The 60948-nt window shown below is 42.8% G+C and overlaps 2 protein-coding genes, 1 long non-coding RNA gene and 1 pseudogene across 7 annotated transcripts; 2 read left to right on the top strand and 2 right to left on the bottom strand.

Annotated features, from left to right (window-relative positions):
* The first annotated feature begins 2190 nt into the window (after nt 1–2190).
* On the top strand, nt 2191–7812 carry LOC114763376 (alpha-N-acetylgalactosaminidase-like). Its single transcript, XM_028953023.1, has 9 exons — nt 2191–2296; nt 2840–2996; nt 3092–3232; nt 3396–3607; nt 3886–3980; nt 4320–4481; nt 4772–4969; nt 6655–6795; nt 7171–7812. The coding sequence occupies exons 2-9, from the start codon at nt 2842–2844 to the stop codon at nt 7360–7362; spliced, it is 1296 nt and encodes a 431-aa protein (XP_028808856.1). The 5' UTR covers nt 2191–2296; nt 2840–2841; the 3' UTR covers nt 7363–7812.
* A 3284-nt stretch (nt 7813–11096) lies between these two features.
* Nucleotides 11097–11918, top strand: LOC114763766 (uncharacterized). The gene is made up of 2 exons (XR_003742377.1): nt 11097–11309; nt 11430–11918. It is a non-coding gene; the product is annotated as an uncharacterized LOC114763766 (long non-coding RNA).
* A 34715-nt stretch (nt 11919–46633) lies between these two features.
* vegfab (vascular endothelial growth factor Ab) lies at nt 46634–60521 on the bottom strand. Of its 5 annotated transcripts, none has more exons than XM_028953094.1 (8): nt 59915–60521; nt 58077–58119; nt 56368–56564; nt 55013–55089; nt 53414–53449; nt 50947–51018; nt 49462–49608; nt 46634–49177 (listed from the first exon to the last, which is right to left on the bottom strand). In XM_028953094.1, the coding sequence occupies exons 1-8, from the start codon at nt 59978–59980 to the stop codon at nt 49156–49158; spliced, it is 660 nt and encodes a 219-aa protein (XP_028808927.1). In that variant the 5' UTR covers nt 59981–60521; the 3' UTR covers nt 46634–49155. The 5 variants fall into 5 exon arrangements, with proteins under 5 accessions (XP_028808927.1, XP_028808929.1, XP_028808926.1 ...); XM_028953096.1 differs by lacking the exon at nt 59915–60521 and adding an exon at nt 58719–59677; XM_028953093.1 differs by lacking the exon at nt 59915–60521 and adding an exon at nt 58213–58707.
* Nucleotides 52542–52688, bottom strand: LOC114763911 (uncharacterized; annotated as a pseudogene).
* Nucleotides 60522–60948: the final 427 nt, after the last annotated feature.

Genomic DNA, 60948 nt, shown 5'->3' with positions numbered 1-60948 from the left:
GGTCATCCACCATTGCCAGGAGGGAGGTTTCAGTCGAATGTCCTTTCCTGAAACCAGACCGAAAAGGGTCAAGAAGATCGTGCTCGTGGAGAAATGAAGAAAGCTGAGCCCGGACTGCTCTTTCAAGAAATTTTGAAAGAAAAGGAAGGTGGAGACTGGGCGGTAGCTGTCCAGTACAGATGGGTTTAATGTGGGATTTTTGAGCAGGGGAGCAATGACAGCTTGTTTGAAAGCAGTGGGAAATGTTCCTGTTGTGTCAGAGCAGATGTTATGGTGGACTGTTTAGACACGTCCGATTCAGAGAGCGGAGTGAAGGAAGACAGTGTCCTGGTTTCAGATGTAACAGCGGGATGAGGTCTGGGGTTAGGGGGTGAGAATTGTTTGCTAATGTCAGCCACCTTCTCTGTGAAGAAGGTAGCAAAGTCTTCAGATGAGAGAGAGGTAGAGGGGGGAGGTGGTGGAGGATTCAGGAGGCGGTCTTTGCAGTTGTTCACTTTGTCCTGGAAGTATCTAGTCTTTGCTGTAGTGACAGCAGCAGAGAAGGATGTCAGGAGAGATTGATACTTAATAAGTTGAACCGGGCACTTGGATTCCTTCTACTGCCTTTCAGCTGCTCTAAGATGGGTCCTGTGGCGGCGAACCTCGTCAGAGATCCACGGCAAGGGTGGAGTCGCACGTTTTGAGGTGAGAGGACAGAGCCTCTCAAGGCAAGAGGTTAGTGTGGAGCAGAGGATGTCTGTGGCGCAGTTAGGGTCTAAATAAAAGAGTGACGCCCTTTAAGCCAAGAACAGCGGCTGCGGCTGCCAGGACAGTGCGCTGTGTTTTAACATCTCTGAATTCAGCTTCAGCGGCCATTCCAGACGTCGCTTAACAACGAAATGTCCACTGAGCATAAAGTGGCACGATTCATGGCCGCTGTCAGTGCTGCAGTCCACAGCCACTGTCCCCTGAATAGCCAACAGTGTTGCCTCCATGCCCTGGTCAGGCTCGACCCGCAGTGAAGTATCCAATTTCAAATCCTATCATTCCGATCCTTGTCCCGACAAAGTTCTCAGTCTTCTTCTTGATTTTCTCTATTCCCACTGACATTAAAGTGAAAGTGAAGTGATTGTCACATGTGATACACAGCAGCACAGCACACGGTGCACACAGTGAAATTTGCCCTCTGCATTTATCCCATCACCCTGAGTGAGCAGTGGGCAGCCATGACAGGCGCCCGGGGAGCAGCGTGTGGAGACGTGCTTTGCTCAGTGGCACCTCGGCAGATCGGGATTCGAACCGACAACCTTCTGATTACGGGGCCACTTCCTTAACCGCTAGGCCACCACTGCCCCAAATTATGTGTAGAAATGTAAGAGTAAATGCAGCAGCGCCTGTGAGGATCAGTCCGGTTTGTCCGGCTGTGACACCAATAAAATAAAAATGTGAAATCAACATAAACAAAGAGGGTGAGTTCAGACATCATTTGAGACATCATACAAAGTCCCGGGGTTCAACCCCCACTTACTTCCATTGTGTCCCTGAGCAAGACACGTAACCCTGAGTGTGTCAACAGAAGACAGAAGACCTGATAAGGACATCCAGTCTCCTCATACGAAACCTATGATTTTGGTCCTCACAATAAAATTTGAATCAGAAAACTTGAGTTACCACGACACACAAGGACACAGAGCAATATGAAATAAAACATGTATAAAATACGTACAATATATACAATAAAGATCAATGTATACAATAAAGTACAATATGTTTAAATAAAATCTGCCGAATTGAGAATTGGTGAGAGCTTTGCACAGTTTTGCTTATGTTGGGGTTCTACCAAACCAACCATGTGGACAAGCGTTATGGGGGGGTGAAGAACCCCCTGTGCAGGGATGGAGACAGAGAGGCGATCGTCATTCTACTGTTCATCAAATCTTAAATAATTACATTACAAGCAAATAATAAAACCACCACTCAATGCTGCCCCTGGTCAAACCTTTTTACATACCAATAAATCCACACCACAAAAACCCCATTAACCTTCATCAACAAATGCATTAATATACTTTTTATAACAAATACTTATTTTACAGATTCTCCACTGTGCATATATATTATATACAGTTGAAACAGGATTGTGGCTGTGAAGGCCAGTTTCCGGTCCGGGAGGGACGTGACATGTCACGTGGTCCCACGAGTCAGCTGACGCGGGGCGAGCAGTCATATGACTTTCGGCGACGCGTTTCGTCGTCCCGCACATCCCCCGTCCGGACACCGCCGAGGCAGGTCAGCCGGGAGCAGTTCATCGCTGACGGTGAGTTCGCTGCAAAAAAAGAGAAAAAAATAAATAAATTAGGAAATTAAATTAAATTAAAATAAACCATGAACGGAGTGATTTCGTCTTGCGTGTCTGGCGTGTTTCGGTAAGAACATTTCACGCTGTCCTCCCTGCATGGGAAACCTGATTAGGATACATGAATTAAACCTACGTCTCATCCATGTCTGTTCCACTCCTGGATCCACAGATGAATAGAAAAAATAGAAAATTCCATCAGCTTATTAGTCACAGAAACATCAAACGGTTGCCATCACATGTTAGGTGTGCATCCCTTCAGAATGACGATTCGTGAAAATATTTGTTCGTGGAGTTCTTTACCAGTCTTGAACATGTCTGAAAGGTGAGTTCTACTGTTAAGTCACCTGATTGTGTGTGTGTGTGTGTGTGGTTCACGTGATCAGGTGAGCAGTCATACGATTTACGGTACTGGATGAGCGACGAATGGCTGCCACAGGTCATTTACTCTCTGAACCGGACTGAATGCTTCTATGACGACTCTGTGGCTTTGTCTTTGTTCAGGAATGATTCTTGCCGTGGTTGTGTGTGTGCTGGCGTTCTCCAAGGCCGCCGTGGCTCTGGACAATGGGCTGATGCGGACTCCTCCGATGGGCTGGTTGGCATGGGAACGATTTCGCTGTGACATTGACTGTGACAATGACCCCAAGAATTGCATCAGGTCAGATTTAATTTAAAATAAAGGAATGAAACTAATGTAGACTCCTCACTTCCTCATCTCTGTTTAATCTGTTTTTTTTTTTTTTTTTCCTGCAGTGAAAATTTGTTCAGGGACATGGCGGACCGGTTGGCCGAGGACGGATGGAAAGAGTTGGGCTATGTCTATGTAAACATTGACGACTGCTGGTCCTCAATGGATAGAGACAACAATGGACGCCTGCAGCCTGATCCAAAAAGGTGGAGTTAAGCATTCGACAAATATGATCAAATGTTCCATAGTACAAGGACAGTGCAGTGCTGTTCTTCAAGTGGGTTCAGTTTATGAGCGAGTGGCCAATAGCTGGATAAAAATGTTTTATTCGTAGGGGAAAAAGTGGCCTTGTCTTGTTTTCCCCTTCAGATTTCCTGGCGGCATTGCCAACCTGGCGCGTTATCTCCATGACCGTGGCCTTAAGCTGGGCATCTACGGGGACTTGGGGACGCACACATGTGGCGGATACCCAGGCACGACCCTGGATAAGATCCAGACTGATGCACAGACGTTTGCCGACTGGGGGGTTGATATGCTGAAACTGGACGGCTGCTATTCTAACGCTTCGTACCAGGAACAGGGTGAGAGGAGATGAAGTAGGTCAGACGCTGATGAAGTCTTTTTAGGGGATGCAGCGTTACATTTATATAGAAATATAGTGAAACGGGGATGAATAGAATGGACTTTGCCCTTTGATCTCATGATCTAGAAATTGCCCCTGAATGTAAGGAACATCCACACCAACAACATCAGCAGGTTTCTTCAAAGAAGTTGTCAGCTTCTAGTCTCCTGTCTCCAGTTGAGGATCACATGTACACTTTATTTCTCTGTTATGTTCCATTCCAATTTTTATTTATAGGTTACCCCCTTATGACCAAGGCTCTCAATGCAACCGGCCGTCCGATTGGCTACTCTTGCAGTTGGCCTGCCTATCAGGGCGGGCTTCCTCCTAAGGTAAGTTCAACACTGATGGTGGTAAATACTTGGTCTAGCTGTCTATATTTGTAATAAACAGGGTGAAATGTAATTTTCATTGAGCTTGGTCACATGTCCTTTTTAAATCATGCAAATACACAAACAAAATTTTTAAGCAAATGCCCCAAAGAATTAGTTGAATTCTTAAGCAAAAGTCACCTTGTCAAGTCACATGTGATGTTTTCTGTAGATATAGAAGTATCTGTATTTCTAAGATCTATGCTCAGCCCCAATCCTGCTCTTACTGTCATGTGGTCAATTAGGAGGAATTAATTTATAGGGATCCATTAGAATCTGTTTACTCCCCTGCTGTCCCAGGTGAACTACACGTTGCTGGGGGAGATCTGCAACCTGTGGCGTAACTACGGCGATATTCAGGACTCTTGGGATAGTGTACTCAACATCATCGACTGGTTCTTTGACAACCAGGACGTTCTCCAGCCTGCAGCTGGCCCCGGGCGATGGAACGACCCAGACATGGTCAGTCAGGAGCAGTAAAGAGTCAATAAAATGTTATGGGTATATTGCATTATGAACAAGTGGTCATAATTATACAAGGCTTATGGTCCGTCTAAAGTTGCATTTTCTAACCATCCTTTCATTAAAAAAGGAATCTATCATTAGATTTCCGTTTAGAAGGCAACACACATTATTATTGGGTTTTAGTTTGAGTTTTGACTTGATTATGTTCTTTGATGTTCTTTTTGTCTTCTGACAAATTTTACTATTGTGATTCGTGTTGTATGCCATTAATATGCCACTCTTTTCAGCTGATAATTGGCGACTTTGGCCTCAGCCTGGACCAGTCGCGGACTCAGATGGCACTCTGGGCCGTCATGGCTGCCCCACTGTTCATGTCCAATGACCTGAGGACCTTAGACAGCTCAGCCCGTGCCATCCTGCAGAACAGAGGTGCCATTGCCATCAATCAGGACCCTATGGGTATCCAGGGGCGACGTCTGTTGAAGGTATTAGACCCCTTTTTGATGTTGGAAGTTTAATGATAGTTATACAGTTGGATTGAAATGCACAGCCATATTCCTTTAAGGAACATAATTTTAGTGATTAATGAAACTGTCAGTGTTTCTTTGGTAAAGTATTACTTCTCATGACTGATTCCAAAACCAATATTTTAAATTGTTGATTACAAAAGGCCACACTCATTTTCGTATATTGTAATGAGAAATAGTGCTAATGGTTTTTTAATAAGGTGCTTTTCCAAGTGAAGCGCGCTGGCAGAACAGCACAGGGATGTTTGTCATGGGAGACAACTCAGTAGGAATACTCATAAGTTTTACATTAATGTGTTTTACATTAAGTTTTACATTAATGTGTGAATCTGATAGCATAATACCTGACTGACACATGATCTATAACTTTATTTTTGTTATTATAGTAAGGGGGGGTGGAAGACATTTACAGTTTATAGTAGGGCTGCACGATTTGGGGAAAAAGACATATTGCGATTATTGAGATCAATATTGCGATATGCGATTGCGATATGATAAACATACAAATTACTTATAACCTACTTATTACTGTCGAACGACAAACCCTGGTAAGGCTAAACAACTGTTTTGATTATATTTGGGGATTTTATAATGGCCAAATATATTAAAAACAATTGTCCAGCCTTACCTATGAAATGTAATCCCTGGTTTGGAGCATACAGCGGTTTGTACAGCCCCAAGCAGCACAAGAGTGAGGCATTTTTATACACTTCTCTCCATAGACATGTATATGCTTCACGCCACAGCAGAGCCTCTCGCAATATGGCGGCGACGTTGACGTACGATGCTGCGCGTCATGCGGCGTCTAACCATATGTCTCCGAATCGAAAGTCATGTGACCAAATACGTCACATCCGACTGAAGTGAGACTCGCAAACTTTGAGAGAATGAGAGAATGGATCGGATATGTTGCCGATCCAATCCATGTACTAATCATTTAAATCGCAGCTTTTTGCGTTCATGTAATCGCACAGACTGACATCGCAATTATGATTGCGATTAGATTAATCGAAAGAAAAGAAAGTGAAGTGATTGTCACATGTGATACACAGCAGCACAGCACACGATGCACACAGTGAAATTTGTCCTCTGCATTTAACCCATCACCCTGAGTGAGCAGTGGGCAGCCATGACAAGCGCCCGGGGAGCAGTGTGTGGGGACGGTGCTTTGCTCAGTGGCACCTCAGTGGCACCTTGGCGGATCGGGAATCGAACCGACAACCTTCTGATTACAGGACCGTTTCCTTAACCGCTAGGCCACCACTGCCCCCGTGCAGCACTAGTTTATAGTATAGATTTCATGAAATATTTTGGAAAGATTTGGGTGTGAATATGGCCTGTCATACATGGATGCAGACACAACGCAGTGCTGAGCAATGTATTTTCTGTGTATGTATGGATGGATGTGAATATGTACAGTTGAGACTATGTAAATGAAATATTTGTTTTAAAAAGTATATTAATGCATTTGTTAATGAAGATGCAATGGGATGGGAACTTTTTTAGAATTCAATCAATCCACAGTCCTTTCACAATGGGGTTGTTCCATTTTGTACAAGGGTTAGGGTTCGTTCATATTATTGTTTTAATCCTCCAGACTCACCAGCAAAAAACCCCAAAAACCTAATTTTACTCCAATACAGGAAAAGAATGGTATTGAGGTGTTCTGGCGCCCATTGTCTGGTTCGGCGAGTGCTCTGGTCTTCTTTAGTCGTCGTGATGACATGCCTTTCCGATACCAGACATCGCTGAAGCAACTCAACTACACAACTGGAGTCTATGAGGTATACACCATTTTATATGTTTGCCGTTTGTACATTTTTATGAAATTGTGATTTCTGTGGTGAGAGATTTGCTTTGCACAGGGTTTTACATTGAAATGACGGAAATACACTGATGCATTTAAATGTGGAATAGAACACCACAAACTGGTCAACAATAAGTTTACATAACGCTGGCAATGTTTTATTACCATTCAACTTACAGGACCTTTACAGGATTGTCAGGTGAAAGGCAGGTCTGTTTTGTTCGACACCCCATGACATAGATCCAGTCAGGAATTGAATGGGCCATGATCAATATCACCTGCAGGACCAACAAAGACACCAAAAAAAGAGGGCCCTAAATATTCTTTCTTTTTTTTTATTTTTATTTTGCAGATTTATGATGTGTTCATAGAGAAGCCCATGCCCACCCTGAAGGACACAACCGAATTTGTGGTGTCCGTCAACCCTAGTGGTGTGGTCATGTGGTATGTTAAAGAGGCAGAGTCAGCGCACTTCTCAGAAAAGCTCCAGGGACCCCTCCTCCATCGCTACAATGATCGGTCTGGCTCTCGCATCCTTCTTTGAGTGTTGACTGATTATTATTTCAATGCAGTTCCTCAGAAAGTGAGGTACATCCAAGTTTACAATCATTAGCTAGGTGATTTAAAAAAAAATAATCTTTTGCAACTGAAGTGCATCGTGAATGATTTTATATTGTAAATAAAACTGATTAATTTTTTTAAATGTTTTTGTTTACAAAAGTTTTTATGTCAAAGGAACTTAAGATTGAAGGGATATATTTTGTTGAAGGATCATTAAAAGTGCACTAATGCTTTCTGTATAAATCTACAGCAAATAATTGTCCCAACAAGGCTTTACACAATTGCACTTTAAATTTGTGTTGTTATGTATGAAATTGAAGAAGCATGTCAAATTTCCTGTGTTTTATAACTGATTAAAAGCACATTTTAGAATGAGTCATGCACATTGTTTTCTGTGATATAAGTGAAAATGACAATAAAATCATAAATTTTATTCAGGGTATGTTTATAATGTTTTTTTTATTATTAAAACCCTTCTTTTCTGCAGGACAAAGTATTTCAATGATAATAATAATAATATATATTTTTTACAGGTCAAATAAACCTTGTGGGATTTTTCAAATTACACAGACTAGGTCACTCTTTTACAGTTTAAAAAGTTCATGTCAACATATTAAGGATAAACTTTTAATAAAAGTTAAGTGGATTTGTGAAATGTTTCAGGCCATTGTGCCTTGTCCGGGGATTATTTTGGTGTAGACATGTTCCTAGCCTCCCTCTTGATGGGTGGGTGTAGATCAGTGGCTGGATCTCTCTGTCTGGCAGAACCACCGTTTATCAGTAGTCAAACAGTGAAGAAAAGGGCATTGCAATCTGATATGTCATGTTGTCAATGAAAAAAGTTGCCCTGGAAACTGAAGTCAGTTCTTGAAGTTGATCAAGTGTTCATTATTCAAGTATTCATTAATTCATACAACAAAGCTTGTTTATTCCAACAAGTGAAATGACAGAAGAGTCAAACCTTCTCTCACCTGCCGGTGTTGAACTCTTCATGCACAGACTGCAGGGACATGAACACTACCACCAGCGGCCGAAAACATGTACAGTCCCTTCTGAAATGTTCCCCGTGTGCTAAAGATATTTGTGTGTGAGATCAGAAACATAGGTTTGTTGTTGCCCAGGTGACTGTTCAAAATCAACTCTCAGTTTAAGGTTTGGTGTTGATTTGCGAGAAGAACATGTGATGCTCGTGAAGATGAGAAGTATGGATTATCAAAAAACTGACAATAGCACAATTTGAAACCGCTGGTCTTCTGAGCAACGGGCATAAATCTCGTCATCCAAGGGAGACAACAGGTTATGGCAGACAAAAGGTTGGAAATATTACAGTCCACAGTTAGAAGGAAGCCACACTGAAAAAAAATTGTAAAAAATTCTGGACTGATGAGAAAGGATAAAAATGGAGAGAGAATGGACTTGTTTCTTGGGCTGCTTCACCTTGTGGAAAAGGCTCTGTATCTTTCTTTGAGGATTTAACTCCTGTGGTAGAAGGACATCAGTCTGTCAGTTTTTCCCCCAAATGTGGACCGCCAGTCCTCAGGTTTTATATGAATAAAAAGATAAAGCAAGAAAAACGACAAGATCTTTAATGATGATGTTTGTACATTTGATCTCACACACAAATTTACATTTTACATTTACAGCATTTATCAGACGCTCTTAACCAGAGTTACAGGGACAGTCCCCCCCTGGAGCAACTTAGGGTTCAGTGTCTTGCTCGGGGACACAATGGTAGTAAGTGGGATTTGAACCTGGGTCTTCTGGTTCATAGGCGAGTGTGTTACCCACTAGGCTACTACCTCCCCTTAGTATCCATAATGCAGCGGTTAAATAATTAGCCTCGCTAAAGGGTCACCGTAGCGGTGAAAGGGGGTCATACAGTGGCACTTGGCTTCTGCTCTGCCTGGATGCAACATTTCACGGTGGTGTTTTTGGGAGTGTGGCTGTAATTTGGTGTAGCGGGATTTCTCCATCTTGCTAGAAGGTGTTCGGTCCATCCTGACCTTTACTTTCCCGATGACCTCGTAGGTTGTAGGTAGTGTGGGTTTGACCGTAACACTACGGGCGGAGAATTGTGGAGCGCTGCTTCAGAGGACAGGTGGGTGGAGAGACCCCACTAACACAATTCCGCCAGTGGGTGTCACTGCAGCACATGAAGCCCAGCCAGCTTCGGCTGCAGGTGTACAGGCCTCTCCCCACATCATTTTTCCCACGCCACCGTCACGTTCTCACCGCTCTGAGCAGATTTCGAGGGAGCAGCAACATAGTGAACAGTAACTGTGACGTTCCTGCTGGAGAATTTCCGGAGGCTCATTCCAATACATACAAAATGAAAAAACGAGAGGTGGCCACCATATTTAATTACGGCCATGGGTGGTAACACATCACGTTTTTATCCATTTTTCCGAAACCGAACCCGGAAGAAACGAGTCCCCTTGTGTCTGTTCCACAGTCTATAGGTCTTTGGCCCCAGCGCTTCGGCCTGGCTGAAAAAACACCCCCCCGCCGTGGCAGGCATCTGTAGCTACATTCTGAAAGGCCTGCATATACATGAGTCTATCAGAGCTTTCACTAAACTCGGTGCCCCCCCCCGCCTCCTTTCTATCCCTGAACACCCCCCCCTTCCAGCGCCTTTCCATCTCCTCCCCTCTCATTTTCTCAGTCGGGGGACGGGGACGAGGGGGGGGGGTCTCTTCCCCAATACTCCCTCTTTCTCTTTTTCAGTCTTGTCTCCTGCTCTCGTTTTCTTCCTCTCCCACTTTACCCCCCCCCTCTTTCTCGTTGGTGTTGTCATCCGAGTCCCGTCTGACCTTGGTGTTAAACAAACGGGCACAAAGAAGGACGGAGCGAGAGATGGAGATTGCAGGGTTTTGTCTGGTGGTCGCACGGGTGTGGCAGACCGTGTGACTTTATACTGCTGAGTGTGTGTTCGTGTGTCAATGACATAACAGCAGGTGCTACACTGGCCTTCATCATCCAATCATCCTCGTCTCCCGCTTCAACTGATTCCGTCCGTGCGGCTGGAGGATGGGATGGAAAAAGAAACGTCCTTCTCACTTTCCTGGACGTAAGCCTGAGCTCCTGTTGGGGGGATTTGTTTGGCGAAGCCAGAAACAAGCTGCCGGTTATAAATCAGACAGAAAATACAGGTAATGACATTCACACACACACACACACACACACACACACACGGCAGTGGCTCATACTTCTGGCCGTGGTTCCGTGTGTGAGTGTGCATGAGGTGGATCTGGCTCCTCTGCCTGTCTTTTCACACGTCTCGGATGTCCGCCGGAGTCTGAATGTGACACGTCGTCCATTGTGAAGGTCGGGGTGGGCGGGAGCGAGGGGAACTGGGCGAAGGAGACGGGCGAGGGAGGGGCCGCGGAGAACGAGTGCGTTCCTGCCGCCGCTCACGTAGGCCGCCGCAGCTGCGCCGCTGCGGAAGCGCCAGTGACCCCCCCCCCCCCCCCCCAGCACCCCCAAAATCCACACAAGCATACATTCACATGTGCAAACACTCATTCGCATATATGTACACTGTCACACACACACACACACACACACACACACACACACACACACACGTGATGTCATATGATCATGCTCTTCTCTGCAGCCCAAAGAGGCAATCAACCCGTGTGTGTGTGTGTGTGTGTATGAGTGGGTGTATTTATGGTAGGTCCTTCTCTAGTACGCTGGAGTCGGTGCCAACTCCAGAAGGCTTACATTACAGAGGGATCCACCGACACACACACACACACACACACACACACACACACGCACACACACACACACAGACCAGGCCATATGAGGTCTTTCAGCTGCTCCCTGTGTGACATCACCCTGCGTCCCGGCATGGAGGTTCATCTTACTAGGCACCAAGACACACACCTCCTTCAGAGCTTCTTCAGCAGCCCCGGTGGTTCAGAGGTGAAGGGTCTACGGCGTGCTTATGTGACAATTTCAATGCGGCTTTACTGCATGTCGTTAACTACCTGCGTGTGTATTTATTCCTCTTTTTACACCTCTCTGCTCCCCCCCGACACGCAGCCCACACAGGCAGCGGAGACAAAGACACGAAGCACGACAAAGCAGGCAACGCGCCTCATTTCCTCGCCGGGGCGCTTCCTCCCGCTTCCAAACGCCGAGAGCAGCCGGGTTCAGATGCGTCCTTCCCTGCCACCCGCTCAGCAGTGCCACTGGTCGCCAAGGCGATGGGGTAGCCATGTTTGGGTGTGTGTACGCCGTCTAATCAGAACCAGAGAGGGGACAGCCGAGGTCCTTATTGGAAAATAAGATGCACTTCCTGGCATCAGGGTGTGACTCATGGTGGACGGGCTACACATCATTTTACTAGCTGTTTTAATGGGAAAATTACCCAGCAGTAAACAAGCTGTCCTCAGTTTCAGCCGAGCTTTGCTGTCTGATCACCATTTATTTCTCAAAAAGTTTTACTGTCTTGAAAAAGGTCGTTGGTTGTTTTTCGTGACAGGGAGACTTTCATAGATGCCTGTGTTAAAAGTCTGTCAAAAGTCTAAATTGTGTTCTGAGTTCCTCACACCTTAACTAAATGTATCACTGGCCAATTAGCCTAAACTAATCAGAAATATTCTCTGCCCTGAAATTGAAGTGAAGTGATTGTCACACAGTGCACACAACACACAGTGCACACAGTGAAATTTGTCCTCTGCATTTAACCCATCACCCTTGGTGAGCAGTGGGCAGCCATGACAGGCGCCCGGGGAGCAGTGTGTGGGGACGGTGCTTTGCTCTGTGGCACCTCAGTGGCACCTTGGCGGATCGGGATTTGAACCGGCAACCTTCTGATTACAAGGCCGCTTCCTTAAACGCTAGGCCACCACTGGCCCTGCAACCTGAAAAAAAAAGATTCTTCATTTAGCAGCTTTATTGATCCAGCCAGAATTTCATTTAGCACCAGAGGACCAAGAGACCTACCTGACAATCAACATTGCTGATGCACTTAGACTATCAATAAGCAACAGAACAAAACTCACTTCACCAGATTTTATTTGACAGTCGCAGTTCCACTTGCAAGATGGAGGCGTATACTTTCACTTTTACAGCAGGTGTAATAATGGAGCAGGAGAACTGATGCTAATATGATCTGGCTTTTACAGTGATAAAATGTTATGGGCAGGGTCACGCTAAGTGGTTCCAGAAGACAAAAATAATACAAAAAATGCTTTCCACTAAACCTACACAAGTAAGTAGAACAGAGGTCATCAACCATGTTTTCTGTAACAAATTTCTAAAATGTATAAGGTGATATAAAATTTTGACTTTTTAACTCATGATTCATACCTCATGAAAATATCCAACATCTGAAATGACCCCTCACCCCGTGTTGGAGCGGCTTTCCTATGAGTTCTCCAGTTTCCTCCCCCATCCAAAGGCATATAGGAAATCCCGACACGGAATTGTTCATATGTGTCCGTGTGTGTGTGTGTTCACACTTTGATGGGCTGGAACCCTACTCTGCACCTTCTGAGCCTGAGTTGATTGATTGAAAAAGGCTACTATATATGTGAATTAAGACATTAATTACTGGGTTGTGAATGTGGTTATGTGATTTTTCACGACTGCCTCTCCTCCCCTCCACCAGCAGTGGCTGCTGTTGACTCAGCGTTGCGCGCCGCCCGCCGTAGCCATGTGTACATGGCGAGCTGCACGTTGCCGCGGTGCTAAGCTCACGACTGGCCATGCGCCAGACTGCTCAGCAGATGCCTGCTGGCTGAAGTGAGCGGGTCCAGGTCAGAGCTGCCCGCCACCGGCTCACTCCCTCACTACAGAGAACGGGAGGAGAGGGATGGAGGCAGACTACATGATGGGGAGTGATGGGGAGGTAATAAAAATGGGAAAGAAGGGAGAGAAAATAAAGGTCAAAGTCGGAGACACCTGCCAGAGCTGCTGAATCACCCTCTGAAGTGGAGGGTGGAACTAAAGAACTCAAACAGAACACGAAGAAAGGAAAGGTGATGACTTTATAGAAGGCTAATGAAGTGAACGTCTCAGAAATTGGAGGGTTACCATGTCACAGAAACAGGAAGTAAAAAGTTATCAGCAGTGATAGAAGAAATGGTGCTGATAATGACATGAAAGGGTCAGGAAAAAAGTAAAGCGATAAAAGAATGACTGATGGAGACAGAATGGTTAGAGGAACAGACTGCCAAGTTAGGAGAGGGAAAAAGAAGATGATGATGATGACGAGAACCCTTTGTTGCTGTTGCAATACACAGTGTCACTTAAAGTGATAAAATGAAGTAGCACAGCACACGGTGACACAGTGAAAAGTGTCCTCTGCTTTTAACCATCACCCTTGGTGAGCAGTGGGCAGCCATGACAGGCGCCCGGGGAGCAGTGTGTGGGGACAGTGCTTTACTCAGTGGCATCCCGAAGGAGAGGGATGTGTGAGGCGCGAATACACATGTACCAGGCCGAAGTGAGATATTGTGCTTTTATTTACAGTGAGAAGTGAACAACCAACCAAAACCCAGAGTGCTGTACATTACAACAACAACAACCCACAGGAGGAACAACACAACCTAAAAGGAGAGATTATATAGTTTACTCAACAAAAACACAACTCACTCGGAACTTTTCTCCAACACCCCGAAACTCTCCACTCTATCCTCCTCCGGCTCCACAACAATGGGGCCCATCTGGCGGCTGGAGTTGTCCTCAAATGCTCCTGTCTGATGAGTTGATTGGCAGACTGATGATGAGGGAATAGGTAGGCGGAGCCATCAATCCCAATCCCCACCCGGCAAACAGCCTAAAAGGAAAACACACACCAAACACAGAGCACCCCCAAAACCACTCTACGGCCCAAAGGACGTGAAAAGAGACCCTCAGTGGTGTTGGGAAGATGGCACTAAAGGGTTTATTTGTGTGAGGAGATGATGTAAAAGAAACAAGTGACTGACAAGCAACACTCTCTCAAAACACAGGCTTTTATCAGGGGAGAAAAATTATCTGCTGATTTACACACATGCAGATAGGTTAGATATTGGACCAATAAAACCAGAAACCATAACTTATAGCCCCTAAAAATGTGCAATTCCAACATGTATATTGTGCAATAAAGTGGAATGAGACAAAAACACTCTGTCGGGAAGCCTTTGTTTGGATTTTTGCCCATTATACTACGTAGTGTCTTTAAATCATAAGGAGGCACAAGGGAATCCTAATATTCAGTTATTGAGTTTTGTGTTTTATGCTTTGTCCATTTCAATGCATATATTCTCTACTTCTGGAACAACCCTATAGTCTCAATTGATTTATGTTTTGGATTGTTTTTCTGCTGGAAGGTCCATAGACCTGGAGCCCCATAGACCTGTAGGACAACAGCTCCAAAAATGTCCCAGTACATTTCTGCATACTTTTTTCCCAACAATTCCATCAGTACCACGACCGTTTGTACCTCACTGTATTTCTTATTTTTTTTGCATCCGCTCACACTATATGCTCAGTGTTATTTACAGACGCCCTGCAACCTCAATACCTTTTTCTTCAGTAGTAAAGATTGTGGTGGTGAACCTGGTGCTGAAACACTCAGTTCTTACCGACAACAAGTCATTCAGAAATTGGTTTATAAATATCTAAATGCATATCAATGTCTATTTGATTGTTAAGAACACAAAATGTAAATGCACATATGATACCTGTCAAATAACTGAAAAAAAAAGCATGGTGTAGAAGAAGAAATGTGAAATTTGTATTTTTTTCACTCTTGGTATGATTTTGTGCCCTGCTGGGAACTAGTGATGTGTATTTAGCCAAAAGAAGCATGAACACATTGTCACTTGTGTTTTATTTGAGCCAATCACAAGCCATTCTTTTTTTAACATGTGTATGACTGTTGATATGAGCCATGTTGGCAGTTTCGCGCTAAAAAGGTACAAACCAATTTCCAGTTTCTGAAACGTAGCGTAAAACAGGCAGAAACTGCTGCTGGCCTACATATAACAAAGGCCCACTGATGAAATTAGTGTAATTTGATACTCTGGAATTACCCCAGCCAGTAGGATCAGTCTACACGTTTCTACAAAAAGTAAAAAAAGTGTTTCCATTTCACATTTCACTTTCCTGGCACTTTCCCTTAAAATAATTATGCATGGGCAAATGTACCCGTTTATCCATTTTCCAGTTCATGTCTGGTCAGGCTCACTGGCTGGTGCTGAAAACATTCATTTCACTCTATGGGTGGAATCCCCCAGCATCACCTTTCCCCCTGCATCCCTTACCTAAAGTCTGCTCCCTTTTCTCTGAAGGCTGTAGTTGGTGTCATGGCGTTTACTGCCGTGGTTCAGAGCAAATGGGTTAAAAATGTCCATCCATGATCTATGTCTGAAGCTACAGTGTTTTACGGTTAGCTTGGCGTCTCCAACCCTTCCTGGAATCCAAGTGAGCATTCCGACTTTCCAGCTGTTACCTCAGTGCCAGCAGAAACACTGGATCCCATTTCACAACCCTGGAACGGGTAGGAGTCTGATTCCGGGAGGCTGCTGTGTGGGAATCGCAGGGGTAGGTCAAAGAAAATGTGAAATCATAGAATCGGCATGAATGAGAAAGAGCTTGGTTTGCACTTGTCTGTTTGGAAAACGAATTCCCTTTTTCCTGCTGCAACATGTGCAGCAGGGGGAGAAAGTAAAAGGTGTCCAAGAACCATAAGCCAGGTGACTTCAAGTTATACAATTATGTGATTGATGTTGCCAGCATTGCTTGTGCTTCATTGTCGAGTCTACAGTGGCCTACAATTTTACATAAGCCTTATAACTGAAGTTGCATATCCTTTAAAGCAAGAATATGGGACATCATAGCTTTGATTATATGGGGGCATAATTAAGGGCTCAGTTCAGCCAGGACATTATACTGTGTTGGTGTGAAATCACCAGACTGAATTAAGTGGTATTGTGATGCCAGGGGTGAAGGAGGAGGCACAGGCGCACGACAGGGAATGAGTGAATGAGTGAGGATTTTAATGAAGAAAGTAAAAAAAAAAAGAGCATACATTTAGGTCAGACAAGTACAGTCAGTCACAAAAACATTGGAATGAGGGAGGGCACCACCAGAACTGATTACACTTAACTGAGGACACACATGGGAAATTAAGAGAGACAAGACAGTGAGTTGGTGCCACCTTGTAGGTTTCATGTGGCAACATGACAATACAGGTATAACCCAAAGGATTAAGTTTTTTGTCCAGTTGTAATGTTGGTGAACTGTTGCTAAGACTTACTTGATGTGCTATTATTAAACACTCTTCACTCTCCATGTCAATTATGGATAAGGGCGTCTGGTAAATGCTGTAAATGTGAATGTAAATATTTTTCACACGCACATATCCTTTACTGGCCTGCAATTTTTATCACCTATTTCATCATTTCTGTCTTGGTCATCGAGCCAGTGATTTGAGTTCTGTTTGGAAATTAAACAGTGAAATGGAATGTTTGTCTGCCAACATGTTTGTCTGTTTAAAAAAAAAAGAAAAGAAAAACTTGTAGGGGCAGTGGTGGCCTAGTGGTTACGGAAGCGGCCCCTTAATCAGAAGGTTGCCAGTTTGAATCCCGATCTGCCAAGGTGCCACTGAGGTGCCACTGAGCAAAGCACCGTCCCCACACACTGCTCCCCGGGCGCCTGTCATGGCTGCCCACTGCTCACCAAGGGTGATGGTTAAATGCAGAGGACACATTTCACTGTGTGCACCATGTGCTGTGCTGTGTATCACAATGACAATCACTTCACTTCGTTTTAAGATCACTTCACATCACTTTTGTAGAGAGATGGATGGGCTGCTCTGTTAGTAAATTTTCTGCAACAGTGTTAAGTGCTGCCACAATACAAGATACTGAGTTACCAGTCAGGTTTGGACACACCTACTCATTTAGGGGTCTTGCAAAACTAAAGACAGAGAACTATTAAAAAAACATATGTGAGGTTATGTTAAAAAAGGGTTTATGCATAACTTTTTTTATCATTCACTCATGTTAATCAGCATCCTATGAAACGGCTTTTGATTATTGCAATAGTGAACAAAGCAGCCATGAAGGTAAAAAGAGGCAAAACAATACTAAATATGTTTCTTGCATTGGATTCTTCAAAATGGCTCCATCTGAGTCTCAATAACCACCACAGAGCAGTGGAGTGCGTCCAAATTTTTGACCAGTAGTGTATGTTAAGCCTAAATGGTGCATGTGCATTGCATATGTGCTTAAGCACATTCTAGCACATGCTGAGCCACTGGGATTTGGACCTAGGTCGGTCTAGGTGGTTTCTGGATCACAGGTTAGGATCCTGCTGAAAGGATGTGAGGCCTGGGAGGAGGGCTTTGTTTGCACTTGTCCACTTGGAAACCGATTCCAGTTTTCCTGGCGCAATGTGTGTGAAGAAGGTATGGATTACACGAAACTGTATTTTCCTGAAATCAAACCTGCCCATGAGTGTGTGGCAAAATGCACGTGCATCTGTGAATGAAATCACAACTGTGTGCACAGGAGTTGCATTTTGCGTGCTAATATCTTCTAAGGACTCCCCCCTGGATTCAGACCCTGGTCTCCTTCGGCGCTAAGCTCCCGCTTAAAGAGCGAGGCGAGCTAACGTACAGATGAATGCAATGGGGGTGGTCTGCACCGAGAGGTCAGGGCAGTACGTGCAGATCGGCAAGCGAGCTCCTGGAGAGCGCCGGACCACGCGGACCCGCACCAGATTAATGTTGCACTTGTTCTCGCCCCAACACAATGGCCCCCTTGTAGCCGTTAGCCCATTGTGTCTCTCGCGGTGCTCAATCGCGCCCCGGAGCGGAGCTCCAGGAGAGGAGGGGGAGAAGCCTCTATTGAAGCGCTGCCAAAGTGCATTCTGTGGGGAGCTGTGAGACCAAGCCAAGGCCGTGAAACCCAAACCCTCCAGGGCCTCGGCCACCGAGCTCACAGAGACGTTTTCCTCTGTCCTCGTTCCCCTCGCCCCCTACCCTACGCTCTTCCACTCTCTTGCTCTTTCTCTTTCCTAATTCTTTTTTTTTTTTTTTTTTTTCTTGTCTTGTCGGCTCTATTTCTTGCATCACTTCATCAGGTTCGCCCTTGTTTCTTTATCTGTCTCTTCTCTCACGCTGAAGGCTACGTCGCACAGAGGATGCCTTCATGCGTCCCTACATGCACACGTGACTCGGGGAGTCCTTAAAGTGATTGCTCTGCAAATTCTCCCAGATGAACACATGATTATTCAGTCTTTGTGAAAGAAACACTTCATTATCTATCAGAAGTCAAAGCTCACCAACAAACTGTTACCTGGGCAAAGAAAAAAAAAAAAAACATAGAATGGGCTCGTGGTCAACAGGGTAGAGACATGACACAAATTAGTTTGATGATCACAGTGTTCGTTAAAGGACAAAGTCCCCGCGTCCCAACAGCGATGTCCTCTCTGTATTAATAGAAAAGGTCATCAATGAGGCAGCTGAGAGCCCGTAGTCAGCTGAATAACTCCACATGTCTGTCTGCATACCTGTCTGTGTGCCTGTACAGCCCTATATCACGTCAAATTTAGGCAGCCATATGCATCCCGACATATCAATATACCCGACATATCAATATATCTGCACACACATTATTCATTGCACTGATTTGTTATGCTTTTACAACCTATTGGTGCCTATTTTTATGACCTTCTCTGTGATAACAGCCATCACACAACTGGAAGCTTGGTCCAGAAAATCACCGCATAGAAAGTTCCTGCCAGCTACTAAAAGTAGAAACGTGTCAGTCATCATCAAAAATAGGGCATGATCACGTGTCTTTCTTGTCATTCTTGTGCAAATGTGCAGAGACTTTTTTCAAGTCCCCCCCGTCACTTATTAACACGATGGGTTATTTCTTTTGGGCTACAGTCCGCATCCTCTCCTACTGGCGTCTCAGACTGGTGACACCACGAAACACCCTTTTTCAGAGGCTGGTTTATGTGCCCCTGGTTTTACCCGTCAGACAGACTCTCTGCTATGTCCTTCACTCTCATGGACAGGTCTACCATCGCCACTGGCCTCAGACATCTAAACCTTAACTCTGAAAAACACGCGCATGGAATCTCAGTCAACTAAGTCTAGGATCAGTCTTCTGAGTGGAAAAGCAAAAAGATGTATAACATATCATGGAACATGGCTGCTGCATATTTCGTTTAGAGTCTCTAATTGAGGTAAATTAATTACTATCGATTGAAAGGAGCTATTTAGAGAATCCTACTGTAAAGGTGGCACAACTGACGTCACATCACGTCTGTCAGGATACAGAAATAAACCAATTAAAGGACTACTTGCTAGTTATTTGTATTCTAGAGAAAAACACGATTTCCTGTCTACCCCTTGCCATTTTTTCTAACAAGATGAACCTTGATGATTTTAAATAAAAGGGGAAGCCCATGGAGGTGACCGACCAATCTCCCACACCACATTACATGTGCAAGCATGTGATCATTTATTGTTTCTGACCACATTTGTTCAAAAATGTTCAAAACTGCCATACAGGCTGCCAAGACTACAGGACGACAAGCGAATTTTCTTGAAATATCATATTAAAACCAGTCACATCTGGCAACACAATTCACATTTGGGGACCTTGCACGCGCAAACTTTACCTGCTTTTAACATGAACAGAAATAAAGAGCGATAGGGACAGTGGATAGTTTCAGTGCTAATGTACTTCACATGATGGAGCAGGACCAGTACCAGCTCACTGCTAGATCAACGAAACGCCACCGACACCTCCTCCCCTCCATTCACTTCTCTCTCAACTCACACGTTCATATGCACTTTCATATATGCTCGCCACATGTGACCTCTGGCAGCTGGGAAGCTCCTTCACAGCAAGGTCTTCCTGTATGGTGGGACATTCAGTTCCCCTGCACTGTCTGAGCTGTCTCCCTTCGGACATTTACATAGTTTCAGGTTCAACTGGACCAGCCAGGAAATCAAAGCGCCTTCCCACCATGACCTAATCAAGGTAATTCAGAGAAAGCAACCAAATACGTGTATAATTCATCCAGTCTCACAATCAGCTATTATTACATGTTTACTTGTGTTACACCAAGTTGTGACATCTGGGTCAAATGTCATGATTGCACAATGTGTAAGATATTGCATGAGCAATGACAATAGATGTAGTGAGGATGAGTCATGAAACTGAGATCATGGTGAATGGAAAAGATAGATTGACGTGATTTTTATAACTGTCATTTAGGACTGAAGACCCACGCCACACTCACAGAACTCTACAGAATCTGCACAAAAAATTGTGTAGAGCCCAATTAATTAATACTGAGTTAATTGCTGGATTAATTGGTCCACTTCCTTGACAAAATAAAGGATAAAATAAATTCTACTTGGCTGGCTAATTATTGCAGCTTCTTGCTGACAAAGCCAATACGTAGTGGCCAAAATAACTGAGAAGACCCCGAAACAGGTTTATGATCCATGCTAATCGGCCTTCTGAGAGACATCTAGCACACTACCTTAACTGTTGCACAGAATCCTCTTCTCAGTTTGGTGTTTAACCTGTTACCACTAGGGGGAAGTATAACTTCATCCCTTTGGTCGGAATTCATGCATGGTCACTTCTATCGCGACCCTTCCACCAACTTTATACAGGAATTTTGACAATATTAATCAAAACAACAATAATAGTGATAACTAGGGTGAATAATGCATTTAAATGGGCCTAATGGGTGCAACAAATGCCTCAAAGGAAGTGTGCCATAATGTTACATAACAAATAAAAATGATGCTTCAGTACTCTCTTGACACCAATATTTGTGATGTCATTAATCACATGTGACAACAAACTTTATCTTCTCCACACTTTTACCACTCTAACACTATGTGAAATATGACCACACTTGCTGCAGGACAATAAAGGGTTACACACTGTTCGAACCACAGTAATGTCACAATAGAATCTCTTTTCTTATTTTTGTCTCAGCACCACCTCTATCTCCACCCGGTATCTTGCCCAACAACTTTAACTCTTACACCAGTTAACCAGAGCATATTTCATAAGCCCGGAGGACATTTCCAAGCATTCTTTGGCATATATTGATTTTGGACCTTGGCGGAGTTTCCTGGAAGCTGCCAGCAGGGCTGTTGTAATTTGGCCTTGCAGAGCCACAGAGGCTAAGTTAGGCCACACACGAGTTGGCAAGGAAGATGAGAAGATGGTGGAGGAGGCTGGGGGATGGTAGGCCAAACCAGGTATTCGTGGGAATTTGCTGATGTGCTGAATCAGTGAGAAACCTCAACACACGCTGCTGTCTAAACGGGCCAATCACAGACTATTTATTCAAATGTGCTCTTATCTCACTGGTGGAAACTTGTGCTCCAGAGCATGAGGTTCTCACTGATAATCGGTTTAAAAGAGGTGAAGCAGTCCATTCAGAACGCAGTATTCCTACAGAATTCATTCACAAAACTGAATGGTGTTTGTGAAATTTCATTTAAATAATACTTTGCAGACTATATAGAAGAACACGTAGAGTTACAGCAGACTCGAATTGATTAGCAGAGTCTAAATTATGAATGTGGGAGGGCGCTGTGTTTGGGTGTTGCATGACAGAACCATGCTAAAATTGATTTTCTGTTAAGTGTGTGAGCCAGCTGATGATTCAGGATTCGAGTTCTTCACTTGTCACCTACACCACCCAAAACAGTACAAATTGTAGTGGGTGGTAGTCCCTGAGCAAGACACTTAACCCTGAGTGTCTCCACTTTGATTTTAAGTCGCTCTGGATCAGGGCGTCTGATAAATGCTGTCAATGCAATATAAACCTGATCCAGCTCCCTGTGCAAACAGAATGGAAAAAAGTAGAGGAGGAACAGAAAGAAATTAGAATTACATTGAATGCAAATAAAAATAACGTTATATACAATGTCCCAAGTAGGCCCAAGAGGTACGTGGGTTTATCCTGCAATTCAGGATGCTAGATTTTCTTAAAGTTGGTTTTAGGGGAGAATCATGAGGATGCGCTTCAGCAGGATTGCATGCAACTTTCAATAATTCCACTGCAAAGGGGATTTATCACTTACTATTTACTGTTTATTTTTATAGTTAAAAAGTTTGTAAGTGTGTATCTACTTAAAATGTGTTCTGGAGATTTGCTATTGGCCATCATTGAACACAGTGAACACAGATCTGAATTCATCATTGAATGCTGAGGGCTCTCAAAAGTTATACACTGAGCGTGACAGTCACTCCTTTTAGTTCTTTGTCACACACTCCCGCCACCCATTGTATTTTGAAGGCTAATATGTCGCAGAATCCAATATTTCTCAGACAGCAGAACCGTAGCACCTCACTATGGGGTGGTAGTAGCCTAGTGGGCAACACACTCTCCTATGAACCAGAAGACCCAGGTTCAAATCCCACTTACAACCATTGTGTCCCTGAGCAAGACACTTGAGCAAGACACCCCAACTTGCTCCAGGGGGGGACTGTCCCTGTAACTACTGATTGTAAGTCGCTCTGGATAAGGACGTCTGATAAATGCTGTAAATGTAAAATGAAACAAGTGCATCCTACAGCCTGTCACCGGCCAATCAAAAAAGAAAAGGCCTAGACAATAGCCAATCAGGAAACAGCATTACTGTATCAATAACAGTATTGCATTTGGATAAAATGCAACACAACAACCTACTTGGGATGAAATTTTCATAAATTTTTATTTCATAAAAATTCATAGGAGTCTGCTTCCGTACTAGCGGGTAAGGAAGTGGACCCGGAATTGGAAGGTTTGAACAAAACATCATGAATTGGATGAGAGTGAATTATTTCCTCTCGTTTAATCGCATTATATTTGGAAATATTCCTGTTCCCTGCATCTCCCATCTGGTCGCAAAGATGATGTCACTTCCACAATTCCCATTCAGCCATTATTTAAATATCAGAATGCTTGTGGTGGGTTAGCAGATAGCTATGATAAAAAGAAGATGCAAACTTTGGATGCATTTTTGTTGCAATGAAATCGAAAAGAAAACGAGTGGTTGAAATGCTCAGGGAGAAGAGCGGCCACTGGATTGAATGTAGAGTATTTTTGAGTCTAAAAGGTATAATAACCTTGTTTTAATTGTATTTGACTAAAATAAATCTATTCTACTAGGCACTTGCACTACATTGACTGGGTTAAATAAAACTGCATTACAAATAAAAGGACAAATGAACAATTTTCCTTGACTAAAACTAGACTAAAATTGTCATGGATAAAATAAGACCAAAATTAGGACAGGCCACCAAAAACAACTACTCAAAAATTTCGGAAAGCATCCTGCGCATGTCAGGATCCGGGGTTCGGACCGGGGTGTCATATTCGTCCTGTGTTGCTTAGTTTCCCGATCGTTCGTTTCTGTTCTCTGTCGGCTCGTGGTTCGGTGATGTTACCCCTGTCCCGTGACGTCGTGCGTATGCGTCCTCCTTCCTCGCCATGTCCAGCCATCGTGACAGCACATCAGAATCGGCTCAAATTAGCCGGCACAGATCAGATCACAGATCCTGCAGTGACACCCAGCATGGTTGGTGCTATTGGTACAGATGCCTTTGCTGTAGCCAGTTAACTTGAGAAATCGAATCAGTTACGTGAACAAAGAAACGTCTACTTTAATGACAGCAGTAGCAGCCGAGTTATTTGAAACGCAAATTTGTTTGAACTGACCATCGAATTCTTTTTTTTTTTTGTGTCATACTTTATGTCAGAGGATGGCATGGCACAGCAATGTGCCGAGGGATTCTGAACACAGCTCACCCCTTGGTACTAACATGTAAAGATTAAGCTCAAGCTTAGAGCCATTAGGTTGACTGCAAGATTTGTGCTTCTTCTGCTAATCCTTGTTGCACCAGCACTGAGATTACCGAATTACCTCGCACACTTAGCCCCATTTGGCCACCTCCTCCGCGTTTATATCAACTGCTGATGCTGACAGACATCAGCAGCGCCGTGATCCGGGTCACGGCACCACCGCACCCTGTCGGGGATTTGAACGGTGCACGCTCTCCGCTGCTAACCTGCACACTTACAGCTTAGACTGAAGGCGTGCAGCTGTTTGCGCAGCTGCAAGTGGTGGTTATGGGATCTCGAGGGGAGGCTTGGGTTTCTGCTCTCACTCCAGCAGAGTCACAGCCTTACTGCAGCAACAGAAACTCGGTGGGCTGCACAGATGGTGCTCAGCTCTGAAGGTCAACGCCCAGCTGTGTGGATTTCCTCTGAAACACGATTGGAGCTGTCCGGTAACTTACTACTTAAATATACAAAATAGCTATCTCGCATGAGACAATATTTGCCAATAAAATAAGACTCATTAATGTTAAATTCATTTGCATGAACACCCATCTATGTGTCATGTATTTCTTACATTTTAGAACAAAACTGAAGACACGGGACTATGAAATAACACACGTGATGATAAGAAAAGAAACAGCAAACAAGGCAAAAAAGTCTCTCCAAATCAGGGAGCTTTTGCTGTGTTTCACACTCTTGGCTTCTCTCCACCACCTTAAGTGGGACGACGGGGACGGTTTCCAACAGTCCTGGAGGTTTATACTGAACACTTTCTTATCATTTATCGTCATGTTAATGAGCATCTCATCAAGCGGCTTTTGATGATGACAATAGTGAACAAAGAAGCCATGAAGGTAAAAAGAAGTGTCTCTGATTCATCAAACATATTTCCATTTTGATGCAAGAAAATACAAAATATGTCTCTTGCATATGATTCTTGAAAATGGCTCCAAAGCTTTGACTGGAACTGTTCACTCCACTTCTGTGATGGACTGGCACCCCGCTCTGCGATAGTCCACGTCCGGGGCCCAGTGTCCCAGGATGAGACATTATGGACAGGGAAACGATTATGGACAGGGAGTGAATTGGGCAGAATTCTCCACTTATGTTGTCAAAACTATTTTCATAGTTGTGGGTGAAATTGAAGCCTAAAAGCTCAGGCTTAATTTTATCCTCTTCAAAGCTGAAACAACTCACGTACACAGTCATACACGGTACGATATGCAGTGAAATGCTTGTGCGACTGCTGTTGACCTCAATACTGCAAATATTGCAAGTATTCAAGTGGAGCCAACATGCAAATATTAACGTAACCAAATTTATCTTTTAAAACATAAAATATGTGAAACAGGTAGTGGGGAGGTGTGCAAATGTGTAAAGCGAAGTTGTGCAAAATTCTGGGGGGATTGAGTCCAGAAGTGATTGAAAGTGCTGGAGTGTATTAGTGTTCTGTCCTGGTTGAGAGCTCGTACAGCCTGCAGGAAGAAGCTCCTCCTCATTCTCCCTGTGTTGGACTTCAGGGAGCGGAAGCGCTTCCCTGATCGCAGCAGAGAGAACAGTCCATTGTTGGGGTGGCTGAGGTCCTTCACCATCTTCCTGGCCCTGGTCCAGCACCGCTTGCTGTAGGTTGATTGAAGGTCAGGGAGCCTGGTACAGATTCGTTCAGCTGATCGAGGAACCCTCTGTAGGGCTCGCCTGTCCTTCATGGTGCTGTTCCCGAACAAGGATGAGATGTTTCCCGTCAGGATGCTCTCTATGAAGCAAGTGTAGATGTTCCTAAGCACCTTGGAAGGCCGTCTCTCAGGCGCCTGAGGTGGTAGAGACACTGCCGGGGCAGGACCATGACAGGTCTTGCGTGATGTAACACCGAGGTATCGGAAGCTGTCCACTCTCATATGTCACCTACAGCTCAGTCAGGTACGGAACACAGCAACACTGTAAAGAGTTTTCAAGTTTCCTGCTCGCACACGACCGGCTGGCATGCATATGTCAGTGTGTAGAGATGCACAACCGTATCAAGACAAGGGTGCATGTCTGCGTTTTGTGTTCTCCATCTTGATAATTGATCATTATTCTTCTGTGATTCATCTTTGGTCATTTTTCGTCTGTGATTATTAGTTTAAATGTATCCTTGCTGTGTCCCATTGCTGTGTTTGTGAGTGCGCCGATGTGCCCTGTTTCATGTATGTAAAGGCGTCCTCTCTTTTATCCTTGCCACGCGTTCCTGACAGTCATTATATATGGAAATCACAGTTTGTGTAAAAGATGGCCAGTAATAATTTGATAAGAATTCTCCAATGAGAATATGTGAAATGTTTTGCATTTGCATTGTCAAACAGAATTAAATTTAAATTAAAAAAAAGCCATGGGGTCCTAACATCCAACATTAAAAAAAAAAAAAAAAAAACAGCTGCTGCTGAGACCCGCGTTCAGGGTAAAGACAAGTGCATGTAGATCTGCTGCTTGGATTTAGTGGAAAAACTGGCTCACGTGGCCGCCTTTTTATCATACACTCTATCAGACTGGGCAAATATTTGTTTTTCTGGGTTTGCGCTTACGCTAATGGGGCAGGACTTTAAAAATGAGACATGCTCTGTGTTTACCGTGGGATCCATTACTGGAGCCATTACTGAAATACACGAGCATTAGACTACACTGCCCTATACGACATGGCCTATATAGAGCAAACTCTTGCAAAAGGCCACAGTCTGTAAAGTGGAACTTGTGTTGTACCACTGTGCCATGTTTGTGTGAGGGCCACCGTGCCCTGTTTTCTTTTGCAATATATCCCTGAGTTTGTGACACATGCAATTGTGTCCGTTCGTCCCCGTCCTGGCAATTTCAGGATTCCCCATCCTGGCAATTTCGAGATTCATTGGATCAATTAAAAAGCTTCAACTGTAACTGTACATAAAGTCTCCCTACAGCAATGAAGAGAACGGAGCAGAAATGCATTTTTTTCAATGCATATATATTGTTTCTAGAATTTGATTGCATGTACTTGTATGCACTTTGATAACAGACAGTTAGACAAGTTTTATATATACACGCACACACACACACACACACACACACACACACACACACACGAACACATATACGTATATATAGACACACACAGCTCAGCACACATTTCAGGTTTTCCTGGCATTAGACCTTTCCCATTATATTGAAAAGAGAGGAAAATGCAGCTGTGAGTCCAAGTCAATGCCTCAGTTCCTCTTTGTCTATTTTTCTGCAGGCTGTCAAAGATATATTTGGCACACCATTTCACTCATGCATCAGAAGATTGAAATCTGGAAATTCTCTGGCAAACCCAGATATGTAATGAGAAATGAAAACTCCATTTGTTTGCCCGCCCACTCACACAGCTACAGCTACGCACACACTCATACACATTTCTCACATTTGTCATTTGCTTTTATCTTGACATCATGGGATGAAAATATGCTTTTAAAAAAATGAAGAAAGCTGCTCAGATCTTATCGATTGAGTGATATCCCTGGCCGGTGCCGAGCAGTTTCCTGTGCTGGTGCTGAGCATTGTGAAAAATGTCAATGGCATTATCAATCCTGGGTGACACACATCTGCCAGGCCGTTCGTGGAGATGCCCTGGCTATAAATGGAAGAGCAGGACTGTAAAGAAGGCACGCCGCTCACAGCCAAGTTGCTGGGCAGTGAACGTGCACACACACACGCAAACACACACATTTCAACCAATAACCTACTCTGGAAGGACTAAAATAAAACAAACACTGTGTGCTTGGCAGCATCAGTGGACAAATGTTCCATCGTCCACGCAAATGGGAAAGTGCATGTAGCTTAACAAACTTAGCATGGTTATAACGTTGTTAAACCAATTGTTGCTGTATTTTTTGGAATCAAATGAATGAAATGAAAGTTATCTTTTCTGCCTCTCTGTCAGAATCAGGCTCGTAGTCTAACCCATCAGGACAAGAGAACTCGACCTGTTGTAGGAAGGCATACAGATTTATTACCCCCATTGAAAAGCAGCCAGTGTTGAACTACACAGTCCACTTGTTATTGGCAACGGACAAGAGTGACAAATGCTCTCTTTAGGTTAATAGATCTGAAATTGCTCTTACAGTACCATGACAAACCTTGCCTGTACAAATCCCCTATAAGTTTTGCCGAATTCAGAAGACATAATATAGTTGTGTGTGGCCTGAATTGGTTTGAACTGGTCTGAGGGATGACAAAATGATTCAATGTGCTCTCTTGTTTTGCAAAGAATCTGTAGAATGTGCTAGAAAAGTCAAATCCACTGACCTTAAAGGATCTGCTGTACAAAAACACAGGACGCCTTATGGGGTGCGATGGACCCTTGATATAATTGGTCAAAACCTTTTTGGTGGCATGAGGGGGACTTATACAATGTTAGGTGTATGAGGTTAATGTATCAATTTTGGGCCATAAGGTTCCCAGTCTAAATTCAAGAACACTTGATTTTTCTTCGTCTCAGTATCTCACAGCGAAACAATTTCTTCAAAATGTTTTCACCTGGAGACGAAATAAAAAGCTAAACTCATGTATTCAATGTAAATGATTGAAATTGCCTTGTCACAATGCTCCAATTTCCTTTCCATGTCTGTGGTCCTTCTAGGATTCATGGAGAACAACACACTGCAGACGTCCTTCACAATAACCTTGCTCGGCCATGTATCCTCCCCTCCCCAGCTCAGTGTTAATCTGAGACGTGACTTTCTGATATTCATAAATGAGACGCATGTGCCAGCTCTAAATTTCACGCATTGCCAGCGAGTAATGGTCAGACGTTGGGCCTTCGGCAGTCATTAAATTACACATTGCACCATTGATGGCGGCCCTCTCTTCCCCTTCTCGAATATAGTCAAAAAATCACACACATTCAGACCGAGGACTAGTTTTAGATCCTTGGGAAGTCCTGCTGAGTTTCCTACAAGCCTGAAGAGGAACACACTCTGCTTCATCCTTTACAACCATCTCGTGTTGCTGCCAGGCAATCTGTAGTGTGTCTGGTTGGATTCCATATTGGGAGGGGGGGTAGATCCTGAAGGAGGCTTCAGGGTGCTTATGCACTCAAACCTGTTGTGATGTGACACATTTACAGTCCTGCCGTCAGATGATTTTCAAACCCTCCAAACTGCATCCTTGAGGTTGCACCTAAAACTTCAAATTAATTCATCACAATGATTAGGAAAGGAACACCCTCACACTTCCCTCACCTCCATATAGTCAATGATGGTGATGGGACAAGGAGGCTAGTCAGGATGGAGGAAAACATGGATGCTGGAAAATATACAGCATGCCTCAGGGAAAAGAACACAAATTTACAACGGAGTGACAGGAATGCTCTGTGAAATTGGGAGTGGTACAGCCAGAGAGAAAACAAACATTTTCTCCCAAAAGAGAGCTGAAAGTTTTTTGTGCCTGGTCATTCCCAAATAGAGTTGTCATTGCTGCCAATGGTACTTTAACCAAATACAAAGTGCAAGGTCTCAATACAAAGTGCAAGGTCATAAATGCATTTTCTTTGTCATTGTGCTGTAAAAATATATATAATCCATGTCATTGAATAGTCTGGAATATAATATGTGGAGATCATTGCCATTATAAGCAGAGGCAGGATGATTATGACATCAGCTTAATAAAGTTATTTTTATCTTGAGTAATGTTACCTGTTAACAATGTATTCTTATTTGCCTACTCTGAGGCCAGTACACATGAATTCTTAAAGCTTAACATGCAAAATCGAATTAAAATCTAAAACCAAGAAACAATGGCTACACTCATATGAAAAACCTTAGCTGTGACCTTATTTGTAATGAACTTGTCACCAAAACATCATGAATTGGGTGAGAGTGAATGCAAATGATGATGCCATTTATTCATACTAGACCTATGGCCCACCACCATTGACATTGACCCTCTGTGTTTTGCAACCAGAGAACAAATGATTCATAGATGTTCTAATATTGAGTCACTTTCCAATACAACCTCACGGAACTCTGTGAAAAGACAAAATTGGAAAACTGTCTTTAACATATTCACTAGCCCGGTCCACACTCTTAACACATGGGTCAGCAACTCTGGTCCTGGATGGCACTAGTCCTGCACAGCTTAGATCGTCCCATGTTCCACATCATTCAACTCAAGAACTGAGCAATAACAAGTACAGAGGTTGAATCAGGTGTGAAAAATGAAGGTAAATACAAAAATGTGCAGGACAAGCACCCTCCAGGAGCAGGGCTGGAGACATAGACTTCAGCATCATTTTGATAAAGTCCACAGTACTCACTTCAGTCCAGTTGTATTAGTTTTGTGTTCAGGATGTATAAAGTCTTCTGTAGGACTACAGAATGCAAGCAAGAAAGACTGTTATAGTTAATTGTGAAAGAGCTCTACGCTGCTGCATTCTGCAAGGCACAAAGCCTTCAAAGAGTACATTCTATATGAAAACAGGTAAGCAGATTTCATGTAAATGTTGCATTAACTGCCATCGTAATATATATATATATGTGTGTGTGTGTGTGTGTGTGTGTGTGTGTGTATATATATATATATATATATATATATATGGGGAAGATGTTCTCATGTAGACTTGTGTGTATTTGCCTGATTGTTTATATATATATATATATATATATATATATATATATATATATATATATGTGTGTGTGTGTGTGTGTGTGTGTGTGTGTGTGTGTGTGTGTGTGTGTGTGTGTGTGTGTGTGCATAGACAGGGACAGTGCAGGAAAGTAGGGTGTGGGTGTCTCATGACCTGAATGCTTAACTTACATCAGGTGAGTAATGGGCAGGCTGACTATAATAAGACAAGCCGGGCTGAAAATGGACTGCAGTGATCTGGTGTCAGCGTGCCCTCCTCAGCTAAGAGAAAGAACAGAATTCACAAGTTGTTACATTGATAAGCATCAATAATGAAGAGAGGATGAACAATGGTGCATAACTGGAATAGAAAAAAAGAGCGAAGGGATGTCAGAGAGGGGTTGTCAGGTAATGCTGAGAGTCACTCTTCTCATTCAGTGCAAAGGTGAGAGTGACTTCTCGGACAGATATACTGCAAACAAAAGCATTTGGCTCAATTTCTGGCTTGTGTCCAACAGGTTCAAACATGGCCATAGCAGCTGTGTTCTGTGTTGATGGCACGCTGTAAATTTATTAAACAACATCCCCTTCAAGGGTTTTATTCTGTCTGGTTTGGTTTTATGCTTAATGGTGTTTTGCTATTATGACAGTGCAGAATGAAGCACCTGAGACCCAGACTAACCGCTCGCTGCAGAAAAGCTGGCACACATGCGATGGACAAAGTTTACACAGGCTGAGCAAAGGGGGCAAGTCACAGTTTAACAGCGTCCAAGATCCCCTGAATAATTTTAAACCGAAGTTCGACTTTCTGCCAACAGTCAGCTTCACGTTCGTGTGCACATGCACGCATACACACATACACACATTTTACTTCACAAGCAGTCAGGCTAATACACACAAGTCTGCATGAGATCTTCTTTGAACATGAAATTGCTTGTTGCACTGCATACAAATATTGAACATATTTATTGATTTTACTGTAACCCTGGTCACATGTTTTATATTGATTTTGTCATGCAATCTTTCACGTCTGTATGAGCGTTAGACGTTTGTACGAGCGATTACATTTTTCAAAACGGCAGTCAATGTTTCATTTAGCTTCCTGAACCTGTCACTGAGTGTTACAAAGTTTACATGTAATAAATGTTTAATATTGTCTGGTTCTGGGGGTGGCTGCTTATCTAGATGACCTTGGTGACACACAAACATCACCGTCACAAGCTCTCTTTAGTCATAGGCTTGATACAATATTGCTACTGATATTAGTGGTGCAGAGGCCCACTTCATAAGTGTATGCCAGTAAACATTCATGAATTGCCGACTTGTCTATCTTCAGTTTAAATGAACCAATTCTAACAAAATATCACAGGGGTAGCAGTGTGCATTCATCATCACATGATTATATTTCATTACCAACTGTTACATTTCCCACCGATTATCATGTTATTGAAATAAACTTTTTGAAATGGGTCCTCCTAATCACTTTTTGTCATATTTCAACCAAACTCGCTAGATTGTGTTGCTCTTTAGAACATAGAAAGGATGAGAAAGAGCAGACAGACAGAGAGATATTTTTAGAGCATAGATTACCATTTGAACCCAGTGGAATGCGAGCACCATTGGTATGAAGTCCTCTGAGGACAGAGTGACACTCATTCAGGTCAAACCAAGGTGTGGTGTCAGTAATGCATCATAAATGTTTACTGTTGGAGATATCTTACACCGATGGCCAGCTGGCCACCATGTCTGTGCAATGTTTGTTTTGGTGTTTCATTCTGAAATATTTTTTTTAATGAAAATTAAGACATATCTTATGGCTTTTAAGTGCTGAAAAATTCTAGAGCTGAATGCCTTTGTCATGTCTGAGGCACACATGCATATCATACTTTAGTCAAGTCAAATTTATTTCTAGAGCACTTTAACAGCAGTTCCACTGCACCAAAGTAAGAGCTTTAAAAACTTTTTTATAAAAAAACTTTAAAATTTTGGAAAGGCTGAAGGAAACAATATAAAAATACATAATAGCTATAAAAATTAGGGCCATCTGAAGAAAAAAATACATAGAGAGTGAAAACATTAAAAGTCTGTGAACGATAAAGAGAACAGATAAGTTTTAAGCTTGGATTTAAAAGCAGAGTTTGTCTAATGTCAGGGGGTAGCTGGTTCCATATGCAGGGTGCAGCAATTGTGAAGGCTCTGTCACCCTTCTGCTTGACGTCGAGATCGGGGGCTGTAGAGGAGGGCATTTCTGTTAGATCTCAGAGATCTAGGGGTTGGCTGAAAATGAACAAGATCTGTTATGTATGTAAAAAAGCGGTGCAGTAGTTGAGCCACAATGTAATAAAAGCATACATGGCCTTCTCAAAATCATGAATATGTAAAAAGGGTTTAACTTTAGCTAAAAGTCTCAGATAATAAAAACTTGACTTGACTACAGAACTTATCTGCTTGTCCATTTTAAAATCACCATCCATGATTACACCCATATTCTGTACCAAGGACTTAAAAAAAAAATTAAAACCTCTGTTTTGCTTTCATTAAAATGAAATCAAAACCTTTTCAAAGCCATCCATTCTTTGATGTCATCCAGACAGTCAAGTAATGTTTTTAAAATGTTTTAGGGGCAGGTAGATCTGCATATCATTGGCATAAAAATGGAACGAACCATTTTCTTCTAATGGTTTCTAGCGGGAGTGTGTATAAAGAAAACAGCAAAAGGCCAAGAACAGAGCCCTGGGGCACCCCATAGTGAACAGGTGCCCAGATGGATGTACAGTCACCAATGCTGACAGAAAACTTCTGTCAGAAAGGTATGATCTAAACCACTGTAGTGCAGTGCCTTTAAAACCCACTCAAAGCTCCAGTCGGGAAATTAATATATTATGGTCAACTGTATCAAGTGCTGCTGTAAGGTCCAGCAGTATGAGGATGGCATAATCACCAGAATCAGCAGTTAATAAAAGATCAACATAAACCTTTAACAAGGCAGTCTCTGTGCTATGGACGCCTTTAAAACCTGACAGTAAAGGTTCAATGATCTTGTGGTTATCCAATGTCTGAATACAGAGACCATAGAAGTATCTTTAATGAGTGGGGTGGGACGTCATCTGTAGGACCAGGTGACCAGGGTATATGGGTATATGAGAAGACATGTAGCGGAAGATGCTGCAGGAACGGTGGTGGAAATTTGCAATTTGAGCGCTGTTGGTTGAGTGTCAATTGTGGGTTCTGGTAGTGGAGATGCTAGAATAGCAGGGAGAAGGTCAGCTCAGAGCACACCATCAACCAACAACTCATTAAATAAAAAAAATTACATACACAGAGAAGGTTATACAAAAACATAAGAAATGTGATTGACACATATTTATTTGCTGAATTAAAAGGTTTCATTATGATTGAATGAAAGACATCTTTACACATACACAACTTTGCATGTAATACATTTTTATATGCATAGATTAAATAAATGTCAGTAGTAATGTTGGTCAGGTGCTTACATTCACAAATCACATTCGGTGTCATCAGATGAATTATATAATAACAAAATCAACTTACACCTTAATGCATTTTGTCCACAGAAAGTCATGGAAAGTTTTTTTTACAAACCCTGTAAAAAGGTCACCACAGAAATAAATGAAGAAATCCTGCATGACCTCCTGAGGGATTAGTTTGAGCTAATCCAGGCTGCCTCACTCAAACCATGTGAGAAGGCCTGGGGTTGACAGTTGTCACCACCAGGTTTGTGACCAACCTGGAGTGCTTGCAGGAAGACAAGGAATTCATAGCCTCAGGCATGATGTCTTGATCTCATGATTAACCACTTCTTTATATGTGCAGCCCTTGTTTATTGTAAATTACATTAATAGAAACACTAAAGACACAAATATCAATTGATACAAATATCTAACAAATTATTCACAATTAATAATTTGCTAAAATAAATGTACTGTGTTGTAATTAATCATGACTGATTGTGATTAATTATTCAGGCTTTTGGAAAGAGGCTATAACATTACACTCATGTACAAGTAATGTACATGTACAATGTAGAGGCACTTCACATTCATTCCTAATGGGTACCATCATGCACCACAAATATGATTTATTTTCCCACCTTCCTGTCAGCTTTAGGATTACATTCAGTTATCCTCATCTTCCATCACATTCCAGTATTCAGCAGCATTCAGGTCCTGACATGCACTAGCCCCAAGCTCTTGTCCAGTCTCTGCCTTCTAGTCGTTTTTAGTAGTGAGGTACAGGTCCCGGTATACCAGTAGTTACAATCTTTTTAGTTATAACACAAATGCATGTCTTACTGCTTCTTTTGGTTTCAAGGAGCACCTAAATAGTTTTTTAGATAAGTTTACGTAAGGCAGGGGTTTTGCAGAAGTCACCTCACACCGGGTAGAAAACCAGGTGAAAGCCAACGTGAATAATTATCTTCAAAGTTGCGTCCGTTCATCTGGGACCTTGCCAGGAGGGTGCTGAGCACGGAAACCACCTGACATTTGAATATGGCCTGTTTTTTTTTCAGATGTAGGTCTCAAAACATGTGACTTTATTGCCAGCGCCTGAGTTCTCATCCAGTTCTCAATTTGACTCAACATTGTCCTGCCTTACACTGCCATTACCTGGTTCAGGAAAACCACTAGCAGTATGCCACGAGGCCACTGCGAGTACCTGGTGATGCAGTGTGTGCTAGCAAAAGGCCATGCCTTATTTCAAAGGTTCAGCAATGAGTTTGATTAGGTTTGTCACATATGTCACTGTCATCCTGATATAATCTCATAACAAATCACTGAAATATGTTCTCTAGGTACTCATATTCCTGTTAGAATAGAAATTGTGCAAATGTCAATGCCACCATTCCACCATGTCCTTATTGGGTTATGTCATTGGCAAAAAAGTTCACACAGAGACCTCCCGTGGGGAACGGTGTGGCCTCTTACCCAGACCATCATAGAGCTCGAGCTGTTCCTTGCTTTTGCCAACTTCTACAAGCAATTAATAAGAAATCTATTTTCTGTTACAGCCCCCCTGCCTACTCCCAGAAGATGAAGTAGGAACAGGAAGTCCAAGACATTCTCCACTGACTAAAGTGCCCTTTACCACTGCTCCCATGCTGAAGACATCTGATCTGCTTTATGTCGTGGAATTGAGCACAAAAGAAGAGAGCATGATTCTCTCCTAGGGTCATGGTGAGCATTCCAAAGTAAGAATCTGTCTCTTGCAGAGCAGAACTATGACTTTGACAACAAAGAACTGTAGCTGATCAAGAACATGCTGGAGGAGTGGAGACTTGTCAAGCTGAGATCCATTTGCATAGTTAAGAGACCCAGCCTCTCATTTCACTTGAAAATCATAGAAAATAAAAACAGATGGTCTGTCCCAAAAGGGTGACCAGGAACCGCACACTTACAGCACAAAGATAACAAAAACCCATTCAGCAATGTGACGATGAGCTGGGAGATTTGCTGCTTTTTTCATGCTAAAGACCTCTGCCAGGTTGCGATAGCATGGTACAATGGCATCAAGATCAACTACCTCTGGGACCTCGAACTCCCTTGAGTCCTTGAGATGGTCTCATGAGTGATGGAACCAGTGATAAGAGAACAACTGTCCACAGAGATGGGTTGGGGTAACAATTTAGCTGTGTAGCGGCTGATTGATGCATTTCTCTAATCTAGATCATTCAATTTGGTTGCCATTTCTACCTAACCTCTGGATGACCTGATGTTCTTTCTTTCAATGCAATCTCTGATTTCCAGCCTTTAGCACCAAGCTGGATTCCATTGTTGGGCCAGCGGGAAGTTACTTGCAATCCCTCCCTACCAAGGTGTTCGGTTGGTAAGACCTGACGCAGCCTCATCATTTGGGATCACGTCCCACCAGCGTTGATAGTATCTGCTTGTTTGTCACCCTGTTGTCATGGAACTGCCATCAGTGCAAGTACCAGGGCAATGATACCTAGTTAGATGGTCCCAAAGAACAAAGTTGGGTAATGGTGAACTACATCCTCAATGGATTGCTCGTCACAGACTTCAACCATACTTGCCTTCAATGCCTCCATGGAGCTTACCTTTATCACTGTTGCTTGTCTTCTTATGTCCCACCAGTGCTTCCTTTAATCACCTTCACCTGAAACACCTCACCACTGCCACCTACTGAAAAATATACGCTGCATTGTGTAGTGTGTGCCTTCTATTATATAATTATTGTAAGAAGATTATATACTTGGTGTGATATATGCAATGATTAAGAAATAGTATTCAATAGCATGGGCCAACCTTCAATTTTACTGTGCTATAATAACGGTTAATAACCAGCACAATAACACATACACACGCACACAAAAATTCATAAATGAATACTACCACAAACAACTACATTCACTTACTATCAGTGACACACACATGCACATAAAATGCCCATACATGTGAATATATCAATCAATCCATTTTTATTTATACAGCGCTTTTTGCAATGTACATTGTCACAAAGGGCCTAACAATGGAACAGTGTTCAAGGCCCCTAGTGGGCAGGCCAAAGGCAATGGTGGCACAAAACTCCTTGAAAAACAAAGAAACCTTGAGATGAACCAAAGCTCAGCAATGGGAACCCATTCCTTCTCTGGTCAACACTGGATTACCAGGATATATGGCATATAAAGGTTATTGCAGTCCAGTTGTGTATTATGATGTGCAACAACTTAACAACTCACAGTTACATGTCCCAGTTATGTGCTCACAGCAGGAAGGCAGAAGTAGGTTGTTCCTGGCACACACAAGGGCCCCTGCCAACAGCACAGTTCTCACAAATTGTGTTCTTCTCACATCCTCGGACAGCCTTGACAGACTACGTCAGATTGATATCTTATTACTTTGGCTCTCTATGTCATCTTCACCTTGTTGTGTAACTTAGCGAGCATACACACCGCTGGGCATTCCAGTTTTACTGTATACATATTCATTGAATATAAGCTAGACTCACCTCCTTGATTGTGTAATTCTGCAATTGGGTTTGCCATCTCGTGACATTTATTCTTGGTGTCGGATTGTCTGTTTGTCACGATATTTGCGCCTTCGATGCACACAACTTTGGGCAGTGTATTTGTCTAAATAATGTATTAGTGTAATAATTTTATGTTTTTGATCACTGTGTGTGAAAACAACTAAACCTCAAATTCTTATAAAGCATTAGTCTTATAAAGCATTAGCCTGAAGAGACAGGGAAAGTGTGGAAGGAGTAATCATGTGAAAGGTTTCACAAGACAAACGAATGCAGGGGAGCAAATGGCTGACCATTTCTGTAGAGATTCAGGAACTGGTTTAGGTAACTATATTTGTGCATCAGGATTTCTCATGCGAATGAACCTTTTTAACCTCATTGTAAACCCAATAATCCTGTTGTTTCTATGACCACATCGATGGATCTATAAGAAGTAATTTTATTCATTAATACAAACAAATGAATAAGTTTCTTTAAATTCATCCATCAGTTTGCCAGTGACAGCTGACTTCAGTATTCAGTCATGCATTCATGACCTTCAGGATTTTAGCTATTTATTTTATTTTAAAATACATACTGTTAGTCCAAAACAGAGGAAATATATTTTCCATGTATTCATATATCAAGTGACCTTGCTCTTGTTCTAAGCAGCCCAGTTTCTAAAACAGGTATCAGCACATATATAAGTGGGTTAGAGTCCTGCTGAGTGGTATGCAGTGTCTGCGATACACAATAAGCGATGTTGGCTTGAGGGTCCTGAATGGGTGATTGCAAGTTTACAGATGCGGTGTGGGGCTCATAATGAGGGTATGTCACGCCCGAGGGGAGAAGAGAGGAAACGATGAACTCTGAGGGGTTGTAACAGTTTATTGCTGGGAGATACAAAGGGACAAAGGGCACAAATAATCCACCATCCCTGATGGATAATTCCTGAAAGGGGGGGGGTCTCCTCAGTCTGAGAGCTCATCTAGTCCCTCCGCCAAATACCACTACCTGTGGTCACACCCTACAAGCCTTGGAGTGGCTTAGAAGTCACCAGAGGTCCTTGTGGCCATGCACGGTCCTGTTTGGCACATTAACAGTCAATTGACAAAGACAATAAACAGCAGCAAATACCAGTGTGTGGACACACAGGACAAGGGAGAACCACATTGGAGGACAGCTCTGTAGACTCCAGATCACACCGGGCTTTTATAGGGGAGCGGATGAGACGAAACAAGCCGCACCTGATGCCCGTTTCACCCGTGAGGATCCCTATTTGTGATTTAATGGCCCTAGGAAGGAAATGTGACCCCCACCCCGGAAGAGCGAGAGGAGTGCACTTGCCGCTCCTGTAGAGCGCCAAATGCACTCTACAGGATTGGGTCCCATCCAGAAACCCGCGGCTACGGCCGACATGACACACAGACACAGACAATGTTCCTAATTCTCAGGGGGGGTGTTATGGGGGGCAGAGCTGGCACGGACATGACAGGGTAAGCCATGTTCAATGGGTGAACAGGTGCAGGAAGATTTTAATGTTTTTTCTTTTAGTTCATTTCCAGAAACCTGCCATGCAAGCTGTTGTCATCTTATCGACAGTAGCTGTGGATTTGGCAATTCAATAAAAAAAAAGTATATCTAATGTTTTTCTGTTTCTGACTTGAAACAGCACCATGAAGGACAGGCGAGCCCTACAGAGGGTGGTTCGATCAGCCGAACGAATCATCCGTACCAAGCTCCCTGACCTTCAATCTATCTACAGCAAACGGTGCTGCACCAGGGCCAGGAAGATAGTGAAGGACCTCACCCACCCCAACAATGGACTCTTCTCTCTGCTGCGATCAGGGAAGCGCTTTCGCTCCCTGAAGTCCAACACAGAGAGAATGAGGAGGAGCTTCTTCCCGCAGGCTGTCCAAGCTCTCAACAACAGTACATAGAACTCATGCACTTTCACCCCCAATCACTCCGGACTCTTTTGCACAAAATCACTTTGCACAAAATCACTGTGCACAAAATCACTTTGCACAAAATCACTGTGCACAAAACCACTTTACACAAAATGACTCTGCGCTTTTTACCTTACTGCTCTTTTTTTATTTTTTTATGGCTCTTTTTCTCCTTTCTTTAAACATTGTAAAAAAAAAAAAAAAACTGTAACTCATTTGCACACCTTCACCCTACCAGTTACACATATTTTATGTTAAAGGCGTAAAAGTGTAATATTTGGTTATGTTTGCAATATTTGGTTCATTATATTGGTTCATTGTTTACTTGCAACATTTGCAATACTGTGGTCTGTAGCAGTTGCAAAAAGCATTTCACTGCACATCATACCGTGTATGACTGTGTATGTGACAAATAAAATTTGAATTTGAACTGCTCTAAATGTAACGTTACCCCTAAACTTAAATATGGCACCTAGGAGGCCAGATATAATTAAACACATATTTTATAGCTAAAAACAACTTTGGAGAAAGCTAATGTTTTTGTAACCTGAAGCAGGTCTTTGCCAATTTCATTTTTTCCAACGTTGTTAAGAAGAACTTGACATTTGATTATACCCAACATTTAGAGACAAAAGTCAAATTAATAGATACATTAATAGATGTCTATCAGTTCTACTGCTAATAATACTAGTACTACCTGTAGAACTACTACTACATTACAACAGTCCATCAGTATCAGTTTATTATGTTCTCACCACCTATTACATTCATCCAAATAAATATACTTATTCACTTTATTTAATTATTGTTGACAGATTTTTCCCCGTCCTCAGTGTACTTACAGTATTTTAGAAGACTGCTCCTGTTCTTTCGCTGTCACTGATTTGGACCCAGACCTTCTGATGACAAGGCATTTCAGGTAAATATTGGGACACGCTGATGATTTAATGGCTGTTACTGTAGACACACTGTATACGTGTCAGTGCGCACATATCATGACCGTACGCACGTGTACACACACATCCACGCCCACTTATAATAGGTGTGCCAGTGTCTCTGCCACAGTGCACGTCCCTACTGAGTAGGTGTTAAGTTGGCTTGTGTTCTGATAGTATCTAGGCTTTCCATGCCCCTCCCTTTCACTCATTATATGCTGCTATAATTCATCTCTTGGTTTTTTGTTGTTAACTGTTTGTTCTCACACGGCACTTTTACACAATGTATTTGAACAATTTGAGCCTCGACACTGTAAAGCCAACCATTTAAGACATTGATCTCTTATCATGCCTTCATGTGTTTATACATAATTTAAAGTATTTTATGAATGTTCACATGACCTCATGCAGTCATTCATTCAGCTCATATCAATAGGCTGTGGGCTGGGCTTCAACGTGCCTCTACTATTTAAAGAAAAATCACCAACTCACTACTTAATAAACCAAATTAAAACATGTGTATTGCATTTATTTATTTAATGCCATAATAAATGTTTAAATGCAAATTATGATGTCCAAATTCGTCACAGAAAAAAATGCTGTTTCTACCACAACAAAAACTATGTATATTTATAAAAGCACTGTTAAATAATAGACTGTTCTTATTATATCATCTATGTGAAATGTATTCATGCATCAGAGGTGAAAATCGTTACTCATCCATGTAATGCCAGCTTATCGAAAATAATTGTTGAACAGCAATAGCGAGAGCATTCCTCACCAATTTAAAGGCTTTTATGTTTAGTATTAGTAAAATACTATATATAACTAACATTTTTGATTGTGTTCAGTCAAATATTATTTCAGTCGTGAATATGAAAAATTGGTAAAAATATTTACAAACTATTATTATCATTGCTTATCATTGCTCTTAAACCAATAACTTTGAGACATGACTCCCTCACATCCATTGTGTAGACCCTGACCTTCACCTCACAGTTAAAACCAAATTTGTCCCTTTGATGATCATGCTTTTGACTTTTGTTGAGTGTATTAGGTGATCTCCTTTAATAAAGTCATTGTGATGTCCCAGCACGCATGTTTAACGGCCCCTCTTATTCACTTATTTCCCATTGCTGTGGCCTTTCATTACAGGTTAAAGGTCAACGTTGCTCTGGCAGCTTCAACAAATGGACATAGCAACTACAACAGACTTTACAATAATACTCCTTCCTCAAGGAGGGAAACAGTATCTGATAAGACTATGAGAGGCACTAAATCACACAACAAGGCAGTTGTGAAACAGCTGGGTTATCTTGGGGAAGTGGGACACAGTGGAGAAAAGGCCATGCAGCTCAGGCCTGGGCAATTTTGGACCTTACTGAAGTGCATTGCCGTAGGTTTGGGGGGAGAGAAGTTGGCAACCGGGAGGAAGTCAAGGCCTCCTCATCGTTATGGCTTGACCTGACCACATGCAGTCAGTATTGCCTTAATTCAGTGAAAATTAGCAAACACCATCCTTACAGTCAATAAGAGCAGCGGGGGAGCACAGGGAGGGCAGCCAGAGGTGGAAAAATAAAAACTCTGGTTTTCATTGCTGTGGTTTTTGTTTCATGCCTGTACAGCTCTGTGTTCAGTCTTCTGTTGTCTTCAGTCTTTTCACCATATAAAGGGTCAACTGTTGCATGATATCAAGACATTCTTTTTGGTAGCATTATGAATTAAAGCAGCAAAACTCTTACTCTGAAAAACCTTAGAAACTTCTTTGGCTTTCGCTGGATTTCCTCCAAAGAATCAAGGTCACACCCTTTATTTTAGAACGCTGAGTGCAGATATCTGCAGCTGAACCCTATCTACAAAGGAGAGAAAACCATTGTTTCTGAAATAGAGACTAACTTGGATTACAACACCACCCATAGATAGAACTGGGAGTATAATATTTTTGTGGCAAATCAGGATGAGTGGCAAGAAAACCTGCTACCGTAATCTAGATATATTACATATTAATACATTCACTGTTCTAAATTGTCCACTTGCTTCTTCTTCACGCAATGCTTAATTGACAAGTGAGGAATGCATCAGCACTTGCCTCGAGTTTAGTGGCATCTTCTTCACCTCAACCAGGAAGACTTTCTCATAGACCATGTTGATATGATGGGTACATTCTGCATGCATGACAAAAAACAAGTTCTAGATTATTATCATCATTACAACTATAAGCAAGGACCAAGGTCAACAATGTTTATGACCATGGATATTAACTTATAACTATCAACAATGTTTATGACCATGGATATTAACTTATAACTATTATGTTGCAAGTGACTACAACACGGTACAGCATCCACTGATACTGGGACAGAGCTGCTGGTGGTGAAAAAGTGAAACTGTCAACTATTGTTGCATGAGCAGGCTGTTGACTGAAGTGTTTGGAATGGATTTGTCATGCTCCTTTGAAAGGAAAAGTTGGTTTTGTAAACCTTGCCATAGGTGATTTCATTCATGAGGAGGAAAAGACATTAATCAGATCAGTGTGGCTGCATGTTTATAATTTTACACGTAGCTTGGTATCAAAGGCCTGGGAATTTGCGGAGGATGTCTGCTCTTCCCAGCTGCCATCTGCAGGTGACTTGGTGTAATCTTTGTCCTCAGGTGTCTTTCTCAAGGTCCCTGGGAACTGACTGTAGAGCACTAACACTGCCTTTTTCTTCCACAGACTAGCCGGTGTCTACATCTCAGCCTTCAAGCCCCTCCTATCTGGAGATTACTTGTAATGATAATAAGAATAATAATATTAATAAAAAAAGTTGTTCACTCTGCACTGGCACAGTGGGAATTGTTCCTGTCTCTCCCAGTTTCTCAGTGGTGTGGATCTGCAATGGTGGGTTTAAACAATCGCAAAATAGACAATTACCCAACCAGCCAAATTCTCTTGCTGTCATGGAAGGAGGAGCAGATGCTCTTACTCAGCAATTCTGGAGTGATATAGCTTCTACACGTTCCTCCTATCGTCTCCGCTCTGAAGAACAATCCACAGCAATCAAATTAACAAAAGAGCGAACTTCCATTTTCTTCTCAAGACTTGGGTTTTGGTCTTTTCTCTTGGGAAAATTGTGTAATTTGACCCTAAAAGCTTGGTTAAGATTCATGACCAAAACACTGGCCATTTCCCATTACCCTCAAAAGCAAAATCTGCATCCTAGCCACAATTTGAATATAGGATCATTGTGAGAAAAGAATGTGAACCAACACATCACCCTCCAATGACAGAAACTCACACGGGACTCTTGGCAACATCATTACCGCACAGAAAACCTCTCTAATACATAAACATTTTAAATCAAATCAGACACGTTCCAAACACCTAGGTCCAGCAACAGCACCAGATGCTCCTTCAGCTTGGATCTGCCATCGCCAGCCTCACAGCTCAGGTACAATCCTTCACAAATACCTGTCACAAAACCCCCATCCAGTGGTCCCTTCTCCATTAAATCTTTGCCAGTCACGCCCAGGAACTGCCGCCATCCAACGTACCCTCCAGCCACACCTACATGCCCACGGCTCTCCAGCCCCGAGTCCTCAAGTGGGACACAGCGACTCCTTGGCTGGTCACCACGTGCATCGACGCACGCAGGACATTGTCCAGCATGTCTTCTGGTCACCGGGCCTCCCCGCTGATGTTCATCACCACCCATTCGAGGCATCCACGGGTCACCAGTTGAAAGTTGTCACATCTGAAGACCGTGAACCAGTGCATCCGTCACCTCCAGTCCACCTAGTACCTTGTCCACCGTTCCCTAGGCCATCACGTCCCCTGTGCAACTTCCTTCACCCCTTCTCGTCTTCCCCGCCTTGCCTGGTGGACAGTACACTTACGTTCACGATACGCAAGCTCCTTGACGTGTGAGGGCGTGGCTTTGAGTAACTTGTGGAATGGGAAGGGTACGGGGAACGCTCCTGGGTCTCACGCAGGGACATCCTGGACCCCTAAAGGTGGTGGTTATGTAATTTATGCCGTTCAGTCACCAAGCCCCCAGGGGGCGCAGAACCGAGATTCGCCGATCCGAAGAGACGACGCCCAGATGACGAGCTCATGCGATCCATCCACGGCAACTCGTGGCCTCTGGCAGCCCAACAAACCATGGGCTCCCACCAGATGCTTCAGCCACTGCAATTTCACCCCAGGTCCAGCTTCCTGACAGTTTGTCTTTTTTAAATTAATTCATCACTATGTCATTTTTATGTTAATATTGGAGCTATATTTATTTATTCATTTCATTACATTGCATTGTTCACGCTGTATGACAACTTAAAGCTTGATAAACCTCTGAATACTTTGAATAGGTATGCTTGGGTTAAAGACATTTCCTTTAAATCTGCTGCTGACCTTTTGAGTTTCAAAAAAATGTCCAACAGACCAGACCTGGCTTCATTTAGACAGAGGAGACGTGAGACAGCCACCCCAAATTCCACTTTAATCGCAGATTAAAGCATTTGCTACATTCTTAGAGTATTTAAGCAAGCAAGGGGCCAAGGGGGAGCTGGATTATGATATATTTCAGTGCAGCAGTAATCCGCCATACAGAATTGTTTTCATACAACCGCATTATGTCAAACATGGATGGTTAATCCAATGTGAGGTGACAACCATTAAGCCTGTCAGGGTCAGTTTTAAAACACACATTGCCCCACCAGAACCCTTGCTTCATGTTTAAATTACATACGCAAAGATTGTTTTCTGCCAGATCACTCTAATTAATTAAGTGTTTAAATCATGAAGCAATATTCCTTCATCATAAATGGCACATTTTTTTGGTGCCATGGTTTAAGTATTCTTGCTTTAATCAGTTCCTTCCACCAGTTCCTTCTGGTCAAACTGAATGTAATTTCATGCAATTGGAAACAGAGCCTGCTGCAACCACAGAGTATATCAACAGCAGTGACCAGAACCGTGATGTAATTTGTGGGTAAAATGTTACAATGACAGGGGTAGTTTAGCTCAGAATTTACTTGGTATGGAGTGTGGATTAAAATTGATTATCCAAGTCGCAACCACAGTGTAGGCCACTAACAATCATTTTACGGCAAAGGTCCCTCACATCAATCTTTACTGAGACCAATTGCTGAACCTTTTGACTGCATCTGCAGGTTTAAAAATCTGAATGACTTTTCAATTACTAGAGCGATTCACATCTGGTGCTCTATTTGGGACGATTCATCTCACAGCAGAAAGGTGTATGTACATGACAAGCAGTACAAAGCAGAAAAGGGTTTAATAATAAAGAATCTCTTAACTATTCAGAGTTGTGATTTGGGTGTAATGTAATGAACTAATGTAATGTAAGCACTAATGGCTTCACCTTTTAAAAGACATGCTTTTACTGTTATAATTTCTGAACACATTATAAATAAATAAATAAATAAATAAATATATATATATATATATATATATATATATATATATATATGTGTGTGTGTGTGTGTGTGTGTGTGTGTGTGTGTGTGTGTGTGTGCGTGTGTGTGTGTATTGAGAAATGTTGCAATGACAGGGGTAGTTTAGTTCAGAATTTACTTGGTATGGATTGTTTATTTTATATATATATATATAGATAGAGAGAGAGAGAGAGAGAGTCTGGACAAGACAGCAGAATCCCTTCCACCGCTGAATGCATGTCCTGGTTCTTGCGTCCAACATATATAAATAATGCACCACAGACGTTATACTTATTTTTTGTTGATCAAAATTTCAATGTAATTTCTTTGTTTTAAAATATCATCAAGTGCAGCAGACATGATTAAAAAAAACCACTCCAACAATTCTGAAATGGTTAGAAAAAATGTATATTGAGGATTTAAAGTGCGTCACAAAAAAATTGTGATGTGGAAACATGGGCCTTAAATTTAAAAAAGTGCCCCTAGATCCATTTAATACATTAATAGAAAACGTCCAAAACAGTTTATTCTGGATGTCCCCAGCCAACATTGGCCAATCATCCAAAGCCTGTTTATTTCATAACAGTCTAAGGTTGTGCCAATGTAACATTTAAAGACATTTGGAAACAGTGTGGAGAGCACTTACACACGGTTATACCATAGCTAGTTCCTACCTGGCATTTGGATTGGATGAGAGAAATCCCAATTTTAACATTATCGCACAATTTAAATCATTGGTTAAGGTTACAGAAACGCAACAAGCTGCTGCCTGAATGATGTTGCTTAGAAGCCGGTGGATCGCAACCAAAAGTCATTTTTTTGTGATACACAGCAAGCAAGCACAGCACACAGTGCACACACAACGACATTTTGTGAACAGTGGGCATCCATGAAAGGCGCCGGGGAGCAGTATGTGGGGACGGTGACTTGCTCAAGGGGAGCTCAGTGGCACCTTTCAGATACAAGTCTGCCTCCTTTACCCGCTCGGTCACCACAGCCACTGCTAGGCCACCACTGCCAACTGTAGCCCTCTAGTGCTGAGCTGATGTCTCAGCATATGGCACTGCCTCTACTGTATTATTGCTTAATTATTATGTGCACTATTGCTCTATTTTTGTACATATTACACAAACCTATGAAAAACAATGAAACTGAAATTATTAAAACTAAGTCATCTTTTTAAATATCATATTGAAAAATATATTTTATATTCTCCAGTATATTCGCATTGGGGCACAATTTTCAAACAGGTACTAAGTGCAGGATTATCTGCTTGTTTTAAGGTCAAAGGGACGTCCTCAGGATTTACATAAACAGATCGAACAAGAACGAGACACTTTCTATCTAGGATTCGAAGCTGTATGTGACAGCTGTCAAATATCGACTTTCTTTCTTGTTTTATCCATTTGTGAAAATCCTTAGAACTCCTTTGACCTTACATTCAGCTTATTGACAATTTTATGATTTCCTATTTGCACACAGTAGTGCAGATTACTGTGTCTGACTAAGGCACATAGAACAGAAATGTAAATGAGCCACTAGTAATGAGAACACCAGTATAGAAAGAAAACGAAGAGGAAAAAACATAAAATCACCAGAGAGGACAGAGGTTCAAATAACAAGCACCTGGTCACTTTATAAAAATTAAGAAAAAAAAACATTATAATTCGAAAAATAAATATTTTTTTTACTACAATGTCACAGAAAATGTGTTAATATTTAAAATAGAATTCAAATATACATTTACAGGGAGCAATAAATAGACTTGAAGTGAAAATGTCCTAAAACCAATTGGCTCTTGCTGTTTACTTGTCCTGGGGACTCCAATTTGGCAAAACCATTTGTGGCACAGAGCAGACGCGGGCCAAGTGGGGTGAAGTCTACTTGGTGAGAGTACACATACCCCTCCCCTATAAAGACCCACCCACCCACACACACACACACACACACACACATCAAGACACACAGGCTAGGTCAAATGATACTGCTTTAGAATCCCTCAGGGAACTCACAAAGGAATAAAAAAAAAAAACATTTGATGGTGGACGATGAGTGTAAGGAATGTTTCTCTTTTCATTTCTAGGAAACAAGGATCGAGAGAAAGGAAGAATGAACTCTATTCTTTGCGAGGCAGATTGGCAACACTTACAAACAAGTAGGCAGGAAAGATGAGATCAGTCCGACAATAACACTGCGTATAAATAGGTCAAATTAAATACGGATAAAAGACTGAATACTGAGAAGAAGAAAAAAAAAAAAAAAAAAAACTCTAGCGCCATAAATTATTTATAACGTATAACAGGGGAGAAAGGTATATTGCATATGTATATACAGATATTATTATATTTGCAATCTAGTGTGGAGGAAAACCAAAAAAATCAATTTCAACCACATCCAATACGACAGCAAACAAAACAGGAACAAAAGAAATATAATAATTTAAGTAGCACGCTCACGTCACGTGTTTTAGAGTGGTCAGCGGACGGCACAAGCTGCAGTCTCCGCTTTGAAGTGGTTTTCCAACGTACTGAGTAGTCCTGGTATATCCCTTTCAGAGCTCCGTGCCACAGGGTGCACTGCAGGGTTCAACTGCCACCCATCATCCATCCGGAGAACTGCTCAGGTGAGTCTCCCCAACTTCGACGTTCAGGTGGCGCATAAGAGTCCACAGCAGCCCGTAAAATCCAGTGAAGTGTTGCATAAGTGAACTGGTTTCTCAACTCAGTCCCGTTATTAACCACTGGCGAAATGAAGGCGCATTCGCTGTTTCGCAGACCAATAGCGATGCCTTCCGTTTCACTTCTCTTTATTTTAGCAGCAGTACGAAACCCTTAGCCAGAGAATTTGTACAGTCCTTTTTTTTTGTGACGATATACAAAATGGGATTATTTGTCATAGCACACGTCGCTCGCTCACTTTCGGTTCAGGGGAATGCTTCCGCAGCAAAGTAAAATCAGAGTTCAAAGGTCAAAGTGCTGTGCTGTGAAGTTCCGTAGAGTTATTTTTTCCTTCATTTTCTCTCTCCGTCTCGTCTGTAGCTGGTTCTTACCTCCGGGGTTTGTCACATCTGGACCGGGTAAAAACAAAAAAACAGAGTTAACTTCACACACATATTCATCGCAACTAATGTAAATTCATCATAATATAATTTTACTACAGTTTATTACTATTGAAATGATGATGTCACACTATTTGTTTATTTAGACTTAAGCTTTTGAAGCAATTGCAATTAAACATGATGCATTTATTGCAAAATGTGGCTAAAATAAACTTTATTGCATTACTGTATTATGTATATGAGATCAGTGCAGACTGGCTCAGCACCTCCCTGTCGCACACACAAAAACCTACTTGCACGTTCTCTCGTTGAGCTCAAGGCTCCGGGCCCTGCAGTCCGATTCGGAGTGTTTGCAGAAGCATTTGCAGGTCTGGGGGTCCTGAACAAACAAGCGCCGCCGCCTGTCCGTGCAGGAGCTGCAGCACGGCTCACATGTAGGGCTGAGAGAGGCAGGGAGGTAGGACAGAGGTTGAGACTTCCTCAATCATACAGCTCAACACTGACCAGTTAGCATCTGAATGGGTGAGTGGGTATGGCAACACGCGCACACGCAAACACACAACAAAAAAACACCACTTGCTCACAAGACACGCACAGCGAAAATGAAGAGCAATAAAAAAATATATAAAATAAAGCAACGTGGGTGAATGCATGATGGTGGCACCTGGCAAGCAGTAAATTACCCCTCCAAAATGACATCCCCCTCTCACTGCAGCTCCACCCCATCTACTGTTCCCATGCTGGCTGGTTGCCATGGGGACACCCCTCCCGGGGGGTGGGGGGGTGGGGGGGAATTTGTGCCTCAAAAGTTCACCTGCATGCTGTAGCACAGTTTAAGGCAGAAACGGAACTGAAAGACTGACGTGACCGTCACCGCTTCCCACTCACAAACTCTCTGGGAAAATTTAACTCGGGGATGAAGTGTGTCGCCTTCTTTTTTTAACATTTTTTATTAAGTTCATCAGAAGAAACAGGTAAACACACAGCGGTGGCAAAAAGGAACGACGCTGCGGACGGAACAAAACATTTTTTACAAAAAGAGGCGTCGCAAAACTATACAGGGCTGCGGTTCGACTTGTTACCATGCTGCTCTACACAATCTGCTGATCTACACAAACTGAACAGAAAAGAAAAGCAAAAAAAAAACAGACAGGCAGGTACCTCTGAAACGGCATCGTATCTGACGGGGGAAATAAAGGCCGCGATGTGGGGATGAAGGGGAAACCTGTGTGAGGCGAAGGATGGGAGCACGCCCGTCCAAACAAAACGAGACACTGCAAAGCGGCACAGACTCAACAAGTGACACGTCAGTGATCCCCGTGTGAGATTAATAGGATTATCTGCAAGCCACGAGCCATGCGGGGGGGGGAGGGGGGAGGGGGGGCTGATGGGGAGATGATAGATGATCCTGCGCTACTTACTGCGCCGCTACATGGGCTCAGTTCACTCAGGGTGCTCAGCTCACCAAATACCATTCATCAAATACCAGGGAAGGACAAGTTCATATATCCAGGAAGACAAAATACTATGGGAAATACGTAGATGTGGATTATAGTCAGAAAATAGACTATTCTGATTGAACTGAGCCTCGATTATCTTGCTTTTGTTGGAAATCATTGCAAAACAAGTTGCAAATTGGATGCGAGAAAAAATTTTTTTGTGGAGGGCGGGGCAATTAAAATGAAAGCAGACAAAGGACTTCCTCCCAAAAGAGCTTAACGACCAGCAGCGACACACTCAGGTGCAGGGGACTGGAGGAGAATGCGGACGTGACATACAGGTCGACCGTTTGCTCTCGGATTTTCTTTCGCTTTCGTTTTTGACCTTTGCCCTTTCCCTTCCTGGGTTTTCTGGAAGAAAGAAAAGCACAACAGATGCACAGAAAGAACTAAGTTGGAACAACTGTCAAGGTCAACCAATCAAACGAATGACTTATATTAATCAGCCTATTAACTATTGAGACTCAAATTGTATTGAGGGCGATGTACTGAAATGGGGAATATCTATTAAGCGTATGAAACAGTGCATATCTCGTAACAACAATCAAGCAACATAAATTAACTATAGTAACACAACTACAGACTCACAAATGAAGCGAGGCATATGTGAGATGCACATGAGATGTATGATATTTGATACAAGGCTTTATAGATCTCTGAAATTGATATTCGGGAGTAGCTTATTCCCTGAGTCCTCTTGAGACAAGGGCCTCAATAACGTGAACTGACTGGCCCGAAAGACCCAGTGGCAGATAAAAGAACAATCATCCAACCATTAGGTAATCAGAGGATGCATGCTAATCTACACACTGATACAGTAGATCATGCATGGCATGCATATAATAAATAATCTGTCTGCTCAGCTCCTCACTACTGGTAGATTACATAAATAAGATTACATACATAGTTGCATAGAAAAGTACGATAGGTAGAATAAAACAAGATGTACAAACAAGATAACAAACTGCAAATAGACAGTTAAGTTGTTTTTGTTTATAAATACTAATATATTGCCATTAATGTAATAGGTTTGGCCATTTACACAGATCTGGCATAATGCAGAACACACATAAATAAAGCCGGCCAGTGTGGCTTTGCATTTCAAACCGTGCAAGTCTCCCGAAGAAAGTAACATTACATAGTATAGAGCACTAATCAAATCAATAATTAATATATAAAAGAAGGTAAACAAATACATTTTGAAGTCCTGGCCCTGGTCCATGGCCACAAGGGGCCGAAATAACATGAACATCTATCTTTGCGTTCGGCCTTTTGAGGAGTTGTCTTCTTTCTGTGTTTCTTACAATTAATAAACACTGTTTGTTTGCTTGCAACTGCACTCATCACTTCTGTCAGTGTGACTACAAAAATAATTATTCTAGTTATGTAATTAACTATATTCCGAGACATGATCATTTCATTGAAAGTAATTAAATAAAAGTGAAATATCAGCACACGAAGTTCTGCCTCCTTCCTAATGTTTTAAAATGTCTATTGTCTGGTCTGTCTCCAGCTTCAGATATTTTAATGTGTGACTGTTTTCCAGTTATTCTCATATTATTAGTACGATCTGAGATATATGGCCATAGTTGTAATCAAGCACTTCAACCAATGCTTGAGAAGATTTCATGATTTTGTATGTGTATAAAGTGTATAAAACGTGAAAGTGAAAAAGCTTTTGTCATTGTGATACACAGCAATCACAGCACACGGTGACACAACGAAATGTGTCCTCTGCTTTTAACCATCACCCTTGGTGAGCAGTGGGCAGCCATGAAAGGCACCCGGGCAGCAGTGTATGGGGACGTTTCTGTGTTCAATGGGACTTCAGAAGCAACTTGACAGTTCGGCATTTGAACCAGCAACCCTTCGATTACGAGTCCCATTCCCAACACCAGAAAATATGCAAGGGTCCCTCGTTTGGGGAATTTGCAGAGGTCAGCATACCCACAGTAATGGCTGAGCCTTGCCCTGGGTGAAACGCCTTTTTGATAACGGTATCTCCCCTGCCAGGTATATATAAATGTCTATATATCTTGCGTACATAACTGCCACATGCTTGAAACCTGAATAGTGCCCTGTGCTGACCAAATGTAACATTCCCTCCAAGGACTGGCCTTGACATAAGGAAAAATAGAAAAATAGAACATTTTCAGAACCTTTTCTTAAACTGCTTGGCACTGAATTTTGGAAAATAACTTTTGTGTTTTTTGCATCATAATTCCAGCACAAGTGCGTGGTCTAGTAGTGCTAAGAATGCAACTGTTAATCTGGGTTTTGTACTGGCCTCATATCTGAATGTCGTTCTGTTTCTGCACCAAAAAAGCTACAGTTCAGACAGAACCCTGTGACTGCAGCACCAACTTTGCACCTAAAATGGATTTTTTTCCTCCACAGTGTAGGGGGTGCTTAAAGTTGGTAATTGTATGACGCGATTACCCAGGCCCGACCACGGCCTGTTACACTTTGTAAGTGAGCAGAGAGGTAAAAAAAGAAAAAAAAAGAATGAGGGTGATGAAGCACAATGACCATTATGAAAGCACACACACACTCTATATGTATGTTGTCAATGGAACTCTGATGGAAAAAAAGATATAAGTTATAATGTAGATGACTGTCTTTAACAAAATGGCTTAGTCCTGCAGAATGAATCCGGACATTCTCTTAAGTGCATAAAATCGGCGGCGCCCTTGTTGTGTCCCATCCAAACACACAATTATAACAAACAATAGAGGGCTGTACTTACTTCTCGCTTGTCACTTCTTTCACTGCTTTCTTCTCCCTGTCAGGGAACAAAGGAGCCAAGTTACCTCCCCAAAACTTTTGTTAGTTTGTCTGCAATTCTGTACATAAGCCTGCATGTGCCCTTAGCGATCTTTGATCTATCAAGCTTGGGTGCGTCCAGGGTGCTAAGGGACCTGCCGGCGTTGCTATACACAAATAGCACACAACATTCTGTCCAAGAGTAAACTGGTGGCATGTTAACACGGGAATTAAAGGAAAAATTCTTTCTCGGGCGAAAGTGAGGATTCATTCGGAGATTCATTCCCTGTGCAGCAGCATAGAGTCGTATTTTGTTGAGGCATTCAGTAAAGTACACTAGACCATATAGTGTATGAATTTAACTTGTGTTGGTGGGCTAGCTGAGATATCAGCCAAACAAATTTTCACTTAAAAAAAACAAAAAAACATAAAAAACCCACATGTTTGCAGCATTCAATATAGTAACAGTACTGAATAGTAGACCAAGTACAGTATAAACTTGGTGATCTGACCAACGAATTTGCACTTAACTTTTTAAAAATATATAATAAAAAACACACTTCAGTTTTTTAGGGCATATGATTCGTCACCGATGATGAGGCTACACACTTGGCGCTTTAATAGACCTAGAATGTTATTAGCCGTTGATGATTAAGAAACAGCTCCTGACCAGTGGTCTCGATTGAAAAACGCTGCAAGGAAACCACCACACAGCAGAAGGAGAAGCGCAGACCTGCACATTCTTAAATCTGAGCTGTCGGCAGCTGAGTGGTCTATTAATGTGTAACTTGTCATTTAACAGACTAAGTGCAAAAGACCTCGGTGACTTTGTTCGAGGGGTGGCGGCTGGGCCATGTTTGCCTGAAGCGTCAGTGATGAAACGTGAAACACTCCGTTCAGTGGAAATATGCTGGCGTTTCCATTACGCCGGGAGGGTTGCGTACGTAACTGTTACATAAGGCTGCAATTCAATTATTTAAGAAGACTCCAGTGCTTCAGTCTAGGGCTTCCGTTGACTGTGAACATGCCAATCATGATAATATTGCAAGTTGTAGGAAATGTTCATTTTCTCAACACCACAAAATTCCTCCTGGAGCTCAGGAATCACTACGGAAACTGTTTTATCCCTCCCAAAGGACCAGCCAATCACATCCCTACAGATGTGAATGATCCTGGGTAAATGCTTCTCACAGATTTCATTAGGCCCTTTTCCGCTCACATTTTTGAGAAGGGTTTACCAGGACGTCAGCCTTGACATTTTGTTACAGTAGATAATTGAACTTCAGCCAATGGTTGTATGCTTAATCTCAGAGATTTCCAGGTGCGCTGCCTTCTTCGGTTACTTTTCCGGATTACTGTTTAACTCTTCAGTTCAACATAACGTGTGTAAAAAGAGCTGCAGACACTGCGGTCCATGTGTAAAATGTCAGTGTCTGGCTGCAGCAGTGTCTTCTAAGTGCACTGGGACTGAATGCAAGAGAGCACAAACTAATTAGTCACCAATTATCTGAAAATATGTTTGGCTTTCCTAAAACTAGCCCTCTTGCGAAAGATTAATTTTGCGTGTGTGCGTGTGTCTTACCTGCATGCACACATGCTGTGCTCAGTAAAACTCTTAAAGACGTTTGATTGTTGCCTCTTCGGTCTTAATACTTTAATCTGTAAAAATGAAAGCCACATTGTATATTGGCAGGTAACATCTACAGGATTAATCTGTCACAGAACAGTAAAACAATAAGATTATTTATTAAGCTTCGCATTTTCGCACAAACTGAGAGAGCGACCCACTGCCCAGCCCCCAAACGGGTGGACCAGGGCCTGTTCTTTGTCTGCTCTCTCTCTCTCTCTCTCTCTCTCTCTCTCCTATGACTAGTCCGGAATGTTTAGTCTCAGTTGGCATGGTTCTTGGTGTCAGTGAGACATGCCAGTTTCGCCGCCATGACAAGCCGCCAGCCCAAGGTGGCACGTGGCACAAGTGGGATATGTGAGCGAGGCCATCGAATATGTAATTGCTTGTCAGCAATTTATTGCACGTGCCCTTGCGAATGTGACCCAACGCGGAAAATTAGGGTCAGCCGACAGAGCTCTTTAGTAAACAATAGTGCACAATTAGGGCCAGCCCTGCCACGTATGGATTCTGTTACTGTCAGAGAGAAATGCAACTGTTCCGAGAGTAACATAATATCTAGGATCCTCTGCAGAATCATTGCTGGTGTTTACCGGCCTTGAACTAAAACTTGCATGCTGTGCTTGCATGCTCTACCGTTTTTAGCTTAATATTGTCCGTATTGAAGCTTTAGTAAGTTTGCATGGTGCCACACTGTGTATTTTCCTTTCAGCTGAGAACAAATATTGGGCCCAACAGAGTTCTCTCCTGTTTGCATCCCTTCTTTTGAAATGCAGAACATATTGGCTTCTTTCCTTGTAAGAGCTGGTCCACATTGAAGGCACCACATTCTATAATAGCTGACCTTCCAAAAGTGCATTCAGATTTGGCATGAACTCTGGGGGTCGATAAACAGTAACGGTAATTGAACGTTTTAGGGCTTCCACATTCAAGACCACCCAAAATACTAGGTCTGTTACATTTTGTATGTACTGCACAGGATTTGTCTGCAAAGTTCAAGTTCAAAGTTCACAAAGTTCAACCCCTTCACCATCATCATTTACCATTAAACATTATTTGCGATTCCATTTACCTCCACTCATTTTTTTACACTTTAACATGCAGTGAGATTGTGGAGTTATAAGCAATAAAGCAGATTGTTCTGGAATTATTGTTGTGCTCTATTGTGCATTAAAAAAAGCCTGTTTCACCCAACTTGAATTTCAAAATTTGAGATTCACTTTTATTTAGTTTCTATTTATTCTCAAATGTGGCTACATCCAACACGTAGCACCTTTTTCAACCCGAAACATTGCAGCACGGTGTCTGACCTCCATGGTGACGTTGTGCGTGGAGATGGGTGTGCACTCCAGCGCCTCGTCATGGCAGCAGCCGGCACAGCGAGTCAGCACCACGCACGATGGGATGAAGATGTGCTCCACCTCGTCGGGGTACTCCGTCATGATGTCCACGAGCACCTCTCTAGGCTGACAAAAGCTCTTGTTATACACATCCAGGAAGGAAAGCACTGTGGGGGAGAAAGATGGAAAAGCGATGAGATGAAAATAGATTCGAGCAGAATTCCTGGTTGTTTGACAACTCCGACGAACGTTCTAATGATCCATCACATTGGTTCTCCAAACAAGCCTTGGTGTCCTACCTCTCCTTAACCGCATCACCATTACCATTTCGGAAAGATTTCAAGGTCTGAACTCACACTTTATTCTTTGGCATGAAATGCCAACTGATTGCAACAAATGAGAGATCTGCCCGGTCTGTGGACAGAGCTGGGCTTCATAGCGTTTGTTACTGAAGCTACAACAAAGTCCATATTGTCCTTATTGAACCAAACTTAATCTCTCTAAAAAGCAAAATTAATCTATGAATGAAGCAGAATCCTACTGGAATGCAGAATCATGGAAAAATATCTTCTAACAACTCTACTTATCATTTTTAAAATTAATTTATGGTCGTTAGTCCACATCAGTGATGGTTTTTTGATGTTCTACCCCGTCTGTGCTTGTCACATGAACAGGCGATCCTTTTTCAGCAAACCGGCCCAGTTTATCCAGTGGTGACATCTGAGTGGAGGAGAGGCGAAGAGGGCAGGGGACGGTGATCTTGTCTGTCTCACTCTACTCCCCTGTTACGTCAGGTGAGACGGGCTGACCTGATCTGGGATCAGCGTCCTTCCTTATGCAGGTTAGGCAACAACTACTCTATTGTCCTCTTCAGAGTTTACATACTTCTCTCCCGTACCTCAATTTTCCTTCTCCTTATCTCTTACGACCCCTCATCCCAGTCATCGTGTTCTTGTGCCTCTTCTCTCTCCTTCATTTCTGAGGATGAACTGGGTACTGACGGTGAAAGGGCTCAGGTGTTTATCTCCACTGCGGCAGGAGCCAAGAAACGTGGTTCAGCACACAGACAATGGAACTGGATCTCGAGATCAAACTCCCCATTGAAGCAACGTGGATTTGTCCTTCCTTCACCCAAGGCAAGTCAAATCCTGTCCACCAGGTAATCACCAGTCTTCACAATGTGCTTTCAGTCTCTCTCTGTCTGTCTGTGTGAGCATGTGTGTGTATATTTCTACCTTAATAGAGAACAAATGCCCTCACAAAGTTCCGCCATTAATCCATAAGCAGTTAGACAATCAAAATAACGTGTGTAACTTACTGACAGAGAGGTCAAAACAAATGATTGACTTATTTCCCTTTAAAATGAAAGCATAACAGCCCATTTTAAATGAGGGTTGCATTTGCCACAGGCCAAGAGAGTCTCTCAAACGTGCAACACGAATGACCCAAGCACAAATGGTTTACATAAGTTTACATAAAGGCATTTTGATTGACGGAAATCAAACAGGGGTGTATTCTGTGGGTGTGAGGGTGATAAAGTGTCATTTTATACGCACGGGGCCAATGACATCCGCCCAATTCATGCACTCTATCATTAGTGAAATGGTCAACCCCCCCCCCCCTCCCCCAGCACTCACAACCCTGAGAACAAAAAATAAAAAACCCCGTCACATACTTACCATCACGTGTGCTCTGTTCTTCCTCGTCGGGTATGTGAGCAGTCTGCAGCAGGAAAGAAAGAGATTTGGATTTCTAGCTTTGTACTATTTAGACTAATTAGATGTAACAGGGTAAGATTAACAAAGGTCATCTTACAAAATAACTTCTGTTATGTCTGGTGTAACTGGAATTATAAAGAGCCACGCGGTTTCTTTGTCTGCACGGCACTTTAAATGAAATGCAGGTCATGTCATTAGGGCCACTAGAGAAACCCTTTACTCAAATTTAGCATTAATGCTATAGTTCCAACCTTCAGCCATCAAATAAAAAAATTAAAATGACTCTCTTAACAAGCTCAACAATAAAAAAAACAAGACTGTTACATAAATGTTCTGAACACATCAGAGTATCCCATGATGCAATGTCTAGTGAAAACTGGACATATGCTTCGTCATGCGTTGAAGGTTCCATAAAAAGGGGGAGAAATGGTTGAATCCACTTAATTAGGGTACCGAAACAGATGCACGGTGTTCGCTCCTTTGTAATTCAACGTTGGCATTTACAGCGTTAAACCGGAAAACAAAACTGACTGATTTGGTGCCAGTGTGTTAAGGAGATTTTGTAAAGCAGTTGGCACTGCCCTCCGATCACGTGGGCCGTACCAGCGAGATCATACGTTCGGCCAATTCTGCGACCCTGCTGTGCCGAAACACCCCGTCTCCGGTTTACACATTTTCCGCAAGGACCGCTGGACCTCGAAATGGCCGAATTCTACATTTCAGACATTCACATGCAGTCTCTGTATGATAATATCTTTCCCCCTGGACCACAGAGGCCTCCTTCGCTTGGCCTGGTGTTCATTTCCTCCAGAAACGTCGACGTGACATGGGCCTATGTCAATGTCAAAGGGCAGTAGGTTCGTTCGTTCGTCCCCCCGCCCCCATCGCCCCGCCCCCCACGTCCCACGCCAATTTGCATATTCCGCGTCGCCTTTAGCCAATCATCGCGCGGTCCGATTGTTCGCCTCCGCGGCCCGCGTTTTCGGGACGGATTGATGGGTGGCGGCGGGTGACGGCGTCTCCAGGACCCTTAAAGGCCCCACGGACCGGATACGAGACAGAAGTGTCACCGGCGAGGGACGAGCGCGGTCTGGTGACAGGGAGTCGACAAAAGGCGACGGCGCGGCCCTGTTACGGGATAACGTGACGCAGCACGTTCGCGCCGTTCCGCGCACTTGACCGGCGATCCGCTGCCGACCCCCCACCCACCCGAAAAAGCCCACGTCGCCCGGAGACGCGCTCTCCTTCAGAAAACGGGACCCGGCGACAATAAAACGACGAACCTTAAAAAAAAATATCAATTTAAGAAAAGATTCTTAATCGACCGCCGTCACCGTTACTGCCCCCCCGCGCCTTTAACGCGTGATAATATCACGCATCCAGCTTCCGACCAGGCCCTCGCCGTCCCAGACCCCCTTCAAAACCACACACACACACACACACACACACACACACACACACAAGAAGAAAAACTTTGGGAGCAAATCCCCGGCAGGAGAGTCGCAACCTGTCGGCGATAAAATAAAACTGGTCTCCGCCTTCGCCGCGCCGATTATCTGCTCTCTCTCTCTCTCTCTCTCTCTCTCCCTCTCTCTCTCTTTTTACGCAGCCCGGGGCTATAAAATAATTTGGAGCTGTTAAAACGGGAGCAGTGACCTACCAAGGGGAGCGACAAGGACAAGCGAGTCATTAGCGGCGCGCCGAAAACAAATCCGCACGCGTGTCGTAGTTTCTCTTAAAAATAATAGTATTAATAATAATAATAATAATAAAAATTAATTTCCACGTGAACAACTTACCTTGATAGCGGAGAAATACAGAAGCGTCACGAAAACGAACCTCATTGAAATGACATTAAAGTTCATGATTGGGTGACGAAATAAGGTTCTGGTTTAAAGGTCCATGAGGCGAAACTCCGATTTTTGCCAGGAGGACATCTGTGGATATCGGCCTCTTCACTTTCTCTAGGGCTGTAAACTTAGAGGAACTACTGAAGGAGGTCGGAGGGCTCTGGTGGCTTCGGGCACATCCTGGTCCCACCACTTTTAATAATAATAATAATAATAATAAAAAGAGGAAGAAGGAGGAGGAGGAGGAGGAGGAAAGCCGGGCAGAGGGCCCCGTCTTCTCAGCTGGTGCCTACGATCTTCAGGGTATCCAGGAACATCAGGAGCCACGACGCGTACCTTCTCACATGTTTCGGAAGCAGAGCGCGGTTCGCCTTGCGACGTCCTGCTATCCACATCACCGTGATAATCCCATGCCGAGAGACCGGACTTTTATCCAAATCTATATATAAATGTATATAGAATAAAACGAGATAAAAAGTTCTTTTTAACGGGCACCCTTATTCCGCCTCGTCTCACCGTGACGTCGCTTACGCATCACCACCCGTCGGCGAGAGCGGGCAGACGGCCGTCTGTCGGGCTCGGCGGAGACGCGCAGGGTATTGAAGCTCCGGCGCAGCCGATTGGTCGGCGGGGCCGCGGGGGGCGTGGCCTGCGCCGCGGTCCGCTTGCCGAGGCCTGCGGGCGAAGGGACCTTCTCGGTCAAACCTCGACTCCATTGATAAAATAAAACGGCACGTCGCCGTTTTATATTCACCTTAAACATTCTGGTGTGCATAAGTGCCAGCGTAATTTTGTCACATATTTTGTCCCACCACTGTGCATCGTTCACGTATTTTATATATTTTTCTTTTTTTTCATGTTCGCAGTATTTAGGTTATATTTGACTGCGTGTCATTCGTCCATGACATTCTAAGAGACCAAAAAATCTCTTGAACTTGATAAATATTTAATGTATCTACACGCTGTGGCTTTAAATAAAAGAA

This window comes from Denticeps clupeoides, chromosome 14 (genome assembly GCF_900700375.1).
Source record: "Denticeps clupeoides chromosome 14, fDenClu1.1, whole genome shotgun sequence".
NCBI lineage: Eukaryota > Metazoa > Chordata > Actinopteri > Clupeiformes > Denticipitidae > Denticeps > Denticeps clupeoides.
This window is presented reverse-complemented; position numbering and strand designations above follow the sequence as displayed.

Excerpts from the sequence above, each read along its gene's own strand:
- LOC114763376 (XM_028953023.1), top strand. The coding sequence starts at position 2,842 with ATGATTCTTGCCGTGGTTGTGTGTGTGCTGGCGTTCTCCAAGGCCGCC. Across the intron at positions 3,233-3,395 it reads CTGCAGCCTGATCCAAAAAG|ATTTCCTGGCGGCATTGCCA; the intron begins GTGGAGTTAAGC and ends TTTCCCCTTCAG. Across the intron at positions 3,981-4,319 it reads AGGGCGGGCTTCCTCCTAAG|GTGAACTACACGTTGCTGGG; the intron begins GTAAGTTCAACA and ends CTGCTGTCCCAG.
- vegfab (XM_028953093.1), bottom strand. The coding sequence starts at position 58,305 with ATGACCTGCATTTCATTTAAAGTGCCGTGCAGACAAAGAAACCGCGTG. Across the intron at positions 58,120-58,212 it reads GACATAACAGAAGTTATTTT|ACTGCTCACATACCCGACGA; the intron begins GTAAGATGACCT and ends TTCCTGCTGCAG. Across the intron at positions 51,019-53,413 it reads AAAGAAGTGACAAGCGAGAA|AAAACCCAGGAAGGGAAAGG; the intron begins GTAAGTACAGCC and ends TCTTTCTTCCAG.